Source organism: Notothenia rossii, assembly GCF_949606895.1.
Source record: "Notothenia rossii genome assembly, chromosome: 8".
Taxonomy (NCBI): domain Eukaryota; kingdom Metazoa; phylum Chordata; class Actinopteri; order Perciformes; family Nototheniidae; genus Notothenia; species Notothenia rossii.
The window spans coordinates 44,903,872-44,975,960 of NC_136906.1; the positions used below are offsets into that span (position 1 = coordinate 44,903,872).

The 72,089-nt window shown below is 42.2% G+C and overlaps 1 protein-coding gene and 1 long non-coding RNA gene across 3 annotated transcripts; one reads left to right on the top strand and one right to left on the bottom strand.

Moving 5' to 3' along the window:
- The first annotated feature begins 6,437 nt into the window (after positions 1 to 6,437).
- Positions 6,438 to 12,368, top strand: LOC307015428. Its single transcript, XR_013801523.1, has 4 exons — positions 6,438 to 7,022; positions 8,499 to 8,693; positions 11,518 to 11,680; positions 12,086 to 12,368. It is a non-coding gene; the product is annotated as an uncharacterized lncRNA (long non-coding RNA).
- An 8,523-nt stretch (positions 12,369 to 20,891) lies between these two features.
- On the bottom strand, positions 20,892 to 24,682 carry LOC307015567 (uncharacterized protein). Of its 2 annotated transcripts, none has more exons than XM_079644256.1 (10): positions 24,521 to 24,682; positions 24,204 to 24,439; positions 23,870 to 23,986; positions 23,351 to 23,471; positions 23,179 to 23,270; positions 22,620 to 22,737; positions 22,421 to 22,522; positions 22,149 to 22,322; positions 21,507 to 21,683; positions 20,892 to 21,279 (listed from the first exon to the last, which is right to left on the bottom strand). In XM_079644256.1, the coding sequence occupies exons 3-10, from the start codon at positions 23,921 to 23,923 to the stop codon at positions 20,993 to 20,995; spliced, it is 1,125 nt and encodes a 374-aa protein (XP_079500382.1). In that variant the 5' UTR covers positions 23,924 to 23,986; positions 24,204 to 24,439; positions 24,521 to 24,682; the 3' UTR covers positions 20,892 to 20,992. The 2 variants fall into 2 exon arrangements, with proteins under 2 accessions (XP_079500382.1, XP_079500383.1); XM_079644257.1 differs by having other exon boundaries at positions 23,351 to 23,468; positions 24,521 to 24,614.
- Between the last annotated feature and the right edge of the window lie 47,407 nt (positions 24,683 to 72,089).

Consider the following 72,089-nt stretch of genomic DNA (forward strand, 5'->3'; position numbering starts at 1 on the left):
TGTTATTAGTTAGAGTTGGTCAGCTGTAGCTTTCTATAGCATGCATGCAAAAATACCAGATAACGAATTATGAATGTTTGAGACCATTTTATTTGTATTATATAAATGATGTAGATACCAGTGTATATAGTATAGTGTGTCATTGTTGTTAACACTTTATAATAATTGTCTCAATATTCCCTGTTTTTTTCTCACTAGCTACGTGACTGCCTCAATGGTAGTATTGCTGGCAAAGGGACTGCAGAAAGTCACAGTCAGCTATCAGAGAAGTGCAACAACACAACAAGCATCAGATTTGGGGAACTCACTATGAGCAAACATGGCAAGTAGATTCCTCAGAATGGAATATAACCACACCCTTGGAGATGCTACGGCACTTGACCCAAGATTCAAAAAGGTAGCATTCGGGGATGCCAGAGCTGCAGATGAGGCTTTCCAGAGAATAGCAACTGCAGCAGGAAGAGTCACTCTCAGCAGCAGCGAACCCAGCCAGCAACCAGATCAACAGGAAGGAGCGGGCAGTGCTGCAGAAGGATCAGTTGTTTGGAGGTATTTCCATGACCGTGTCGCTGGTGCAGTGTCAACAAGGAATCCCACAGCAGATGCGACCATGGAGGTGCGGTCTTACCTAGAGGAGCCCCTTCTTCCAAAATCCTCAGATCCTCTCAAGTGGTGGGAAAGTCGGGCCACCTTATACCCCAGGCTCACCAAGCTCATGGCTGAAAGGCTTTGCATTGTGGCAACGTCAGTTCCGTCAGAGAGAATTTTCTCCAAGACTGGACAAATAGTATCAGAGAGGAGAAATCGCCTTAAGCCCTCAAAAGTGAGGGAACTTGCTTTCCTTAATGCAAATTTGCCATAGATTATGGCATAACGCATGCTCAAGCTGCTAGAAGGCCATAGGCCAGGAGCAGCTCATCTCCTGTTTTTGACAAAGCAGCTCACAGATTTTTCTCTATTTTATTTTACTCTGTTTTTATAATACTTTAAATATTGTTCAGAAGTAGTTTTCCTATTTATTCCTAAATGTTTTTGGTGTTGTTGTTCCATTTGCACTAAAATCTGTTTTGCACAAAAGTTTATTGTACTTGTTTTGTTATATTGCCAATAAAAAGTGTTCTAATATTAAGAGTTGCGTGAATTTCATTCAAGGCAAGGCAACTTTTTTTACTTAACACATAGAGAGGGTAAATTCAAAGTAGTACATTCACTGACATGGATATGGCGCCACCTTGTGTCATGTTTACAATGCAGATTATTGACATTAGGTCTGGCAATACAGTCAATCATTATACTGGTGATTATTTCGCAGATACATTTAGTAACCCCGCCCCCTTTAACAAAACGGCTCTTTAGAACGGCTCTTTTGAAGGGCTCTTTGAAAGGAACGGAGCCATAAGATCCGGCTCCCTTCAAAGAGCCATAAATCCCATCACTAACTGAATGCCTATTATCTTAACACGTCACCGGGTGGCGCACCATCTACGGTGGCCTGCAAAGGACAAACTTAAATCATATGAGAATGATCTACATCCCTTCTCTTTAGCTGATGTTTCTATCTGAAAGTAAATAACATTTAAGGCAGAGGATATTGAACATTCCTTTAGCATTTGGTGACACAAACAATAAACCATTACTAAATGCCTTACCAGGTAACAGGAAAAGGAAATGACTAAACATATCACTTTAACAAGATTGTCCAACATTGTTACTGCACATATTTAGGGTTTGGTTTGCATGTGCGACCTGATCGTGTTATGTATGGTGTGTCACTGTTGTTGCAAGGGAAATTTGATGTGTGTCTTGGTAGTGAAGGGGAACTGTTCTGTGTCAGCCTGCTGTTTCTCTCAGGTGTTTGTGGTGTGTGGGGTACACAGTCCATCATAGAGGGGTCAGTGTTTTGAGGGTCGAAATCTTGAGGCTGCTGTTGCTGGAGCAACGGCTCGAGAACAGGAATGATGTGACGACGATTCCGTCTGTATGAAGTCCCGTTGGCTTGGATTATGTAAGAGCGTGGTTTCTCGCTCACGTCCTTGACAACGCCAAGCCGATCATATCCTTTTGGGGTCTGCATCCTGATCACTTGTCCCTCTGCCAGGGGTTTTAGAGGAGAACTTGAGATGTCATAGTGGCGCTTTAAGATGAGCCGCTTGTTGAGGAGTTGTGTTCTGATTAGTTGTGCATCTTTTGGGTTTGGCTGTAACAGTTTGGTGCTCACAGGGATGGCTGCACGTGTTTGTCGCGACATCAGGCGTTCAGCAGGAGAGCCTAACGTCAGATCACGGGGAATGTTTCTGAGATTTACCAGGTTGAGGAAGATATCTGTGCCATCTCTGTGTGAACGTTCCATCAGCTGCTTTGCACTGCGAACTGCTCTCTCTGCTAGTCCGTTTGACTGTGGGTATTCAGGACTGCTGGTGATGTGAACAAAGTCCCACTGTTTTGCAAAGTCCTTGAAATGCTGACTGGCGTACTGTCCAGCATTATCAGAGATGAGTGTGTGTGGTGTGCCGAAAACAGAGAAATGTCTCTTCAATTTAGTTATCACAGTTGATGAGGTCACATCCCGGAGAAGGTCGATTTCAAACCAGCCAGAGTATGAGTCAACGAGCACCTGATACCGTTTTCCATGCCACTCAAAGATGTCTGTTGCCACTGTGGACCATGGGAGATCTGGCACAGGATGAAGCTGGAGGGGCTCCTTTTGCTGATGGGATCTGGTGCTGTTGCACACCGCACATGAAAGCAACTCCTCAGTGATGTCTCTAGACATTTCTGGCCAAAAGATGATGCTTCTTGCTCTGCGTTTGGTTGCTTCAATGCCGGGGTGCCCTCTGTGCACTATTTTGATGTACTCTCTGTGCAGGGATTGAGGAATGACAGTTTTGTGGCCTTTCATGACAATTCCCTCTTCTACTGTCATTTCATCTCTGTAGGGAAAGAAGAGACGGACAGCAGGTTGGAGCTGATTCTGTCGGATGGGCCATCCTCTATTAATGACTGCACTGAGGGCTTGCAGATCTTAGTCCTCTGCTGTGTGCTTTCTGAGTTCTTCCAAGCGGGCTGTGGAGATGTAGCTCACAGACATAACTTCATAAGCATCATTTTCAGCAGGGCTTTGAGATGTTTGTGTGGTTGGGGCACGTGAAAGTGTGTCTGCTACATACATATACTTGCCCTTTTTGTACACCAAACTGATGTCGTAGCTCTGCAGCCGGACTAACATTCTCTGCAGACGGGCAGGGGCTGTGTGGATGGGCTTCTTTAAGATAGTCACTAAAGGTTGGTGGTCAGTCTCCACCACTACAGGCTTTCCATACACATAGTCTTTGAATTTTGTACAGGCAAACACGACAGCTAGCAGTTCTTTTTCAATTTGTGCATACCTTGTCTCTGTGTCAGTGAGGGTGCGTGATGCAAACGCTACTGGCCTGCCATCTTGCATGCACGCTGCTCCAAGTCCGTAGCACGACGCATCACAGGTGAGCGTGACTGGTCTTCTGACATCATAGTATGACAGGACAGGTGGACTTGATAAGCATGATCTAAGAAGGTCAAATGCATCCTGATGCTGCTGGAACCAACACCATGCAGTGTCCTTGTGGATGAGTTTTCTCAGTGGTGCTGCGATGTCGCTGAAGTTCGGGATGAACTTGCCGAGGTAGTTAACCATACCGAGGAAACGCTGTAGTGAGACAACGTCTGTGGGGACTGGCATGTTAGTGATTGCATCTGTCTTAGAAGGGTCTGCCTTTAGGCCTTCACTTGTGAAAATGTGACCTACATATCCTACATGATCCAGGCGAAACTTGCACTTGGCTGGATTCAGCTTTAGGTTGACTTCTCTCACTCGTTCCAGCACCTGCTTGAGGTTGGCATCATGCTCAGCAACTCCGCGGCCACCAATGATGATGTCGTCAACGATGACAGAACATGGGTAACCTGCAAATAGCTGTTCCATCGAGCGTTGAAATACCTCACTAGCAGAGCTAATGCCGAAGGGCATCCTTAGGAATCTGTACCGCCCAAATGGAGTACTGAAGGTCGTCAACATGGAGGATTTCTTGTCGAGACGTATCTGCCAGAAGGAGCTTTTAGCATCTAGCACAGAAAACACTTTTGCTCCTGACATCTGTGCTGCAACTTCTTCTACTGTTCTCATAGGGTGATGTGGTCTTTTCAGCGCTGTGTTGAGGTCTTGTGGATTGATACACAATCTTATTTCCTGCTTGTCTTTTTTGTGTGCTGCCACCATAGATGAGACCCAGTCTGTGGGCTCAGTAACTGGTATAATGACACCTATGTTTTGCATGCGGTTAAGTTCAGCTTTAACTCTGTCTTGCATTGCAATAGGAATGCGGTGGGCAGGTCTAACCACAGGTTGTACACTAGGATCAACTGTCATGGAGTAAGTGATTGGTAGTTCTCCAAGTTCATCATCAAACAGGTCTTTGTACTGCATGAGTGTCTGTGTGGTGAAATCCGTGTTGCTTTCCGTAGTGATCTGGTGGACATCTTTGCTCAATGTGACAATTCCCATGTCCACGCATGCCCGAAATCCCAGTAGTGGCTGCACATCTTTGTTCACTATGAAGAAAGGCAACGAATGGTGCTGCTCCTTTAACCAGCAAGGCAGTGTGGCCAGGCCTTTGGTCTCAATCCTGCTTCCTCCATAAGCAACAAGGTTTATAGCAGTCTCTTGCTTCACAAGTTGCTCGCCATTGGTCACTTGTGTTAACGTTTCTTGAGACAACACATTGCATTTAGCTCCTGTGTCAACTTTCATTTCAGTTGGTATGCCATTAATGTGAATTGTAACAAATCCTTCTTCTTTGTCTTTAGCTTGAGGATTAACACTATCAACATGTCTTTCGATATCTACGCCATCCACGTAGAACGTGTCTTCTCTGTGTGTTGTGGGCTCTTCCACTGTTACTTCATGTACAGACTGGTTAAAATGATTTCTATTTGAATGACTGTAGCTGCGTGGTTTAGACTTGCAGCATTTTTTGTAGTGATTCACTTTTTCACAGTTGTGGCACTTTTGCCCGAAAGCTGGACACTTTTTTCGCATAGCTGCATGGCTGCCTCCGCAATTATTACAGTTAGAGATGCTCTGGGAGTGAGCGAGTGACTGTGGCTTTGGCTGATATCTTCTGCTAGAAACAGGTCTCACTGCATCAACACTGGTAGCTTGAACGGCTAACGTCCTGCTGCTTTCCTCTGTCATTTCGTGTATACGGCAGACTGAAACAGCTTTAGCAAGTGTCAGTTCACTGTCTCTCAACAGAGTTTTTCTTAAAGAGTCATTGATTATGCCACATACTATTCTGTCACAGATTAGTTCCTCAGCTAAGTCTCCAAAATGGCAACTTTTAGCTTTTATCTTCAGATCACTGATGAATGACTCAATGCTCTCACCTTGCTTCTGATTTCTTGAATGAAACCTGTGCCTTTCCATTATTTTGTTATGTTGAGGGTTGCATATTTCTCTGAATTTCCGTATCAAACAGTCCGGGTCCTCCCTTGATTCAGCTGGGGAGATCACTGCACCGTCGGGGCCTGGCGCGCGCACTTCAGCTGCATACATAAAGGATCGTTCACGTTCAATGGCTTCTGGTCCAGCAAGATTGAGGAGGATGTAAGCCTTAGTCCTGGCAGCCTTGTCTGGGTGCGCTGCGGCGATGAAGATTTCATATTCCCTCTCAAAGATCCGCCAGCTCTCCGCGACGTTTCCTTCAAACATAACAGGGTCCGGACGGCGAAATCCATCCGCCATTGTAGCTGGGGCTAGCTTCAGCCAGCTAGTTAGCGTTAGCACGGTCCGTGGAAAAGAAATTCTCCAGACGAGGAGAGGCTCGTGCCGTCTTCTGACACCATGTAGAAGTTGTCGATACTTCTTAAATACATGCATGTGTGTATGTACAAGGAATACACAATGCATAGGCAAGTGGTGGCTTTATTTATGACCACAGCATGAACAGTGAACATGTACGTTGCATGCCGACTAACAACTGAATGCCTATTATCTTAACACGTCACCGGGTGGCGCACCATCTACGGTGGCCTGCAAAGGACAAACTTAAATCATATGAGAATGATCTACACACCCCCCCACCCCAAAAGAAAGAACGTATTATTGGCTTCCCCTCATTTTTTCCCCACGCCACGCTACTACAATGTATAGGCCTAAATTGCATAAGCTACAGTATTGCAACTAAGCAGACAGCGCTGGTTCTCTCTCTCTCTATCTCCACTTTCAAAATGTATTTAAAACTCATAACAAACAAACAAAATTCCCAAAGTTGTCCTGAAATTAACTTATTAAATAAACAAAACGAAAAATATAGCCTACTTATGCAAACAACATTGAGTCTGGACTTGAAATTATTCTGATTAAGCCTAGCCTACATGCAAATAAGCAGACAGCGCTGCTTTTCACACACACACACACACACACACACACACACACACACACACACACACACACACACACACACACACACACACACACACACACACACACACACACACACACACACACACACACACACACACACACACACACACACACACACACACACACCAACAAGTCCTCCAACTAATACGACCAAATAGGTCGATTGTTTTCCGACCCATTAATACGGCCCAGAGCAGCGTTTTCAATCAACGGGTGCGTCAGCCTGCATACCTTTACGACCCACGGGCGCGTTTTAAATCAACGGGAGGCAGCGTAATGACGTACAACGTCCTCGACAACTTCTGTTAACAACCATCGTTTTTCAGACACGTACACTCTTCAAAAATCACGGCTGTCTGTCGTAGAACAAAACGTGATCCGTCTCTTAAATTTGTGTCGACCACAGACCTTATTTCGAGCTATTTTCCCAAATCCTATGGAGAAATCTCATTGGTTCTGAGGCGAGGGAACCGGAAGTTGTAAAATGCTAACTCACCGGGGTTTTGGACTCGTCACTGCATCACTGACAACATCCATTTATTTCCCAGACAAGCTAATAAACGTGAGTAGTCAGATATCAAAAGTATATTCATTTTGGGATATGTATTATGTTGTTTTATTTTGTCGTCTAGTACAGTGACTAAGATTACTATGTTTACCTAGGAATAATGATAGCAAAGCTAAATTAGCCAAAAGTAGAATCAGCTAACGTTAACGTGAGCATGGAAGTTATGTGATCCATCGGTTCATGCGGTTGATCCAAATGTTATCACACGTCACATTCTTTATAACTATATTAAATACTATTTATCTATTAAGTGAAGAGTGACCAGGGGTGTAATACTGCCGGAACACCGCTCCGGCACCTAAAACGGGGATGGTTGTTAGCATCTGGTGCTAGCTAGCTATGATAACGGATAGGCTAAGAGGCTAATGTACCTAATGTAATTTTAGTCTAAGTTATCTCAGTGGGTCTGAAACAGTTTGGTCACCATATATGGAAATACATATTTCAAAGGAACACTTTTATATTATTGTAATGTTCCACAATAGGAGTCGGAAATTCAAGTTCTTAGGTTCAATAGCTCCTTTGGTAGTATACAAATACAGGTTCATAGGTCACAGGTTCCAGGTCGCAGGTTCAACGTCACACAGCACCCTAAAAAAAATCGAATGAATCTAAAACATCGATGAAATCATTACAATTCATACTATTGGACATACAACAAATGCATTAAAAAAAAAAAACAGTAAATAATTAAATATGCACAAAGATACAAATAAAAAAAGTATTATTCTTATCATTTTTTATTATTATTGAAATGTATGCAGTTAAGTTTCATATGGGTGTTGACAGATGTATCCATAGATTTAGTTAATTTTGCCCTCAAAGTGCAGAAGATTGATGCATTTAACTTCCCGGGGGCCTCCGGACCCCCCTAGAGGACATGAGGTCCACCCCCACTTAAAACATATTCACATGGATAGGATACTAAATAAATGTGCACACTTTTTATATAGTAACCTTTGTACCTCAGCAGGAGGGAGTTAGTTTATAAAGGTCCTTCACTAATCACTTAACTATCACGCAGCTGTGTGCAGCATTTACTGTAAGAATCACACATTTATTCAATAATGCAGACTTAATAAATGACCATTCTTTGTTGATTCTGGCTGGAGTGTTAATTGACAGTAGTTACATAAGCTTCAAAACGAGCCACAACTGCGCGTGCACACATGCAGAACTTATAGAATTAGCAATACACCCCTGGTAATGATGATTTTAGTATTATTTTCTGTGATGATGGAGCATCAACTTTTGGATCAACCAGATATTGACAGATTAGGGTTGTCCATAACAGTCACTTTAAACATGTGACTGACATGTGTTCATCCTATCTAAAAGATAAAAAAACATGAGTTCATTGTTTTAACAAGATTTTTCACGATATAATAAAATACATGAATCCTGTAAACATTTGTAGTATAGTATTCTTATTTTTGGTATTCCCTGACATTATCTGTGTTTCTGTTACAGATGCCTACTCAAAAAGTGTGCCAGACATGCAGGCAAAGCATAGGAGTAGCAAGTAAAAAATGCAAACAATGTGGTGCCATCCAACCCTACAAAGAGAAACTCTCCAAGCAAAAAGAAAAGGTTGCACAGGAGTGGAAGGCCACGCAAAAGAAAAACCACAGTGTCAACAAAGTGTATGACTCGACACATTTACTGGTAAGCTTTTTTCTCTTGCAGATGTCAGTTATCATAAAAAAGTGTGTAAATAATCCCTGATCTTAATCTTTTTATACAAATTGTTAAATTACTTAATTGATTTATACTTTCCAACAGTCGCCCTCATTTACTTTTTTTAAATAATCCTAATTTCTTAATTAAGTTTATGTGAGAAGTACAGACTAGTGCACGATTACTGCACTTCATGTAATGTGTTAAGCAAAATTGTTGTCACCGTTGTATTTAAATCTGTAAAGGCATAACACATTTTTTCGAACCGATGTTAGATAGTGTTTGTACTTGCAAGCACCCAGTTTTAGTAAAACATTATTTGTTAACCAGAAGTAACATAGTTCAGGCCAGTGGTAATTCCTAGAATCAGAGCTTCAATGTACATGTTTTTCTAATTATATCCTACAAAAAAACCTGCATTTTGGTGTTTTATATTCAGGGTGTCCGCGGGGTCTTAAAAAGTATTAAAAGTTGATAAATGGCCCCCAAGGCGGCCCCCATAGCGCGCCGTAAAATGCTGCTTCTTATTTTAAGTTTCGTTGCTTTGCTCCGCTCTGTGGGGGGGGGGGGTCCCAAGGTGGGTAGACCGGCATACGCAACGCTCTGGGGGTCCAACGGCTCCGTGTGTAAGCCCTATATGATCATTTTCTGATTACGATTAAATAGCCCGCCTCCCTCTCCCAACGTCTCCTGCTGCTGCTGGGCTGTCAGAAGAGGGGGAGGAAAAGAGGCAGGCACCGTTTATTAAATATTATTATACAGAGAACAGAGTCGTCATCAATTTGTTTTAAAGCTCAATAAATAACAGAAGACCTCTGATCGGCACTTTTCTAATTTTGTACGGAAGATTTAAACTTTAACGGACATGTTGACCGGCGGAACATTTTTTTTAACGGAAACTGCCGCACGGTTCCCTCGTTCCTTGGAAGAGGCGGAGAGGTGGGTGTTTTTGATCTGCTGGTGGACTACCTGAGAGATATACAGCAGGGGAACACGTCGTCCACCGCGGAGAATAAACAGAAGGGCAACCATGGCAACCATGCTCCGGGGTCTTCTTCGCTGCTTTTGGTGTATTTTGTGGCGGCAGCAGCGCCACTTACAGGCCTGGCATATGTACTACAGCGTTTCCAGCATTTCCAGCGGTCTAGTGTGAACGGACACATTAATGAATCAAATGCGTGTGAACGGAAGACTTTTTTGCGTTTGCGTATGCGTTTTACCGTATGCGTCCTCGTGGGGCCGGGGTCTAAGCCAAACTATATCTGGTCACAGAGATCTGCTATTTTAAAGTAAAGTCAACACATATAGACCCTAAATATAGTCTATATTAAGAACGAGAAAAGTCTTAACATATATATCCATTTTTGTAAACATATGACAAATGTGTGAGGGTGATGACGTCAGAGCATCGTCCTATGTGCCAGGGCTTAGCCCCGGACAGCCCCAGCCCAATTTAACCCTTTGGTATTTGTGAGGGAGCTACTATATGGCATTAGCCCGCTGAAGCTCACCAAAGTTTAATATATTTCATAGTTCAAAGTTTTGTCAATTGTTTTGTTTATTGGTCAAATACTGGTTTCTAATGGTTTCTGAGGAGTTTTACTGGAATGAAAGAGCACAGAGTACAGAAGCAACAAAGCAGCATACTGCATTAAACCTGAACTTCACAGAGAGGTTGAAGTTCATGTGGAGAGGAGGCTTCAGTAGTCTGTCTGCACTCTGTTTAGTTGTGCTATCTTACAATCAATATAGTATATGTGAGGTAAAGTGTGTCGCCAATGTAACCGGTTAGAACTCAAAGTTGCGATGAGGTCTTAAAATGTATGGAAAGGGTCTTAAAAAAGGTCTTAAAAGGGATTAAATTTGACCTCAGGATTCCTGCATATACCCTGATATTTTATTTTGGAACTTCATGGTATGGAAAACACATAATTATGTGACTATGGTTTCCAAAAGTAAAATAAATGAAATATCATATACATTTTTGAATAAATGGTAAAACCAAGAATGTCACAGAATCAAAACCAGCCCATATTAATATAGTGCTTGAAAGACAATCAAGACCTGGAAAGAGTTAGTATTAATAAAGAGGCCCTTAAAAGCACTTTCATTAAGCTTACCAGAGTCTCTGACTTTGAGCCGTGTTCGAACAGTCATTTCAAAATTCCCCTGTAACACCAGCTTTACATCTGAAGTGCTGTTAATGCAGAACTTTGAACCTGAAATGATATAGGTTATAGCTTGCTGACATGTTTCAAAGCTAAATGAAGCTTATTCAGATATCTGAATGTGAGAGTTAAATGGTCCCATATTAGTGATGCCAGAAACTGACCATGATCAAAATCGGACAGCCCTGGCGAATATTAATCGATTATTCGCCGCCGAATTGAAACTAAGCCAGGAAAAAAAAGAAAAACATAAATAATAATAAAAATATATATAAATAAAATCGAATTTTAAAAATAATTTTCGATTATGGAGACTGTAACGAATATTCGAAAAATAGAATAATCGCTGGCATCCCTAACCCATATAAAAATAACTATGCCCATGTAAAAAAAACTCAAAGTGAACCCGAGCTCGATAAACTTCTTTTTTTTTTACAGTTCTTTTTTAGGGGCTCCCCTAAAAGGGGTCTAAAATCACACCTGGTTAATTGTGGGGTGCCTTCCTCAATGTGTACACGTATCACATCAGTGCATTTTTCACTTATGCAAAATAAATGGAGTTATAATGGCTTTAGGTGTGTGAAAATGTTTAGAGATGTTGTGTACATAATATTTCTTGTTTTTTTGTGTCCATTGTGTTCCAGCTTCACAAATGGAAAATGTTAGATCGGCGTCCCATCCTCCTTCTTGCCAAGAGAGGCACAAATGGTTTTGCGGCCGATTGCATCTGTCCATGGCAAATCGAGACAGAAGATGGTAACAATGCACTTGTTACCATAAAGAGGATTTACGAAAGCCTTATTAATGGTAAAGTATACAAATCTGCATGCTATATTTCAGCAATTTATCTGTTAACATTTTTTGTAAATTAGTTGCTCAGTTATCTGGTTTTAAATGTAAAAAAAGTGTGAATCACTGTTTACCAAGTAGTAAAAAATATGTCGTTATGTCTTGTTTTGTCAGTTAAAGGGCCCATGTCATGCTTTTCTGGTTATTACCCTTCCCCTTGTGTGTTATGAAGCTTTTCCTGCATGTAAACGTTCTGCAGAGTCACAAACCCTCATAGTACACCCTGTAGCGAGTAAAACTCTAACACAGAAAATACCTGTCTATGCTGCTCTTTTTCAATTTTTTTCTTCCTGAGTATAGTGACGTAACGGGCATAGTGACGTACCGGCTCACACACACACACTCAGCCTTATCTTTTCTCAGCCGAGGCTCCGTGGATCTCCTCACGCACACACGCACTCACACTCACAGCCTGGCTGTGAGTGTGTGTGTGTGTGTGTGTGCGCTCAGGCTGAGTTCCTCGCTGTCTCGCAGACCCCACGCAGCAACCAGGAAACAACACCAGTAATCCAGCTCACAATGTCTGCTCCTCGAGCCTCAAAGGGCGGAGCAGCGAGCCCCCCAACGTCCCGCCAACACGGCACCCAGACCCCACGCAGCATTCTCATCTGTTTGTCCTTACTGGTGTCATTTCCTGGTTGCTAACAAACGCCATTGTAACACATAATCACTGATGTTCCGTTGTTTCTTTTTTAGCTGTAATTACTCAGATTATAAATGTATATGGCGGATTATACTTGGTCATTTATTCATCATGCGTCTACTTTTTTTCTTCTCAATAGTGACTTTGGCAGTTGAACCTGAGGGCCCTTCAACCACACAGGCAGAAATGGCCGCAGACCCAGGATCAGACTTGTCTGTACCTCTTACCACCAAGACTGACACTGAGTTCACTCTCTTCCTCACTCCTGTGTCCTCTGGCCTGACTCCTGCTCTCTCCTCCGGGCTGACTCCTGCTCTCTCTCCTCCGGGCTGACTCCTGCTCTCTCCTCCGGCCTGACTCCTGCTCTCTCTCCTCCGGGCTGACTCCTGCTTTCTCTCCTCCGGGCTGACTCCTGCTCTCTCTCCTCCGGGCTGACTTCTGCTCTCTCCTCCGGGCTGACTCCTGCTCTCTCCTCCGGGCTGACTCCTGCTCTCTCCTCCGGCCTGACTCCTGCTCTCTCTCCTCCGGGCTGACTCCTGCTCTCTCTCCTCCGGGCTGACTCCTGCTCTCTCCTCCGGCCTGACTCCTGCTCTCTCTCCTCCGGGCTGACTCCTGCTCTCTCCTCCGGGCTGACTCCTGCTCTCTCCTCCGGCCTGACTCCTGCTCTCTCCTCCGGCCTGAATCCTGCTCTCTCCTCCGGCCTGACTCCTGCTCTCTCTCCTCCGGGCTGACTCCTGCTCTCTCCTCCGGCCTGACTCCTGCTCTCTCCTCCGGCCTGACTCCTGCTCTCTCCTCCGGCCTGACTCCTGCTCTCTCTCCTCCGGCCTGACTCCTGCTCTCTCTCCTCCGGGCTGACTCCTGCTCTCTCCTCCGGCCTGACTCCTGCTCTCTCCTCCGGCCTGACTCCTGCTCTCTCCTCCGGCCTGACTCCTGCTCTCTCTCCTCCGGCCTGACTCCTGCTCTCTCTCCTCCGGCCTGACTCCTGCTCTCTCTCCTCCGGGCTGACTCCTGCTCTCTCCTCCGGGCTGACTCCTGCTCTCCTCCGGGCTGACTCCTGCTCTCTCCTCCGGCCTGACTCCTGCTCTCTCCTCCGGGCTGACTCCTGCTCTCTCCTCCGGCCTGACTCCTGCTCTCTCCTCCGGCCTGACTCCTGCTCTCTCCTCCGGGCTGACTCCTGCTCTCTCCTCCGGGCTGACTCCTGCTCTCTCCTCCGGGCTGACTCCTGCTCTCCTCCGGGCTGACTCCTGCTCTCTCCTCCGGCCTGACTCCTGCTCTCTCCTCCGGGCTGACTCCTGCTCTCTCCTCCGGCCTGACTCCTGCTCTCTCCTCCGGCCTGACTCCTGCTCTCTCCTCCGGGCTGACTCCTGCTCTCTCCTCCGGGCTGACTCCTGCTCTCTCCTCCGGCCTGACTCCTGCTCTCTCCTCCGGGCTGACTCCTGCTCTCTCCTCCGGGCTGACTCCTGCTCTCTCCTCCGGCCTGACTCCTGCTCTCTCCTCCGGGCTGACTCCTGCGCTCTCCTCCGGGCTGACTCCTGCTCTCTCCTCCGGCCTGACTCCTGCTCTCTCCTCCGGGCTGACTCCTGCTCTCTCCTCCGGGCTGACTCCTGCTCTCTCCTCCGGGCTGACTCCTGCTCTCTCCTCCGGCCTGACTCCTGCTCTCTCCTCCGGCCTGACTCCTGCTCTCTCCTCAGTGTCTTCCTCACAGAAAAGAAGACCAACGAGGAATAAAGTGGCAATTAATGGTATGTGCGGGTTAATTAGTAATTATCTTATTTACATAGACTGAAACTGTGTTTGATTTTGCACATTGAATTAGTTAAAGAGAGCGAAAACAATCATCGGTACAATTAGAATACACCACCTTTTGTTTTGTTTAAGACTTTGCAGTATCAAAAGTCTCAGTGCCATTTTGAACAGTTTAATTGAGCACAATGTGATGTTAGGCAATGTTTAGGAGGTTATTGCTGAACTTGAACTTATTACCATCTTTTAATTCCTTGCAGAATGTCCCATTCATCAAGGGTCAGACACTTTCCCCTACAAAAAACTACTGAGGGAACGAATCAGGGAGGTTTGTTTAGAAAATATTTTTAAATAAATAAACAATGACAATAATGTTTCCGTGGAACCAAGTCTTATCTTATTGGATTTTCGTATACTTTGTTTAAAAGGAGTGTTTCAGTCTTAAGCATGACTGCTAATGTAAATATTGAAATTACAGTAACAATAATTTATTATTAATTTAAGGTTGAGGTACTTGTGTAATGCTTCATGTCGCATTAATGCATCATGTCCAGCCATTTATTTGTATATTACATTTTTTCTTGTAATCCTTTGTAGGTGAATTCCTATTCTTGGCAGTAAAAATATTTTTTAAAATAATAATAGTATTCCAAAATCTTAAACTGATGGGGAAAATGCTATTGACTATGTTACAGTCCTTCATATGTTTGAGTTAATCGTACCTACTATTATTTCAAATTATCATTTGATTTCACTGGACTTTTTGTATTTACATGTATGACATTTGAAAAAAATGAAGTTTACCTAAAATCTGTGTTTCTTTACTCAGGGCCATACCGAGGTGTTGGTGCAGTGGCAGTCTTGCTCTGGATGGTATGTATCTAATCTGAAGTTTCCTTCAGTGTAGCTGATGGGTCTGGCAGAACAGGGGCCACAAAGTAGTCTTACCAACCAACTTCATCAACCCTGAGATCACTAACTTAAACATTTTGGGTTCCTCAGCAGTAAATTGAATTTAGTTGATCACATGGGGGTGGGGAGCCATGTCATCAATGGCTCTATCAGACGTTTGCGCCATAAAGTAAGACATCCAAGTTCTCTGCCCTTCGTCATTCAGACATCGCGCCCTAGAAACGCTGTCTGATTGTAACACATAAGCAGGGAAGTAGCCTACATTGAAATAGAAATTAAAATAAAATATACGATTAGAGTTTATCCTTGATCAATATCACTAAAGGTTAAATGATTGATATGTGAGGCTGGATGGTATTTGATCTCTTTTGTAATTACTGACTTGTTACATTTGTTCTTAACAATTATACTATAAGTATAGTTAGTAGTAGTAAGTAGTATTATTTCTGTGTGCAGTCTTGCAGGCAGTTGTCTAAGTTTAGTGCTGTATGTTTGGGCATTGACAGCAAATTCAAAGAATTGGTCAAATGAAACATTGACTTTGAAATAAAAAATGTACCTTGTATTATATATGATGTACGTGTTATATATAAATATATACATTATACTGCACTTTCATCATGATATTTTTGAGTGACTTAGTATATCTTCTCATTTGAAATAGCATTGTCAACATACTGTAGAACTACATATTCCAAACAGTTGAAAAAAAGTAATACTTTTTGCTGTGTTTCTGTTTTACAGTGGGGCGAAGTGGAAAAATTCCTGGGAGCCAAAGGAAAACTTTCCCAGTTAAATATGGCTGACTTTTTTTTTGTTCTACTTTGGAGTAATAAAATACATATAAAAAAAACATCTATGTAAGTGTTGTGCCTATTTGTGTTCTTATGTTATCAGTGAGCTGAAGCCAAGACAAATACAAATATATGTTTTAAGTGTATCCATACAAACTCATTCTCTAAAACTGTCATTATTGGTCTGTTGTGAATGACACCAATGAGGAAAAAAGGTCCTATACATTATATCACATCGGCAGGGCTGTGATGTGATGAGGTCCTCGCGAGCGTCGACGGGGGGGTGGTGTGTAAGCCCTGGACACACCAAGCCGATTACAGCTAGTGGAGCCTCGCAGCAGAAACTGTGGCGTGCTCAATTGCGCCGCATTTGCGCATCAGATGAGGCTCCCTCCACAAGATGAGGGCGAGAGGCAGACGCAGTCTGTGTGATCGGCGTGTATGGAGGGGCGGGCCTGCACATCGGCATATCACAGACTGGTGCATACATTGTACAGGCGGCAATTTGAAATGGAACGCAGCCCACACACGGCAGACAAACCCAAACACTTTTGGAACACGCCACCTCCAGACACATTAACATGCACTCCCCTAACTTTCCCCTAATCTGACATTGTATTTCATTCCAGAACATATAAATATACTGTTCACCCATGTGAAACACACACACGGAAACCAAAATAATTTACAAACATGTACAAATCTTTCATATGCGATGGAAACTTCTGAAGCAATGGAAACAGGAGTCAGGAGAGCAGGAACTTTGATGGCAAACTGATGGTTTATTCACAAGACATGTTGTGTGCCACGAATTGACACAAAAGATGCCAAACCAATTCTGAAGATCTCTACCCCAGACCCATATTTAGCTAGTTCTGAGAGAAGAATCAACATTGTGCATAACAAGATAAAACCAACACCTCTATCAGCTGACGCCAATAGGCAGGAACAGGGAGACAAAACACTGAGAGCACAGTAGCCAAGGCTACAGGTGCCTGTGCTCAGTCAGGACAAGACCTGGGGGGTATACCACGAAACTGGTTCAACCTAACCTGGATATGTTTGAGTTAGCCGGTTGGCCTAATCCAAAACATACGCCCTCTCGCTAAACGGCACTACGACACGGGTTATCAAGTGGATCGCTCAAGCCAGCCGTGCCTATCTAGTTAGGTGCGCGTTCACATAAAAGGGGTAGTATTTGGAGCATTCGACCAATCACAAACATGGAGAAGCGTACTGACAGCGCAGCGCGTATACTTCCTGAATGAAAAGTCAACTATATAATTAGACAAATATGAAGACTTTAAACATCCATGACTCAAACACTTTATCCAGGATAAAAGCCACATAGCTGCACCTGCAAGGTGAACACAGCTGGTAAAAGAAAAAGTGTTTGAATGCGTACATTAACAGGTTTATGATATGCCCCGTCTAAGACACGATCTGACTTTAATTACATTTGACTCGAGTGTTTCGTAATGTGTTGCTTAAAATAATACTTCTGCATACAGTATGTGACACTGTAAGTGTTGCACGGCCAGATACGGCTCAGCTGACTCAGATAAGGAGATATATGATACATTATGATGTGATGCCGCGGACTGTACTGTGACTTTGATCCAGTTACTTATGTTGAGGCAGATATTTAATTAAGCTTTCTTAACGCTAATGTTATAATAGTCAGATTGCTCTGAAGATGGGAGGTGATATTCTATTAATGTTCACATTCACACGTGAACACGTTTGGTTCTATGCAAACTCAGTAATATCCATTGTGATACAGTTATAAGGCCTTCACAAGAGACTGTCAGTGGAGATTAAAGGGGATCAGGAGCTCACGTCTTCTCAGAGTCCTTGGTATCTGGCTTGATGATTGTCTCACATTTCTAAACTTCATGTCAATAACCTGCTTAAAAAGCTGAGGGTTAGGCTAGGTTTCTTCTACAGGAACAAGTCCTGTTTCTCTGCTTGAGGCCAGGAAAAGGCTAGTCACTGTGACCTTTTGACCTGTGCTGGACTATGGTGATTTGATCTATATGAATGCACCTGCCAATTGCCTGGTCAAGTTAGATGCTGCGTATCACAGTGCACTGAGATTTGTGACAAACTGTAAAGCATTAACCCATCACTGTACCCTGTATGCAAGGGCTGGTTTGCTTTCACTAACTGTACGGAGGCTCAGTCACTGGTACATTTTTATATACAAAGCCATGTTAGGGAAACTTCCATCTTATATCTGCTCCCTGATCTCACGGAAAATTGTAAGTGGCTACTGCCTGAGATCGAATGCTGTGGTTTTATTAAATGTGCCAACTGCTAGGACTGTCTTAGGGAAGACAGCTTTTAGATGCGCAGCTCCTCTGTCTTGGAATAGTCTGCAAATTAAATGGAAACTGAGCAATCTGGTGCCACTAAATGTTTTTAAAGCTCGGTTGGATGCTACTCAATCGGAAGCTATTGGTACCTGTTTATGTGGATAGTTATGTAAATGGTGCTGTATGATGTCCTTTTGTTGTTCTGTTTATGTTTTTATGTTTCGTGTGGAACCTACTTGAGCAGGTCTCCCTTGAAAAAGAAATCAATGATCTCAATGGGATACACCTGTATAAATAAAGGTTTGAAATTAAATGAAATGAGAGTCATCATCATCATGTTCTCTCTGCTGCTGCTGCTACTGCTGCTGGCAGCTGGAAGTGAGTCAACACTTATTATACTGCTGTTTAACAGGATAATCTGTCATATAACTTTTTTTTGTATTTGTACAGGTGTGAAGTGTGAACAGTTGAAACAGCCAGCTTCTGTGACTGTGCAGCCAGGTCAACGTCTGACCATCACCTGTCAGGTCTCTTATTCTGTTAGTTAATAATAATAATAAAATTCAATAACATGCTTTAACCACTAGGTGCCCGTTTATCAGCTGTGCGCCGTTATGGTGTAAATACTGCCTATCTACCAATTGGATCCAATATAAAAGTCAGCCGAATTACTGTTGATATTGCAAGGAGACATATTGTGTGAAAATAAATCTAAGATGTTGTTAAATGGCTGATATATTTGTGATCCACGTCACGTTTTCAGTTTTGGCGGCAGTTCTTCCTGTTTGTATAGAAGTCTTCTCATCAGGGCTCTATAGATAGATAACTACGGCAGATATGTAATATGTAATGCAGCCGAACCATGTATTACAATGCCGTTATGTGATTAGCTCCAAAGAGAAAAGCAAGCAAACTCGGAATAAAGTATTATTTATTTTTTTTTAAATGTTTTCGGATTTCACATCGCATAAACACCATTTCCCAACGTGCATTGCGGCTAAACCATGAATCACCGAGCTGAGGATCTTGGTTATGGCTAGAAAGGATCCGTCTTGTGTAAAACTCTCGCGAGAGTTCGGCTGAATGTCACGTGGCTGAATGTTTACGTTTGGCAGGCAGCCTTTCAGTTAGGATCGTTAACATCAGTTGGCCACAGCAAATGATGGTGAGAAGCTAAACTATCTATTAATTATGTCAATGACAGGGAGTGTGATCGTTGAAAAGCGGTCTTGCTGGTGTTCAAAGAAGAATGACAACACTGTAGATCACCAACACTATGGTTTATTTTTTATTCACAGGCAAGTCAACGTTGTCGCAGTAAAAGTCCCAAGATAGCTCCTGGTGCAATAAAATGTTCCCTTGCATTGTTTTACTATTATGTCTGATGTTTCTCTATTAATATTGCTGCTGCATTAATGTGTATGTTGCATCATGTTACTGCTGTAGATGTGTTTCCGAGCCGCTCCGATTACAACGAGAGTTACAACGAGAACGTGACGTCATATTTACAATAGAAGGATCCTTTCTAGCCATAACCGAGGATCTTGCCTACGTCTGTTTCCGGTATTGTTTTTGACGGATGTATTTTGTTATACACACATTCCTTCACATTTAATTTAAAATGTACATTAAAATATTTCATGAGGCTTTCTAAAATGTTTTAAAATATAACTACGGTTCGAGTTGAAGAGTTTATAAATTAACATGAACCGAAGCTGTTGCCTGGTAACGCAATCGTGCAACGTCACGTCCGTTAATTCCACATCCACACACATCGATTTAATAAATGAATATAGCCTTTGTATCTGCTAAAAGAGGTGCCGACCAGCTGGGGCAACAGAAAATTAGCGAAATTGAGTGTGACTATTACAAATGAAATCATTATTATATTAATATTGATAATAATAACAACCGACCGTCGGGGTAGCATTTGCTTGGCATTTCCGGGTATATCTCCACTGGTTGGGCCACGTTAACAATACTGTGTAAATGTCACGTTTGAAGGGACGAAATCGTGACAGCTTCACGTCTCCCATCATGGTAAATCGTCACATGTTCACGTCTTGCCGTGATACCGGGTTGTGCTGACCATGTCCATGCCTTTATGACAACAGTGTACCAATCTTCTGATGGCTACTTCCAGCAGGATAACTCACCGTGTCACAAAGCTCAAATATTCTCCAACTGGTTTCTTGAACATGACAATGAATTTTACTCAAATGTCACAGTCCACAGTCATCAGATCCAAATCCTACAGTGCACCATTGGGATATGGTGAACGAGAGATTTGCGTCATGGATGTGCAGCCGACAAATCTGCAGAAACTGTGTGATGCGATCAGGTCAATATTGAGTGAAATCTCTGAGGAATGCTTCCAGTACCTTGTTTAATCTATGCCATGAAGACTTAACGCAGTTCTGAAAGCAGATGGGGGTCCAACCCATCCTAGCAAGGTGTACCTAATTAAGTGGCTCGTGAGTGTATTACTTAGCTCAATTTGTATTGTTAGTGTGTGTCTGTAGGAGTAAAGTCTAGACACATTCTTTGGATGTAAGCATTGGCTAATTAAACAGATCATGATTAAATGACATGATGATAATAAGGGTGATCACCAAAACCTTATACCAGGGGTGGGGAACCTCTGGCCCTCGAGGTAACTCGGATCTGAAGGTGACTGATAACTGCTAATGGCATTTACTTGGATACCAGACATAGTAAATGCAAAGCAGGATCATATAAAAAAAAAGGTAATAAACAAGCCATTCAATCGTAATACTCGTTTTAATACGTTGACATGCATACAACACAATAGACTTGTTAAGTCCTGTTCGTTGTCCTGTTTGTTGTCCTTATCACCGTCCTGTTAGTTTTCCTCATCACCGTCCTCATCACCGTCTTGTTCGTTGTCCTCATCACCGTCCTCATCACCGTCTTGTTCGTTGTCCTCATCACCGTCCTCATCACCGTCCTGTTCGTCGTCCTCATTACCGTCTTCAATGTCTTCCTCCATCATGAGAAAAGACGAGTCCGAGCCAATACAGCTGTAGGTGCTGGTGACTCTGCTCAGTTTCTGCTCCAGAAGATATTGATGGTGTAAAATACAGCAGTGCAGTCCCCTGTATCCCTCTTCTGTTATATCGCTTGGAGAAACTAAAATAAAAAGACAAAATGACAGTCTATGTAAGGCAACTTTTAATTAGCATTGATGTTGGTTCCATATAAGCAATTTGAATGTTTAACTCCGAGGCTGTATATTAGCTAAAAAGATTTGTGATTCAGAAAAAATGCAATCATTACAGATGCTATTCAGTGATAGACATTTGACACTGGGAGGGGGGCAGTGGCAAATATTATAAATCGGTATTTGTGGAACATACTTTGGTTCCTGATGTCGTCTTTTGTCTGATGAAGGAGGCGGTCCAGTTTGTCCAGTGCCTGCCTCAGATTTTGACAATGCTGGGTCATCTCCTTCACAATGATGACTTTCTCCTCTTCCATACGCCTGACCAGCATAACCTGGTCAAAAAGTCGCCTCTTTGTGCGCAGGTTCACCACTATAATGGAAAAAACACAAAATATAACAACCACAATGGTAAGGCTAATAAAACAAATAATATCAGTTTGTATTCAATCTTTTTTAATTAAATTGACCAAAACCTTAAAATCTGGTAAAAAAAAATTCAACCTCGCCGCTTGCTGAATTTTTTCAATTCTGTCTATGTTGGCAGAATTACATTCAGTATGTCTTGAGATTCAACATTAGTATGCAGTTCAGGGTGGTCAGGAAGGGTTTTACTGTTTCCATAGATATGCCTGTCCCAGTGAGACTAGACTATTAAGACTTGATAGGGCAACATCATACAGACCTTTCAATATAATGATTTTAAAATGATTTGTTGTGATCATGATGATTTGTGACACCTATGTTCATAGCTCTGTGTTACATTGGTGATTGTATTCTAGTACTTCAACTGAATTTATGGAATATCTAGGGCAAACAAAAACAAGTTGTTTCTTACCATCTCCTTGCGCCTCCCAGGGCAGAATGACATCCTCAGACAGACCGCATGCTGCTTCTGTGTCAATTTTCTCTGAACAGGCATCAATGGTGTTGTACTGCAGTATCCTCTCTCTGAGTTTCTTCTTGAGCTCTGTCAGTCTTCTCCGTTTGCGTTGCCTTGTTTGGTTGCTGTCTGTAAAGTAAAACAAAATACAAATAAACTAATATTAATAATACAAACAACAACAACAAGAAACAAATATTGTTTCTAGATAACGTAATAATAAATACCATTTTGTCGATAGAGGTCGTGTTTCTTTCTTCGGAGGGAATAAATAATTTCATCTATTTCTCTCTGGAGCTCCTCTTGGCTACTCTGGGCTCCATGTTTCTCTTGAAAACAGAAACAACAAGGTGTAATCATAAAACATGAAGCCAAATGTTTGGAAATATGGAACCAAATCTATACCACAGTGATCATATAACATACCAGTGGCTGCCCATTGCTTGACCTCCAACACCCACTGCTCCGTGTCCTCCAGGGAGATGTTCAGCTCTTGCTTGAGACTCTCAAGATTGTCCACTTCAGTTTGTGCTCTCTGTGTAGTCTGGTTAGAATGTTTAAAAGGAAAAAGTGAATATGCGTTCCAGTTGGTTGAGAAGGTTGTTTTTTACTGAATTCCTTTATGCACATTAACTGACCAGACAACAACATGAAATGCTAAACACCTTCTCTTCAAGGTTGGCAAGTATCACCTTAGTGTCCCTTTTTTTTCAAGATCAAGCAGGATTAACATTATTATTATTATTATTATTATTATTATTATTATCCAGAAATTCAGATGAATCAACCTATAGTGCTTTATTAAAAACAAACAGAACAGAGACTCTCTTGGCAGAACAGTGTGCCATGGCAGCGCCATCATAATGAAATGATTGCAGAATACATTCAATTCAACAACATGTAGCTAAGGATGGTGTTAAATTACTACAACAACAAACTCGGATAGTCTTAATATACATTTTGAAATGCAGCATGGACGTCTTACTTTGACAAATCTCTTTGAGAGTGTCTTGTGGAGATTCTCCACCTTCCTGTGGTTCCATTGCATAGCCAGCACGGTTATCATATCTGCTCTAGCTGTAAACACAAAAACATGAAAATTCATATGAGCTTTACAATGTGGCACTACTTAAAACTATTTGTTTTCCTCTACCAACCTGATTTGGTCATGTATTTTGTTGTCAGAGCTGCCCTTGAGAGGAAGCTGTTAACCTGTTCCACTTCCTCGCCGACAGTATTTCCAGCACCTTCCTGGCTTCTGCCACCCCACTTCACCTGCTCAGAATCATAAACAATGAGATCTAGCTATTTAGTTCAATATTATAATTTCTTGTACTGTACATCTTTAGTTATCATCAGTGTCAGGAGCAATTTCAGAAAGTTAAAATGTTCTGATATTGAATTATGCTTTGAACTACAATGTCACAACTGCAGTTATTTGAAGCTCTATTCATTCATTATTTCTACAGTGCGGATATATTTACTAAAATAAACATAATGGGTTTTGGAAGCCTATCCTTGTGACAGTCTGTTTTGTAACAATTTTGTCAACATTTGTAACTATTACAATTATTCCACAGGCTTGAATAGAATATACTACATGATATTCTTATGTGCACTACAATTTCTAAAACATTTGAATCTAGTGACACAAATGTTTAATTTGCATACTGTACCTCGCATTTGCCTGTGTGGGCCTTGGCGTGCATTACAGAGAGAAAAGGTTTCATCTCTCTGTAAGTGGTTGGAGCTCAGGCAACTTTGCTGCCATCTTCTCCAAATAAGGCCAGTACCTGTAATGACAAAATCAATTAGCTCTTCCAGTTGCATGATGGCATAATAGTAAAAAGATAAACCAGGTCCTTAAAATTACCAGTACAATCCTTGTAACCAACATCAGCATTTATCCAAATGAATGTTTTTTTTGCTTTACATCTACTGGATGTGCAAGAATTAAATAGATAACACGTTTCCCACAAACACTTCCAATTTTGCAATAGTTATAACTACCTGCAGGCAACATCCATACAAAAGAATGTTGCATTCGCAACTTCAGCCAGCTCCTTCTGCAGGAACATTGGGTAGGCATATATTTCACCACGGTAGTGATTTAGGCCTTGTAGCAAGATGCCATGTCTGCACACAGCTATTTGCAGTCCTTCCTCATCCACCTTGGCCCTGGACTTGTGTGAGGTTTCTCTGCAAGCTGTGAATGTTGCCGGTCCACAAACATCACGACCACTTTTCTGAAATAGACACAATCTGTTACATTTAACCCTGTGCTAAGAAAAATAAATAAAGGGTTAGGGGATTGAATAGATTCTTACAATCGTCATCTGGCTCCTGATTTTGTCGACAAAGGCAGACACTTTACTGTCCTGGGCAATGAACAGTCCATCAAATAGAGACGGTTCATCTGTCCTGCGAAATTCGAGAAAGACATTGTAAGCAACATTATCATACATACATAAGTTTGATTGTGTCCTCTATTTAATGTGGCCAATTTGCTTTTGCCATAACATTTTCATAAATGTGGAAAAGGTCTTTGTGAATTTGATCTGTAATTCTGTGTAAAGTCTTTTGCCACCATTATTTAACATTAGTGAAAAGTTTACTGACTTCTTGTAAAAAGGTAAAAATAAAAGTACATCCTTTATATTGATGGGCATGGAATAGGGCACCTCACCTGAAACCGGTTGGCCTCCGCCAGGGCTGCGCTTTGTCACCAATCCTGTTTGTAATATACATGGATCGGATTTCGAGGCGTAGTCGTGGGGGAGGGGGTCTGCAGTTCGGTGGACTAAGGATTGCACCACTGCTTTTTGCAGATGATGTGGTTCTGATGGCTTCATCGGTCTGCGACCTTCAGCACTCACTGGATCGGTTCGCAACCGAGTGTGAAGCGGCTGGGATGAGGATCAGCACCTCCAAATCTGAGGCCATGGTTCTCAGCAGGAAACCGATGGACTGTCCACTCCAAGTAGGGAATGAGTCCTTACCCCAAGTGAAGGAGTTCAAGTATCTCGGGGTCTTGTTCTCGAGTGAGGGAACAATGGAGCGTGAGATGGGTCGGAGAATCGGAGCAGCGGGAGCGGTACTGCAGTCTCTTTACCGCACCGTTGTGACGAAAAGGGAGCTGAGCCAAAAGGCAAAGCTCTCTGTCTACCGGGCCATTTTCGTTCCTACCCTCACCTATGGTCATGAAGGATGGGTCATGACCGAAAGAACGAGATCGCGGGTACAAGCGGCCGAGATGGGTTTTCTCCGCAGGGTGGCTGGTGTCTCCCTTAGGGATAAGGTGAGAAGTTCGGTCATCCGGGAGGGACTCGGAGTTGAACCGCTCCTCCTTCGCGTCGAAAGGAGCCAGTTGAGGTGGTTCGGGCACCTAGTTAGGATGCCACCTGGGCGCCTCCCTAGGGAGGTGTTCCAGGCACGTCCAGCTGGGAAGAGACCAAGGGGTAGACCTAGAACCAGATGGAGGGATTATATCTCTTCTCTGGCCTGGGAGCGCCTTGGGATCCCCCAGTCAGAGCTGGTTGATGTGGCCAGGGAAAAGAAAGTTTGGGGCTCTCTGCTGGAACTGCTACCTCCGCGACCCGACCACGGATAAGCGGGAGAAGATGGATGGATGGATGGATGGATGGATGGATGGAATAGGGCAGAGGAAGGCATAGAAAAAGGTTCCTGGGCAATTTAATACATTTTTCATGAAGCGATTATATCCAAAACTGGTTCTTAGCTCCAACATATCCAACTAACGTCAACCATTTAACATTTTAAAGTTGAGTTAACTTTACAGGCGTCATATATAATAATGTTTATGAATTGGATTTATATAATTATGTGTAATTTCACACCAACCATTGTTTTCTGATGGTCTACAAACTTTGGAAAAAGAAATTGCAGAGTTGGGGAAAGTTAGACATTTCAGCAAAGACATTCAGCTTAGTCAATAAAACAACAACTAAAATGAGAATATGATTTCACTGACCCTCTGGACTTCTTGAAGCGATAATGCTTTCTATTGCCATCTACAGCAATAGCCAGCATGTCAGGTGTGCATGCTGGGCATTTAAAGGGCTCCACCAGGCATAGATCTTCTTGTCTGTAATTACAGAAGGCAAACTCCCGAAAGACTCTGTGGAAGATATCGCTACAGATTCTGCCTGTCTGGAAAAAAGAATGGTATTCATTTGGTTAATTAAAAGTTTGGTATTCAAAAATCTTGAAAACCACATTTTATTCTTACCCTTCCTGTGGAAAACGATCGATGTTCAAGCATTTTTATAAATACTTGCTGGGATAATGCTGGGCTGGCCAATTTCATTTGCTCGAATGATGTGAACACATCAAACTTAAAAATAATTTTGCAGCTGTCGGTTGCTGGCCAGTATTTGTATCCCAGCAAGTCACCTATGCTCGGGGACCATTTGGCGGAACAAATTGGGCAGCACACAGAAGGCAAACGAACGTTGTATGGACCTGAGAAAAAATATAAATGTGCAATTTGACAGCTATCTATGCAATGTAGGACAAAAGTATAATAGTAATCCTGTATTTCTGCTTGATCGTCTTCTGGTGGCAACAAACCATTGATAGTCACCAACACGGTCTGCTTTCCTGGGATGATGGTGAAATCTTGGCTTGGACCACAGAAGCAGATTTGGGATGGCGGAGGAATTGGAAGCAGACACACTGCAGCAAAGACAATTTCAGAGATTCATATGCATGTTAGGACATGTTAGGAAATGTAGTCAATACAAATTGAGACATTTTAACTGTTAAAGCAAACTTCCGACATGGTGAAAATGATGCCGCTGTATATGTAGTGCACATTAGGAAACCATGGTAAGGGAATATGTAATACCTTATTTGAACCCACCTTGTTCACAGAGTCCATATTGGCCACTTTCATCCACAACCACTAAGGATGTGGGAGGAATAGGTCTGTAAAACCCATCAAACATGGCTTCCCTGTCATGGAAGACATGTTTACCATGGATAATAGGGTCACATGCCGGACAAAGAAAGGGAGTTCCTGGTGGAACACAGTCCAAGCACCGGACCACAGCATCAGCAGTTTTGCATTGGAGACAGGAACGTGTAGTGACAATCTCTGCAGCCAATTTCAAATTAAGGAGCATTGCAGCTCTGAATTTTTGTTCACGTTTCAACTGTCTTTGGGTCCATGTTGATGCAGTGGGTGTTTCTTCTGATGATGCAGGGACAGTGAGAGAACCCAACAGGTTTCTCAGTGTCTGAAGATGTTGATCTAAAATAACAAAATATAAAACAAATCATGGAATTTAGTTTAATTTAAAAAAGATATTCCATACATGGCTTTTCACTTTACAATGTATCATGAACAAAGCTATTACATACTACAAACAATTACCTACATTTCAAGTTGAAGGATAATTTAAGAATTCATTGCGCATACCAAGACTTGGGACCTGTAGAGGAATCTCATGTGTCTCCTCGACCTCTGGGGACTTCTGAGAGCTGGAAGGTTTAACTGCATAAAACAAAGTACGATGATATGGGAAACATTATTGAGGACCGACCAACGACATTAAAACTTAATGAAACACTAGAACTAGATTATATTTTACAGACCAGATCGATTCTTATTCCAATGTTGGGCTATAATGTTCCCATCCAGGTCCCTCTTCCTCCAGGAAACATTTGATCCTTGCGTTATTTTCTTTGGTATCTTCTGTATCTTCGGTTTCTTTGGTTTCTTTGGTATCTTAATATATAAATATATAAAAGAGATTATATATTTCCCTTAATTGTTGCACACACATCTTTGTAATGTGTGTGTCTGTTATCATTTGAGTAAATGTTATAATACATTTTTGGATAATGTTGTACTTTCCTTATTTGCCAACTCATCTGCGAGGGCATTCCCTATCTCTAGCCATTCATTCAGTTGCTTGGATGACATTTTTAAGTGAGGATAAAAAGGGCAACAACAAACAAAGGATGAACTGACATACAGGGAGGGAGAAAAACAAAACAAAAGACAAGAAAACGAGAGGGGTGAAAGAGAGTAGGAAGAGGAATATGGCTCTGAAAAGAACCGTTGATTTTTTTATGATAATAGGCTACTTCATATAATTGAATTGATAGATGACCTGAAAAAAACCAAACAGATGAACTCAGATTAGCTGTGCTACCATGTAATTTAATTGTTGCTTCATAAATAAGCATTCGCCAAAATAAAACTACAGGCACCAAAATCAATCAAGTCCCAGGTAAATCAGTAATTACAGGGAAATATATTTCTCTTTTTAACTAGATGTGATGCTTTCACAAAACTTAAGTTGAATTAGCGAATGTTTAAAGTAGTAAAACAACTATGACCTGATGATATTCAAGTGTTGAACTTACCCTAACTATCATTAATGCAACATGTTAGGTGACATTTCGAAGAAAGAAAAAGTGTGTGCATTATAAAAAGCGCCATGTAAATGTCAACTATTATTATTATTATTATTAAAGTGCCATTTCCTTTCGCATTGTTTACGTTCATATCATGTCCTGGTCTGGTTAGCTGAATATACATACTTTTGCCATTGTTATGTGTTATGTCACGTGCTACCAAGGGTTTTGTTTTTAGGCAAGATTTTAGCTCCTTTTGTGCGAAGGAGAAAACTCTCCCTACAACTTGTTGTAGACGAACCTTCTTATATTGCAATACATATCCGTTAGCGCATATAAGCTAAGCGCTAAGCGCTAACCTTTACAGCCATGCTATTGCTAACAACATGCATTCGCCTATACTGCCTATGCCACGGGCCAGCCCTAAAACGTAAAACTGAAATATCGTGGTTAAACATGATTAGTAGAAAAACGACAGGATTAATTAAAAGCGTAAACAAATCAAATGAAATACAGAAATCAGATTTACCACTTGTAAAGCTCTGACGCTCTTTAACAATCCTTCTTCTTCTTCATCTTCTTCTTCATCTTCATCTTCTTGGCTCGTCGCACTTTTATTGATGCGCAAGGTTAAAGTTCACGGGATTACGATCGTGACAAAACGTGACAAAAGGTTGTAATAAACTGCTGCTAGAAATGAATAATGGGAAAGCTACGTGGCTATGGGTCGTAATATCGTGATCAACACTGCTTAAACAATCGACCTATTTGGTCGTTTTTTGTAGGAGGACAGGCTGACACACACACACACACACACACACAGTTACGTTCCCTATTGGGCTAGGGCAGGGGTGCCCACACTTTTTTGGCTGGTGAGCTACTTTTGAAATGACCAGCTAACCGAGGTCTACCAACCAAAAATAAAAACCCAAATTGCAAGGGTTGCTGAATAACACGTTTTATTTTTACATGGGATAACTACAATAGGGCTGCAACAAACGACTAATTTGATTATCGATTAATCTATGGATTAATGAAACGATTAATCGACTTTTCGGACTACTACTGTGTGCCTTGCACAATTTCTCAAACGCTCTTATTTAGCCATCAACTTTTAGATTTAGTTTGAGGTTGTTTTAGGCATGTGGAAACTAACAATGAAGACAATAAAGATGAATACTTGATTCAAAAATACATATATTATTAAATTAACTTAACAAATTGTGAACAAAATTAACATTGCTTTTTATTTGAATTAAATAAATAATATTTCACATCAAAAGAAACAACAATGTTTTAACAAATCTTGTTAAATAATCTGATGACAGAACTGGAAACAGAATAGCTGAAACTTTAACAAAATAAATAACTAGTTACCTCTAATCATTAACCCATGTTTGTATAATGTAGTTAACTCCGTGTGTTGCTGCTAGCATACATAACACCTGACGTGGAACATTACTCGTGGATGGGGCTACAGAGCTACTCGAAAGACAGTCGAACCCGGTGCATTCCTCCGTCTGAATGTGGTGCACTTTTGCTAAATGTTTAGACAAATTGCTGATGTTACCGCCCTTACATGCTAAACACTTTTGGTGACGAGCATTGTCCACCTCAAGACGGGTAACATGTAACCACACCTTGGGGTGCTTCTCTCCACCATCTCCTCCGTGTGTTGCTGCATGTAGCAGATGCGTGTGTGTAAACTGCCCCGCCCCCTTGCAAACAGACGGGGGAGAGAGAGATCTCTTCTGGATTGGAAAGATAGAAAATACACCGACCATAGACGCATTTGTTTGTCTTTTTGCATGTTAGAAACGAGTTGGCGACACTAAGACTAAGAGATAATGTTTGTGTAGCAATAATACATGACCTTTCTCTTTCTCAACTCGCTACTCGGAGGGAAGTCGCTGTCATATGCCTTGTGAACACTCCGATAATGCCTCTCCACGTTACCGTTCTTTGGCAGAGCGACGCTTGCTTTACAAATAAGGCAAATAACCTTTGAATGTGACATCACAAAAAAAGATTCTCCCTCCCATTCTGTGTGGAAGTGGTATGTCTTTAGCTTTTTGCTCGTTCCCGCACTCATTTTGTTGTTTGTCTCTCCCGGCACTTGACTGATTTTGTATCGCTTTGCATTCTGTGTTAACAGACTGGAAAGCAATAGGTCGCTTTTTCTGTCAATCAAGTCAACTGCTGAATTAAGTGGCAGGGAGGCCAAAGGAGGAGGGATCAAAACCTGAGCTGGATTTTTTTTAATTTATGAATGACTCGCGATCTACCAGCATTGCGGTCGACCGCGGTCGACGTACTGGGCACCTCTGGGCTAGGGGAACCAAAGGGAAATAACACGACCAGAGTGGTATTGGTAATAATTATAAGTGGCTTTATTATAACAGGAGAGAACTTCAAAAGGAAGTTTATAAAGAAACAAAACCCTCCCGTTACACGGGGTACAACATATGAATGAAGAAAGCTGCACACACACAGCTGTAGCTGGTCTACAGGTGCTAATCACCTGTGTCTAAGCTAATACATTTTGCACAGATAAAAGCTGATCAACAGGTGCTAATCACCTGGTTCTAAGCTAACGCGTTTTAAACAGATAACAACAGCTGGTCAACAGGTGCTAATCACCTGGGTCAAAGCTAATACTCCTACACAACGTTACACAATAAGAGAGGCACAACACACTACTTGCACTCGGCTAAGTATCTGCGGATTACGGGGGAGCTAACAGTATAAACACACACAGTAAGTATCACGAGGCTAGAGGCGTCTGTCTCCCTACACAGAGCCTCCAGAATGATCTCCGTTCCCAGCCTTTGTACTCCTCCACCCGGGAGATGTGCCGGAAAGGGCGGGATTGGATGACGTCTCATCCAATCACCTCTTCGGATGCAGCGAGGGCGAGACGTCGGAGGAACTGCGCCGCTCAGGTGTACACACAAACACACAAACAGGTTTACCAGCCTTGACAGCCCCAGGAAGGCAGCGGCTGTAACACCCCCTCCCTTAAGACAAAACCCCACAGGGTTTTTGATGAACCATACCCCACAACATAACGAACACAGAAACACATCACTACAGTCTGGACAGAGCATCTGCAAACACGTTCTCTGAACCCTTTTTGTGTCGGATCTGCAGGTTGTAGTCTTGGACGATCAGAGCCCACCGCATGAGACGCTGGTTGTGATTGTACATGCGGGACAAAAAGACAATGGGATTATGATCGGTAAATACTGCAACTGGCAAAGAACTGGATCCGACATAAACTTCAAAGTGCTGGAGAGCTAACAACAAAGCAAGGGTCTCCTTTTCAATGGTAGAGTACCGGACCTGATGTTTGTTGAACTTACGGGAGAAGTAGCAGACAGGATGATCCACTCCATCCGCATCCTACTGCAGTAAGACAGCACTGGCCCCCACTGCACTGGCATCCACCTCTAGTGTAAAGGGCTTAGCAAGATCGGGAGCAGCGAGCACAGGAGCGTGACTTGAGAGTGTTTTTACGCACTCAAAGGCATATTGGCACTCAGGGGTCCAAACGTAGTCCGCCTTGGGACTTATCAAATTAGTTAGCGGTTGGGTTACACTGGAAAAGTTGCGGCAGAAACTGCGGTAGTAGCCTGCCATGCCGAGAAAACGGCGGAGGTCACTCCTGGTGCCGGGCACCGCACATTCAGTCACCGCAGCAACCTTAGCTTCCACTGGTCGGACTTGGCCTTGCCCAACCTGCTTCCCTAAGTAGGTGACAGTAGCTTTCCCAAACTCACATTTGGCCAGATTCAATGTAAGAGATGCTTTTTAGGGTCTGATGCCACCGTTCCAACGCACCCTGCGACTCTGGGTGATACGCGCTGGAAATAACATGTTTCACTTGTAGTGTTTGGAAGACCTGTTTGAACAACTTGGATTTAAAATGTGTCCCTTGGTCACTCTGAATTACCCGCGGTATTCCAAATGTGGAAAATAATTTAGTCAACGCCTTAACTATAGCGGCGGAAGTAATACTACGCAGTGGAATAGCTTCAGGGAAACGAGTAGACGTACACATAATGGTGAGCAAATACTGTTGGCCCGTTTTTGTACGCGGTAAAGGGCCAACACAATCTATCAACACCCTGTCAAAGGGCTCACCTATAGCCGGTATGGGATGTAACGGAGCTTGCGGAATTTTTTGGTTAGGCTTACCGATAACCTGGCACACATGACAGCAGCGGCAAAAGCTAGAGACATCCTTCTTTAAACCTGGCCAAAAGAAATGTTTGAGAACGATCTGATAAGTTTTAGTCACGCCCAAGTGTCCCAACCATTGACTCTCATGCGCTACAGATAGTACATGTTGACGGTATGGCGCCGGCACAACTACCTGATGCGCTACACTCCAGTCAGCCTCAGCCGTAGCAGTGAGGGACCATTGGCGCACTAATATCTCCTTATCCAGCACATAAGCTACCTTCTCACCCCTTGCTTTGCTATTACTCACCACCTGCTCGAAACACTTCGCAAGCGTCGGATCAGCCCTCTGCGCAGCGAGTAAACGCTACCGGGTTACCGGGAGTGTCGAACCGTCAACAACTGGGCTGGCAGGTTGCGCTGGCGCAGTAGCCACGGCAGGGGAAAGGGAAACCACAACTTCTGATCTTTTCTCCGGCATCTTGTCATCTGTAAACAGTGTCCCAAACATAGTATCATTTAGAGACACATCTGAGTCACTCTTACGCGCCTGCGCACGGGTGACAGCACAAATGGGGAAAATGTGGGCATTTGTTACCTCAGGCAGTACAGCCTGCGGAGAATCCAATATTTCAAGCGCAGGAGTTACCTTACCTCCTGCAATGTCATTTTCCATTAGGAAAACTATACCACGTATGGGTAATGCTGGGCACACAGCAACAGGGAAAAATCCAGTAATTAATTTAGATTGTACATGTACATAGTGTACGGGCCGGGGCACATAACCCATTTCAATGCCACACAATATTGATCCATACCCACACGCTGATTGCTCGGAGAATGGCAGGGCAGATGCAACAATCACCGACTGGGAACCTCCAGTGTCTCGTAGGATGCGGATGGGTCTCTGATCATCCGACTCACCTGTTCACGATATCAATCCCTCAAAACACAAAAGGCTTAAAGCAGGGATCTATTTCTTCATCATGGTCGGAGGGAGGAATATTGGGTGACTCCGCATTAATTAAACCAATGCCTTTCGGCCGGGTCAGACTTGGTGGTTGCTCCTTACGTTTACGAATCATGCAGTTAGCAATAACATGTCCAAACTGATGACAATAGTGGCACTCTCTCTCCTCTCTTGTTACCCTATACACATTCCCCGGCTCAGATGGTGCAGCAGACACACTGTGTGACCTCTCAGTAGCGGCAGGGGAAAACACAGTTTTATGCATCAACACATATTCGTCAGCCAGTACAGCAGCTGCGGAGAGAGACTGTACTTTCTGTTAGTTTATGTATCCCACAATGCGGTCAGGCAACCCCCTTTTAAATTCTTCCATGAGAATTAATTCTTTCAAAGCAGAGTACTCGGCAGCGTTACACGAGTCAATCCACTTTGTAAATAACATCCCTTTCTCCCTGGCAAACTCAACATGGGTTGGATTAGAACCCTTTCTATGGTTCCTGAACTTCTGCCGGTAGGCTTCGGGAACTAGCTCGTACACCCTAAGTATGGCACGCTTCACCAGGTCGTAACTTAAGCTGTCCTCTAACGAAAGAGCAGAAACTGCCTCTTGAGCTCTCCCGTGAAGCTTACACTGTACTAACAGCGCCCAGGCTTCAGCCGGCCACTGTAGTGCCGCTGCAATGTGTTCAAACGCACAAAAATATGCATCCACTTCAGTCTCGAGGAAAACCGGCACTAATGCTACATTTTTCCCTACATTGAAGGCAGGTGGACGAGAAGGAAGTGAAAAGCTTTCTCTAGGATTGCAAATAACACCAGATGCGCGCAGTTCGGAGTCTAGCTCCATCTGCCGTATCCGGACTTCCTTATCTGCTTCGATTCTTTTTGCCTCCAACTGAAACTGCCTGTCTTGCTCCCTGTCTTTTGCCTCTAACTGAAGTTGCCTGTCTTTTGCCTCTCACTGAAGTTGCCTGTCTTTAGCTTCCAACTGAAGTCGGGCGAGGCGGACTTTAAGTTTATTCCCTTCCCGGGAATCTGTACTACCAACCGGAGAGGGTGGACATTTACGAGGCGGCCTGAGCAGTGCTTCACACGGCTCGCCCCCCTCGCTGCCATCACTCTTTTCTTGGCTAAATGTAAACTCCGCCGCCTGCCTCTGACTTAACGGGTCTTCAGTTAAGGCGTTAGACCCTGGGAGCTCAGCGGGCACAGCCAGTACTAGTAATTCCCTTCTCACCATCTCATCCCCCACCAATGCCTTCAACTCTTCCTTTAACATCTGCCGACTTACCACAAGACTGAAGTGCCGCGCTACTTCTATCAAATCGTCTTTTTTACACCGGTCCAGCTCCTCATAGGACGGCCAAACTAAGAACGACTCTAAGGCGAAGGCCGCCATTCTCAGGTGTACTGCCCACACGTATTACAAAATGTGTTTGTTGCTATAACAAAACCTCCTATAACCCCAGGAATTCTATTAAAAGGATCCCGGACACGAGCCCCCATGTGTTACGTTCCCTATTGGGCTAGGGGAACCCAAGGGAAATAACACGACCAGAGTGGTATTGGTAATAATTATAAGTGGCTTTATTATAACAGGAGAGAACTTCAAAAGGAAGTTTATAAAGAAACAAAACCCTCCCGTTACACGGGCTACAAAATATGAATGAAGAAAGCTGCACACACACAGCTGTAGCTGGTCTACAGGTGCTAATCACCTGGGTCTAAGCTAATACGTTTTGCACAGATAACAGCTGATCAACAGGTGCTAATCACATGGGTCTAAGCTAACGCGTTTTAAACAGATAACAACAGCTGGTCAACACGTGCTAATCACCTGGGTCTAAGCTAATACTCCTACACAACGTTACACAATAAGAGAGGCACAACACACTACTTGCACTCGGCTAAGTATCTGCGGATTACGGGGGAGCTAACAGTATAAACACACACAGTAAGTATCACGAGGCTAGAGGCGTCTGTCTCCCTACACAGAGCCTCCAGAATGATCTCCGTTCCCAGCCTTTGTACTCCTCCCCCCGGGAGATGTGCCGGAAAGGGCGGGGATTGGATGACGTCTCATTCAATCACCTCTTCGGATGCAGCGAGGGCGGGACGTCGGAGGAACTGCGCCGCTCAGGTGTACACACACACACACACAAACAGGTTTATCAGCCTTTACAGCCCCAGGAAGGCAGCGGCTGTAACACACACACACACACACACACACACACACACACACACACACACACACACACACACACACACACACACACACACACACACACACACACACACACACACACACACACACACACACACACTGTTAGAAATTAAAATCAATGTTTTAATGGAGAAATGTAGTTTAAACATGCCGTCAGTTTTAATGCTCTTTTATACTGAAAAACCAGAAATTCTTGTGCACAAGCAGTTAAGCTTTTATTCTGAAAATCCTTCATCAACGGTTAGCATTTAGCATGTGGCTAATATACGATTTCCTGAAGAGGTGAATTTAGTAGCGAAATGATATGGAGTGGTGCAAACCGAAGCCTACTGATTTAACACTACAACTATAGATGTCGAGATACTACCATGCTGAATATTAAATGAAGGTACAGTTTATTTGAATACATTATTGTTTACAGATGAGAGTAGCATGTGACAACATCCGGAATGACCGGAAACTAAACGAGCCGAGAAGTATTTTTTAGAGTATTGATTACAGCGTTTAGAATGTGTTAAATGAAAAGTGATGAAAGAGAATATGAGGAGAAAAGGCGTGTTAAGCATATATTGAATGTGAAAAGAACCAATCCTCTGTTTAAATGCAACAACGGACATTGGAGACGAGGCGAGCCGGCTGGCGGGGAGGAGCCAGCAGAGGATATATAACGGCACCGGAGGAGAGATCCTTGCTCTTCTCTTCCCTAACGAGGAGCGGATCACAGCTGTTTGTCTGACTGAACAATATCATGCTTGTGACCAACCCGCGCCTTTTTTAATTAAAGTACCCAATTGAACTTTCACAGAGACTCCATTTAGTCTCCTTTTAAAGCTTCTCTCCTGGACGGGAGAATAACGAACACAGTTAACAATCTGGTGACTTCCCTGACGTGATCCCGCTGACCGAGGAGAGAAAACCAACCGGCTGTTTCCTGGAGACGCTTGCAGCCATTCGACACACAAGAGCTCAAATCAATCGGTAAGAAGATGCCTGTTATGACAAAGATTCTTCACTTGTTAAACTAGGCAAAGTTAGATTTGTGTGTTTGACGGCAGCCGGCGGATCCTGAAAATAGCTGTGCATTTTAATGTTAAAACAACCCAAATTTATAAAATAATCACTCTAAAACCACGAGGCGTTGTTTTGTCACAAGCAGGGTGAGTTCACACTTTCTTTTGTTCCATTAACCCTGCATGCTATTAACCACGTGTGGGTGTTGAATTTTAAATATAAATGTGTGTGGACATTGTACTTCGGATAGGTGCCTTGCTGTTTTCACATAGGTGTCTCTTGTTACGTTAGTACAGGGGTCACCAAACTTTTTTCTCTGGGGGCCACATTATTGTTCCTGACTGTGATGGGGGGCCGGGGCCGAGTCAGCTCATTGTGTAGAAGAGATTACTAGCCCGGCACAGCCATCCCCACTACTACTTCCACACTACTATATCAACACTTGATTCCTGTCACATATTTGTTTACCATCTTTACTAGTGGTTTACAAAAGTAGCAATTGAGTCTTCACACTTTGCTTTAATTTGAAATACCACAGATATTCCATTTATTTGTTTTCTAATAAAAATAACATCAAAGCTGTCAAGGTAAGAAACATCTGCCTAGTTGAGGTGATTGACACTGGCAAAGGTGAGTTCAAAATTATAAATTATAGGTAGGCCTGATGATGATGATAATAATAATAATAATTGTGTGCAGCACTTAACGGTCAAATAAATAGGCCTATAAAATAAATAAATAAATAAAAAACATCAAAATTATAATAACATGAGTAGGCTAATAGAACTAGCCAACTCTTATGCCTATCCAGGTGAGCATGTTCAGTTAACATTTTGTTTAGGTCAAGGTGAAAAGGACATGAGCAGTGTAGGCTCAAAACTAAAGCACAACAATAATACAGAATAATGGCAATCAAAATCAGTAGCCTATATGTAGGTGAGCTGGATTTGTACTTGTTGATGAATTGTGCTGTCTTTGGGATGGGATCAGCAACAGCAATCTCCTCTCCTCACTTCAGAGTGCCTTCTGGAGCCCTGGCATGGAGGGATGACGGATTGAACACAAGAAGCACCATATTCAGTCAATGGCAAGACATGCTGCTGTCTGCTTTTCTCTGTGACATAATTTTACAACATATGTAGCAAATTAAAAAGAGCCTTCACATTTCATATTTATAGCAATTAAAATCAGTAATTGTTAAAATCAGTGTGCTTACCGTATCAGTGTGAACTGTGTGTTTGCTTCTGGCTGATGAGAAGTTCAATGTCTGGTTGCAGTCTAGTGGTAGCCAGTCTCAAGGTCTGATGCAAGTGTTTATCTGTGAGTCTGTTCCTTGTTGTATTCTTGGTTTGCTTCATGCGGGAAAAGGTTTGCTCACAGATGTAGGTGCTGCCAAAAACTGTGGACATCTTCATTGCATGCTGTTTGATGTTTGGGTAGGTTTCCCCTGGGAGCGAAGCATAGAACTCAATGAGACTGTCAGGCTTGAACGCATCTTTAAGGATATCACAATTCTGCAACTCGGCTAGTTCAAACTGAAGAGAGGGATGGGCATCATTTATGTCGGCAGCAAAGGGGTTCTGGAACAAACGTATTGCTTTACCGTTGACATGGTGGTTTCTCAGCGCAGTAGCTCCGGGTGGCAGGGAGATGCGTAAAGTCCAGCTTTTCGACCTGTCTCACAAGCAGCACTAGTTTGACCTCGAACGCTTTGATGTGGGAATACAGGTCACTGATTAGCTTCCCTTTGCCTTGGAGCTGCACGTTAAGGTGGTTCAACATTTCAGTCACATCTGTTAAAAATGCGAGGTCCCATTTCCATTCTGGCTCGGTCAGCTCTCGTACCGTTTCACCTTTAGACTGCAGGAAGGTGTTGATTTCGGGTAGCAGGTCGTAGAAACGGCCTAACACTTTGCCTCGGCTTAACCACCGGATTTCTGTGTAGTACAGCACATCCTCGTAGGCAGACTCAAGCTCGGAGAGGAAGGCCTGGAACTGTCTGTGTTTCAGACCATTTTTTCGGATGTAGTTGACACAGTGCACAACCACCTTCATAACAGACGCCCACTTCAAAACTTTGCAGCATAGGGCTTGCTGGTGAATCAGACAGTGGACTTGTAGTGGGGGGGTGAGACCTCGTTCCTCGAATTCGCTGTTCAAGCGCCCTACTAGCCCCCTTGTCGTGCCAACCATACTAGGGGCGCCATCCGTAGTGATGCTGGCAAATTTACACCAGTCTAGACCCAACTCTTCCATTGTTTTGCACACTTGGACAAAAATATCCTCTCCTGTTGTAGTTCCTTTGAGGCTTTTTAGTGCTGCCAGCTCCTCAGACACTTCAAAGCTTTCGCTAATCCCACGAATAAAAATGAGCAGTTGTGCTGTGTCCTGCACATCATTGCTCTCATCCATGGCCAAAGCAAAAAACTTGAATTGTGACGCTTTCTCGTTCAGCTGCTCATAAACGTTGTCCCCCAATTCTTCTACTCGCCTGGTCATAGTAGTCGCGGAGAGACTCACACCGTTGACTGCCTCTCTCTTGTCGGGACACACCTCCTCGGCCACAGCAAGGATGCATTTTTTAACAAAGTCCCCATCAGTGAAGGGCTTCCCATGGGTAGCTAGTATGTGAGCTACCTTGAAGCTAGCTCGAACAGCAGCGTGGTTTACCTGGGTTTGGCGAATGAATGTTTGTTGTTGTGCTGCCAGTCCGCCTTTCATTCTGCGAATTCTGTCTGCTCTTGCTTGCCCTCGCAAGCTAGCAAAGTCACTGTGGCGGGTTTCGTGGTGACGACGAAGATTATATTCCTTGAAAACCGCCACACTCTCTTTACAGATAATGCAAACGGCACGGTCCTTATACTGAACAAAAAAATAGTCGTTGGTCCACTGTTCTTTGAAAATTCTGCACTCTCTATCAACTTTTCGTTTAACGTTAGCCATTTTTGCTGTCCTGAACACTGACAGTTCTCTACGCGTGCGTTGTCTGTCACTCACTTGATCTCCAAGATGTCGGGTGACGACAATTCGGCAAATATAGTGCATTTTATTTTATAACTAAATATAATTTTTTTAACTGAAACAAAATCAACAAAATACCAAACGCAGACATGTTATTATTTTCCAAAAATCAATTTGAAAAAAATAAGCCATGACGACTTTTGGGGATTTGCCTCATAGGGCCGGTTCAAGTAGTGGGGGGCAGAGGGGGTGGGGGCCGGTCAAAGGGGGGTGGCGGGCCGGATCCGGCCGCCGGGCCGTAGTTTGGTGACCCCTGCGTTAGTAGTTATTTAGCCTATGACGTAAGGGTATATAGCCCATTTGACGATTTTTGTTAAGATCTGGAGACATAGCGAATCGGTTAAGGGCCGAGTAAGTGAAAACCAGCGGGGCATAGTGAATCAACTCAGGGTTAAGACCGAAGTCAGTGCTTTAAAGAAAGTCCTTTTCAAGAAAAGGCTTGGTTAAGGTCTAAGCCTTTATCAGTGGTTAAAACTGTTCTGTTTTAAACAAGATATTGCAGGTGGGTTACGGTAATCGGAATTACAACAGCAGTGCAGTAATAAGACGACGGTCTATTATTAGTTGCTGATATTGGTCCCGGTTTGGCGTGTCCAAATAGCAACAGTTAACCATAGTCGACTATAAAGTCAAATATTACGTGAACAGGTTTATAGCTAGTGCGTAAGGGTTCCTAACTTTAAGTGATGATATCAATAAGATAAAGCCCATAGTCGACTATAAAGTCAAATATTACGTGAACAGGTTTATAGCTAGTGCGTAAGGGTTCCTAACTTTAAGTGATGATATCAATAAGATAAAGCCCATTTTTTCATAGTAGCCCATTTTTTTTATAGTAAACTAGATAGAAATGTTGTTATTTTAAACTAAGTGTTGTTTTGGCTTGTATTTCAGGGTTTATAATACCACACCAGTGGTTTACTTTGTTACGGTTCGTTTAAAGATCACCTCGCCATTGTTTAAACTCCCACCTGAGAGCCGCATGGACAAATCTCTTTGTCTACAGGTCAGAGTGCGAAATAATCGGGTGCCATCTTGTTTACACCCCACATGTGGAAAAACAAAGACAGGGCAATCGCCATTTCGTGAAATGCAAATTCAAAGCACTCCTTTCTTTGTTCTTATGCAGCTGGTTTCACTCCAATGAGGCATTTTCCTGACCTCCATCTTGTGAAGAACGAATAATACTGGATATTAAAGGGAAGGATTGTTGTATTTTTAAAGATTTGAAGTATTGCTGCTGGCAAATGTGTTTTGGCGGTTTTTGAAATATTCCTGCTTGCAAATGTGTTTTGGCGGTTTTTGAAATATTCCTGCTTGCAAATGTGTTTTGGCGGTTTTTGAAATATTCCTGCTTGCAAATGTGTTTTGGCGGTTACGTGCTGTGTTGTTTAACCATAGTGTAATGTTCTTCCTATTTTAAAGATACTTTTAAGGAAAATAAGTTTCTCCTTGTTAAAAAACAACACACCACAACAGCTATTCCCTAGTGGATTAAGCTAGGAAATTAAAATAGCGCACTCTGGTGGTAGTACAGAATTATTACACAAATAGAAGAAACACCATAACATGTGAAGTATAATTTTAAGTGTTATAAATAAACATAAGCTTGATCGCCAGAATAGAATTGCAAAGTGGTTTCTAATTATAAGATGAGAAACTTTACATAATAACATAACCTAGACTGTAGAATATTCAAACACCACTTTATTGAAGCTAACACAAGTTGAGACATTTGCATAATTTCATAAACGTCGGTATGCACTGTACACAGTGGATTTAGATTTTTACCGCAGATTTCTATTTTCATATTTCAAAGTCAAAACCATACTGTACACTGTACAATTTTTATTTTTAACAATTTAAAATTTGCACAAATTTTATATTTTAATTTACTTTAATAATATTAACCACAAAAAAAAAAAAAAAAACCTGATTTAAAGTTAAGATCGGATGACATAGGATATTATTTATCAGGAACAAAGGTGCTAGTCGGAGGATTAGTGCTTCAATCTTTGATAACTTCATAATTTCATTCGAATAGGAAGAGAACATGCCACTTAAAGACACTAAGTTGAGACCAGACGCAGAACCATGCACAACTGCAGATATTAAGGAAAGGGTAAAAATCAGATCAGATGCTACAACAGTTCCAAATCTTAGACGGAAGACATGGACCCAATATGAGAAACTGTTGGAACAGTGGCAAACGAGAGGACTGCTTCCAGCAGATAATCAGCCTGAACCAACGAAAGCCCATAGACAATCTGTAATTGACCATGAGAATGGAGAATACCTGCGAGAGCAACAAGCATGGATCAAAGCCGGACAACCCTCCTGGTATGGACCTGCAAAGATTGCTATGAACAAAGCGGAGATAAGAAAAGTACATGTTACAAGTCTGATGCTCCATTTAAAGTGTTCTGTAACTGGGACGGCAAACATGTACGTCGTTAAAAAACCAAATCCGCTAGAACAGGAACACACAGCAGAAAAAATAGAAGAAGTTCCAATAATCCAAACTCCAAAGCTCTATCCAGACCTGCCTGAGAAACCTCCTCCTTACATAACGGAATCAGAACTGTTCTCTCAAGCCTCAGTACAAGCCCCAACTTTTAATGTTTCAGGAGGAATATTGAAGTTCGACGATGTCCCCACAGAAAGAAGTGTTAAAGAATTGGACTATGAAGTAAGAATGCTACACAGTAAATCTGACCAGCTGCGGGAGATTTTCAAACACGAAATGCAAGAATTGAAGGACATGACTAGACAGCATCAACTTCAGCAAAACACATTACGAACACCTATGTCATTCCAGCCCAACAAGAAACCTCCCAGTGCTGAGGTATCATCAATGGCAGGTTCGGACATGCCGATTTTCTCTCTGCTACTACCAAAAAACACAGGAATGGATGATCAGGAAAAGTCCGGAGTGCAACAGGACAAACAAAGACAACAAGAAGAGGAAAGACTCCAGGAGATGAGGACAGACAAACAAAGACAACAAGAAGAGGAGAGATTCCGGGAGATGATGGTAGAAAAACATGGACAGGACAAAGAAAAGGAAGAAAGAAAACTACAAATAACAAAAACATGGGGAGAATCACAAACAACACGACGAACAAACTACTCTCCTGACTATTCCAAAGGACAGGAAGATGACGACGGTGCACAGTCGGAAACCGGTGTACACTCCCCCTATCATGAACAATCACATCAACAACGCAGTCTTGCAACTCCTACTGAGAATACTAGTAGTGACGAAAATGAGCAACATTACTCTGGGACATGCCCCAAAACTAAAAAAAACAAGACCTCTCAAAGAACCAGGACAGGAGTACATACCTCCATGCCATTGATAGCGGCTGGAAGAGGATTTGACTACCAACCATGGACTCACAGGGACATGGAATCTTTAGTGGCCAAACTACCTCCACTCACACAAGGAGGTCAGAAGTGGGTGAATGATCTGGAGAAATACACAGTCCAAGACCACCTGTGCTTGGGAGACATGAGGGCATTGCTTGGAAGGATAGAGGGAAGACTAGAGGCAAGAGCAGTGGATTCCAAGGCTAAATGCACCAACTCTCCAGATGATATTTCATTCAACAAAATCCGGTCGAGGTATTGGGCTGCCATTCGTCACATTTACCCAACAACACGCCCTCAACAGCCTGAGAAAAGAGCCTGGGGAAGACATGCATGCCTTCCTGAAGAGATGTGAAGGAGTGTGGGAGGACTGCACTGGAGAACGACATGACACTTCGCAAGCTGTCATAATGTTGTGGAAGAACGCAGTCATAAAAGCCCTTCCCAAATCAGTGCAGGCACGCCTGGGAGATGTCGTGGTCCATACGTATGAGGAGGCCCAGAGGATCCAATCACAGGTGACGTAATTCCAGCCCAAGATGAACCAATGGTCACCTGTGAGATTGAGGGGGAGAAGGTGGAAATGATGGTGGACACAGGAGCCACAGCTTCCTGTTTGACAAGATTGAAGGGAAAACCACCACCACTCTCAAATCATACCCTCAAAACAGTTGGATACTCGGGAAAAATTGATGTACAGAGATATACATTACCATTGGTCACAAAAATTGGGAAGCAGCTCCTGCAACATCCTTTCCTCTATGCCCCAAACTGTCCCATAAATCTGATGGGGAGAGACCTGCTCGTAAAATCAGGAGCGAGAATTCTATGCACACCAGATGGGCTGATAATCCAGTTTCCAGGCCAGATACCACTCCACCAGACATACGACGGACAACAGAGAATCATGATGATGGCAGCAAATCCAGAAAACGGCGAAGAAAATTACACAACCACTGTGTACTGGAGCCGCCTGATCACCACTGAAATCGATACTCCACATGTCCAAAGAACATACATGGCCTGGAAACCATGGATAAATACACTAGGACCCTATGGGCCCCCGCAAGATCCTCTACATTGTACGTACAATTATCTTAGGCGACCAGATGAAGAATATCAAGATGCATGGATGGAAGATAAAGAGGGAAGAATGGAAGATTTGACTGTGGCAGACATCTACGTAGGACCGCAGGGTGTAGCAGCAGCGGTAAAACTCACACCAGAACAAAAACAATAGTACAATCTATCTGAAGAAGCTGTTCCTCATGTCACACTCGCCATGACCATAGGAGCTGAGTCCAGATCATTGGGTCCAATGATAAAGACTGCATTGAACACTGAATGGATGGCGACAGAATCACCTTTTCTGTGGCGATCAATAGACCAGACAATGTGGAGGATTGGGAACAACAGCCAGGAACGAGGACTATTGGAGAAGCAAGAATTGGACAGAGATCATGGCCGAGAACACACAAACCATCCGGACACAGAAGAAATGCTAATGCAGGTGCCTACACATCTTTGGACCACCGGAGACTACGATGTTGGATTAGTGAATCATGAAGTCTCAGTGGAGCTGGTGGAATATTACAAACCATGTTGGCAGCCGCAATACAAATTGAAGCAAGAACAAATAGATGGAATAGGAAACACCATTCAAGGATTGTTGCAGGCTGGAGTAATCAGGCACACCGGCTCAAATTGGAATACTCCCATCTTGCCGGTACCAAAAGCTGGAAACAAGGGATGGAGAATGGTCCATGATCTGAGAGAAGTCAACAATGTCACTAAAACTGCTAATATTCCTGTTCCCAATCCACATGTAGCATTACAAAATCTTAATGCAGTTCACAAATATTTCACAGTGATAGATCTAGCTAATGCATTCTTTTGCTTACCATTGGATCCAAAAGTCCAGGATATATTTGCTTTTACGTACCAAAGACAGCGATATACTTATAATCGGATGCCACAGGGTTACAAGGATAGCCCAGGACTATTTAACAGTGCTTTGAAACAAGACCTCAGTGCATTGCACCTACCGGAGGGAGTAATTTTGATACAGTATGTTGATGATTTGCTGCTAGCCGGGCCAGATGCAGCAACATGTCTGACTGTGACACAACAATTGCTAATCCTACTGGCCAATGTGGGCTATAAGGTGAAGAGAGAAAAAACACAGATCGCAAGGAGAACAGTTACATTCCTGGGAAGGATGATTTCCTCAAACAGTCTAACTCTGACACCAGCACAACGGACTTCCATCCTCTCCCAACCAAAGCCCAAAACAGTGCAACAAATGCTTGCGTTCCTGGGCCTGACAGGTTACAGTAGGACGTATACCTGACTATGTGGATTTGACACAACCACTGAGACACATAATTGCAGGAGCAGGAAACAGAAATCTAAAAGCCACTCTCGAGTGGACATTGTTGGCCGAAGAAGCTTTCACGAAGACGAAGCAAGCCCTGAGTCAAGCGGCACACCTTTCCACTCCGGATTATTACGATGATTTTTGCCTTGATGTTTCTGAATCAGGTGGAGTAGTCAATGGAGTCCTGTTTCAGAAAAAAGGGGGAGTGAGACAGGTACTGATGTACCATAGCTCAAAGCTAGACAATATAGAACTGGGCCAGACAGGATGTGCAAGACACCTAGCTGCACTAGCAAAAGTCATTGAGAAAACTGCACATGTGGTAATGTGCCACCCATTGAAAGTAAACACAGCCCATGGAGTAGTAGCATTCATAAATTCACAGGCATTCACATTTTCCCCAATCAGGAAAATCAAGATTCAGACCAGTCTGTTGAAACCACACATAACATACCAAAGTGGTTTAACAAACATGTCTACAGGACTGAGCACGGAAGACCCCATGACTGTCAGTTCGTCTCCCAAAAAGATCTCAAGATAAGATCAGATTTAGAAACAGATTCTCTGGACCAACCAGACTTCACTCTCTACAGTGACGGCTGCTGTTACAAGGGAGATGACGGGAATGTGGCCTCCTATGCAGTAGTCCGGCAGGAGGGAGAAAATGTACAAACCATAGAAGCAGAAATCATCCCCCAACCTGCTTCGGCCCAACTGGCAGAAGTAGTGGCACTCACCAAAGCCTTGGAGAATGCAGAGGGACAATGAGTCAACATCTATACAGATTCAGCATATGCCTATGGAGCAGTGCATATAGACGGACCACAGTGGATCAGAAGAGGGTTCCTAACATCTGCTAAGACACCAGTAAAACATGCCGAAGCTCTAAAACTCCTGCTGACATCTTTACTGTTGCCCGCAAAAGTGGCAGTAATGAAATGCAAAGGACATCAAATATTGAACAATGCAATATCCAGAGGAAATGATGCAGCAGACAAGGCAGCAAAGAAGGCAGGAGGGTACAGCAAGCAGATGATATGTACAAAGGCTAATAGTCAAGAGGAGTTAACCACTGAACACATCAAAGACATGCAGAAATATGCTGGAGTGTATGAACAGAATCAATGGAGTCAGAAGGGAGCAAAGGAAGTAGATGGCCTGTGGAGAGCCCACGACGGCCGTTTAGTCGCACCTGCAAAGTTATGCCACCTGCTAATAGAACAATCACATGGTCCCATTCATGTAGGCAAAGCAAGAACAACAAAAGACATTGAACAACAGTGGTGGCATCCCTACATGAAGGAAATGGTTGAAAACGTTGTTAATGACTGTGACACGTGCAATGCATTCAATGTAAAAAAGCCATATACAGATGGAGCACTGCATTTCGGACTCCAGCTTACAGCTTCCTGCCTACCACCAGCCAAAGACCAGTATAGAGGAATGTTAAGCCCTCCCACTATTTTCCAAGAGGGCGTTGCCAGATTTTCAATTTCAGGTTTTAACCAGGAGATGGCGCTTCATTCACAAATACAGAAAGACAAGTTTCATGGACTTTCAGTTGTGTTTTGAAGAGCATTTTAACACATCAATATTTTAAATCAACTAAAGTATATCTAATCTTGTAATTCAATAATATATAGTCTTTATATATTAAATAATCATAATTATAATGTAAATGTTTACATTACACTTCTTTATTTGTTATGCTCATACTTTAACCTTTACAATCGTTTGCTTTAATATGCAGTATATTTTTGTGTTTGCTTCCTCCTGCTCCCTTTCGGACACATACTGTATGATTTATTATTATTATTAATATGAAGATATTATTAAGATAAGATAAGATGTTACTTTATTGATTGAACATTTTAGTTTAGAATGTGCTGTCCCACGGTAATTCAGAAGGCTCACAGGTCACATTCCGACCATTATTTAAAACAATAGGTGCTTTCACACCTTCTACAGTTTGATTTGTATAGAGGGAGCTCTGTCAGTTTTCGAATTACCCATTTGCTTTCGGGGAGCCCTATTTTTCAGAGCACATCCTGCTACTAAATATGTCACACGCACGCTCTGTTGACTGGCGCAGCAGCGCGGATGCGATCAATTGCTATAAAAACACTCTTCTACTAATACAGACGGTGTCACTATGCCGGCGGATGTGGCCGTTGTTGAAGCCTCTTCAGGCTCCGCATCGGCAGGCCTCTCCCTCGGTGTGGAGCTGTCAAACTCGACCCTAACGCCGCTTACAGCCGGCCAACTAAAAGTTGTTTTCCGTTCACGTTGTAATTTTTAGACTCCTTCGCTTCTTTGCTTCTGAATCCAAAAGCTGTGACGCTTGGCTGTTTTCGTTTTGCCATATTTTTTTATTACACAGCCAGAGTTAAAAAAATATCAATATGAACATTTCAAATACCGCACCGGCATCACCGCCATAATCATAGCAACGTAAGTAAGAATGCAGCGCCGCCACATACAGATGGCAACACCCAGACATATTCACAAATATAAAACAAATATTCAGAAACTGTAATGAACAATAACTATTATTTATTTCAAGAACTGTTATTTACAGAAACTCAACATTTCTAATCTGTGTGACATAAATATGCACGACTGTTTTGGGGTCCCCCTATTTATCTCAAAGTCAGCCTTCAGGGGAGCTCCCTCCCTCTTCGGGGGAGCCAAGCTCCTCCTAGCTCCCCCCCATTTCGAACAGTGTCTGTGGCTGAATGGCCAGCAATTAGGTGCGGCGCATTTGTCATAGGTGATCAGAGCTAACTGCCTGCCGTCAGATTTTGATTAAAAAACAGATCTGATTTTAAGACTATTTCTGCGCTCATAAAGAATGATAAGAATAAGAATAATGCGTATTGAACTGGTTTCATTAATTAGTGAGTTTATTTAATACTAGAACCGCCAATCGGGTCAATTTGTGTGATGTGTTGTTGTGTGTGCAATGTAACTTTTTTTCAATAAAATATTAAAGTCTCCCAGTCCCTGACTTTTCCTGAAAGTGTGTTATGTAGCACCCTATGTTGTTAAAAATTGCATTCTAATAGCGGGATTTGACGGGTTTAGGTAGGCCTATACAAAAACCTCTGGCGGTTCTAGTGTTAAGGTAATTAGGTACAGTAGAAGCCCTTTTTTTTTTATCAGTAACGAATTTAGCAGTTGAACATAAAAGTCAACTAACTGAGGGTCACTTGCAATGACAGTGTTGTGTCTAACTGTAAGCTTGTCACTCAGAGTAACCTACCGTTAATTTAGCTGCTGGAGAAGAAAGATCAAGGGGGGAGGGGGGGAGAGAGCTGTGGTTGATGGGCCATTAGTTGTGTAAATACACAGCTGAGAGCTGCCGTTTCATTCAGACTGTTTAAAAAACTGTAACAACGGACTATTTTTCTTAGCGGATGCATGTCAATTTAAATCAATACATACAACTATTTTTTAAATCAATACATACAACTATTTTTTAAATCAATAAAAAAAAAATCTAAATCCATAAAAGCATTTCAATTAATATTGGGGGTCATGTCGTTACTTTGTTGAGAATTTGGCCGTGTAATAAGCGGGATAATTTGCAGCGACTTGTTCCTTATGGGGAAAATAACACCCGTTATGTGTGTGTAGTAGAGGTGTGTGTGGTTAAAACACTTTCATGAAGTGAAGGAATTTCCTTCTATAAAACAGCTGTGGGCAGCAGTGAGTGTCACGGACATGAATTCATAGATCAGGGCAGACTGGTGCACACACTCTCCTGTCCTGCCAGGCGACACGCCCGTTCTAAGCCGTGTCCCTCACTCCTCACATCCCAAGCATCCCCACAAGTGTATTATGTTGTTACATCGTTTCAGATGTTATGTTTCAGTTGTGCTCTGTCTATGTTCAGTGATGCAAACTTGTCACCTTTCGGCGAAATTTGCCGTTTTGAATCTAAAATAAGTCGTTTGTGTGATTCATGTAGATCTGCAATACAAATATTTTTGGGGTATGGGGGGGGCTGGGACCCGGAGTAATCTGCGGCCGTGAGCTGTTATGTGCCATCATGACACGCATGGTGTTCTTTTTTATATATATTATAATGAAGTACGAGCTGTGTGCTCGAGTCTTCCTGCCTGTCGGCTCTGCTCATGGATGTATAATAAGGCTCTGCTGCTCCGAGATGATGGTCTAGCTTCAGCAGCTACATTACCTACGGGTGCGTTCGTTAATATTAACTGTGCATCCGGAGTCACTGTGGCACAGACTGGACCGCTGGTGAACAGCTGTTAGAACGGGCCGTTCAGGTGTTCAGAGCAGAGCTCCCTGTCGGAGCGGCAGAGCGTGATGTGAACTGAAAAGTTTTTCTGTGGCAATACTATTAAGGAATCGTTTTCATAGGCTATAAACAGAGGTGGTATAAGTATATATATTGTACTTGAGTAAAAGTAGAAGTACTCAGATCTTGTACTTGAGTAAAAGTGATAGTCCCAGAGTGTAGGAATACTCTGTTACAGTAAAAGTCCTGCATTCAAAATGTTCAAGTAAAAGTTGAAAAGTATTATCATCAAAATATAGTGAAAGTAGCGACAGTAAAAGTAGTCATTGTGCAGATTGGTCCATTTCAGAATAATAGATATGATATGTTTTATAATGATTGATCATGAAAGTGTTCTCAAAGCTGCTAAAGGTGCAGCTAGTTTGAATGACTTTGTATACTGCAGGGTAGCTTGTGGATTTACTCCAGGTGGAACTAAAGTCTGATTTAACACTTGATTATATTTCACTTAATTAATCCAGATCTGTGAAGTAACTAAAGGTATTAAATACATGTAGTGGAGTCAAAGTACACCATGTACCTCTGAACTGTAGTGGAGTAGAAGAACAAAGTAGCAAAACATTGAAATACTTAAATAAAGTACAAGTATCTCAAAATTGTGCCCAGTATAGTACTTGTTGAGTTTATGAACTTAGTTACTTTACACCATGTGGCTATAAAGATAGAAAGACTTAAGCCTTGCACAGAGGCCTGAAAATTCCTTTTTTTCAAAATGCTCAACAGTGCTGCCAAAATGCCAAAATTATAAACTGACTGCTCCACAATTTGAAATAAATGCTTTTATATATTTCTATTATGTGACTCTTTGGCATTTCTGTTATTATTAACACTGCTGCTTTAGTTGTTCTGACTGCTAAAATCCTCTGTCATTCCGTGGGGTGGGGGAGCCGGGGGCTTGGATCCTTGTCACCTTTTTCATACCTGATGAGTTTGCATCCCTGTATGTTAAAAAGCCTCAGTCACCTTAATTCATGTAATAAAAACATCTCAGGTCAGTAACACTCAAAGCTAAATGTGCATTACCATGTTCAGCTATGTTACTATTTATAATGTTATTGTTGTTACATCAGAAGATGTACATATTGGAATGATTTCTTAACTTACAGAAGGCTATTTTTTACAATGTGTGTTGGAAGGATTTATTAAATTACAATGAATATTGTCATTGTTGAAGGCTTTTAGAGAAGGGTGAACTATAAGCCTGAATAAAATAAAATGTTATACCTAAAAACATAAAAGCCACAATAAATAAGTCACAATTATTGTAGTTATTTTTACCTCCCGTATTGCTTTCAACCCACCAGCTTTTATGGTGTTGTTACGTCACTAACTGTAAGCTTGTCACATACAGTCTATGGTCACTCAGACTAACCTACTGTTAATTTAGCTGCTGGAGAAGAAAGATCAGGGGGGGAGGGGGGGAGAGAGCTGTGGTTGATGGGCCATTAGTTGTGTAAATACACAGCTGAGAGCTGCCGTTTCATTCAGACTGTTTAAAAAAACTGTAACAACGGACTATTTTTCTTAGCGGATGCATGTGAATTTAAATCAATACATACAACTATTTTTTAAATCAATAAAAACTTTTTGTAAATCCATAAAAGCATTTCAATTAATATTGGGAGTCATGTCGTTACTTTGTTGAGAATGTGGCCATGTAATAAGCAGGATAATTTGCAGCGACTTGTTCTTTATGGGGAAAATAACACCCTTCATCCAGATGAGGATCCCTCCGCTACACTTTGGGATCCTGATCGACCGACGAAACTCCATTAAAATACACATATTTTTGGTGAATTACTGAGTTTAGGCACGTTAATAACGTTTTAATGAAGTTGAATACAGTATATTCATATGTGTCAGTGATTTCATGTCAATTCGGCGAACATAAACATAAATGATCGTGGTGAAGATGATGATTAAATTAGGATTAAAAATTGAGAGCCGGGCTGCGTTAACTCCCGTTTGTTTTTTTCGAATAACAAAATTATTTTGTTAAATAACAACATGTTGATGTTTTGTAAATGATTACATGTCTCTTATTTAGCACAGAGTATGATATCCGTGACATATGGATCTTAACAAAGTTCCGCTGTACATCCAGCGTACTGTATCTCACTTTATTTCACATGAGCTCCAGTGTGGAACCCCACTGCACCTCCTGGTGGATCAATGATCCATTGCAGCTGGCTTCATTATAATTACATTTATCCATCACGGGGGTGGTCTCAAGTCAAGCTGGAGGTTTTCCCTTGAGCGAGGGCAGATCACGTACCAATCACGGCCCTCGCGTTTCAAACTGTCCGAAATGAATCGCTCCATCTGTAAGTGCCCAATGGGAAGATATCCAGTCCCAGAAGCCCCATTCAAAGACATTTGTATTGATTATACAGACATGGGAGCAGACAATGTGGTCAGAGGGTTTAGATATATGTTAGTAATGATAGATCGTTATACGAGATGGATTGAAGCCATTCCCTGCAAAAAAGAAGACGCAAAGACAGTCATAAAATGGCTCAAAACAGAACTCGTACCCCGTTATGGAGTGCCAAGGATAATAAGATCAGACAATGGTTCACATTTTACAAGCAAACACTTGGAGGAAGTTGAGTTATATTTCGGTATAATTCATAAGTTTGGGTCAGCATACCACCCACAATCTCAGGGTATAGTAGAAAGAGCAAATAGAACATTAAAGGGGAAAATAGCAAAAGTCATTTTTGGCACAAACATGAAATGGGTAGATGCTTTGCCTCTGGCACTCATGTCAATGAGATCTTCTGAGGGTGCTAAAACACATCTTTCACCCCATGAGTTGTTAACTGGTCGGCCAATGCCTGGGCCTCCTAGAGAAGGAGGGACTGGCCCAGTTTTAGACATCAGACAAATAGAAGTGGATGAATATGTCAGGGCTCTGAGTAATATTATCCAAGTCTTGTCTACACAGGTTCAGAGAACTGCAGAAACACCAGACGAGACACCAGAAGAGACTCCTGTACGGCCGGGGGACTGGGTGAGGTTGAAAGTTCACAAAAGAAAGTGGGCTGAACCCAGGTGGACGGGTCCGTGGGAAGTAGTTGAAAGAACTTCACACGCTCTCCGGATAAAAGGTAAAAAAGGAGCAAATTGGCACCACCTGACACATTGTCGCCCTGCATCGGCACCTTCCAGAAAGCTCTCGGAAGTTAGTACTGATTTGGCAGAGCTGGAACAAAACAAATAACAAATCAAGAGATATTAAGATAGAAACAGCTCAAAAGACGAATTGTCTTTAGGTTTTGTAGATTGAATACTAAAACGGAATAACCATTCTTGTTTTAGATCCGAGACCTATTTATTTTACCATTCAAAAAAGAGTCCAATATTTTTGTTTTATTATTTTCTATATATTTATTTTTGCTTTCATTATTTAAAAAAAACCCTGGAACTGATATAACCATGGGTAAAATTGATGATGTGCCATTCAAGAAGTCAGAACAATTAAGGGGCACCAAAGGGATAAGAATCGTAATATCATTGTTAGCTCTGTTCATCACAATTGGCATTTTCCTGGTTGGGAAGGGGATACAGCATCATGAAGAACCCGAATCCATTCGTGCACTCGTAGAAAATGCCAATGTCACTAATGAACCTTCAACTGTGTTTGATAGACTTCCATTTATCCCCAGAGCCAAAAGAACAGCGGAGAGACAGGAGGAAGGGTTAGAAATACTCATCCCCAGAGGTGAAGCGGTTACGGTCAGTCTTGATGTGTGTGATGTGGTTGTATGTGGAGAGCTACGAGACAAAACAGGCCATGACGTTTATGGGTGCATTCATGCTTGGGGACGGCCAGATGATAATTCATGGTGTCCCAGTTCAGAGAAGGTATATTGGAGTGCTAGGGCAGAAGGAAATAACAATCCCCCTGGGTTGACGTTTAGGTCTCAGCTATCTTTTTCCAAAGGTCGCCATAGTGGAGGCATGAACAAACACAATCCAATAATAATTGCTTTTAAAAGCGCACTCACTCCCCATTTCAAGAAAAAGGGAGACGTCACTGCATTCCATTTATTGATGGGGATAGAAGTTCCAGGAAATGACCCAATGGGATCAATTTTTGTGAAAATAATTGACCCACCAGCTGATATAATTCCTGATCTCGCCCCAATATATACTGAATCCCCTTTTAAACGAGAACCAGAAATACTCCCTGCTAAATCTGTGAACAATCCATTGGTCACCTATCTGAGTACGACCTCTATACAGAAAGTCATAGCAGTAGAAACAGGATACGAGGACACAAATTCCTGGTTAGACTGGGTTGTTTATTCTGTTAAGCAGAGCAAGATGGCGGACTGTCTGGCTTGTGCGGCTGCCCGACCAAGTTTGGGAACAGTGTCATTTCCATTTAACGTCCACAATAACCCAAGAGAACAGCTCTGTATGTACAAACTCTATGGGAAAAAATCCCCAGCAGATTGTGTCGACGTTGCACAAAAATATCCAGTGGTAAAAATGAATGCCATTCCACCTGATTTCACATCTTACGAGGGACTTTATGATTGCATCACAAGGGACTACCTAAAAGGTATAGAAGTAGGTACTCTTAAGTGGTGCAATTCTACAACGATTTTAAGCCAGCAGGATTTTCTCCCAGGTATAGCCATGCCCATCAGGCAGTATCCCAGAACAGATGTGTGGTGGTATTGTGGTACTAAAACCCTGTTCTCAGTTTTACCACGGGATTGGACAGGGACCTGTGCTCTGGTACAGCTAGTGATGCCTTTTTATGCAGTACCAATGACGGCCGAGCAACTGATAAACATGGCGGTCCAACCCAAAGCAACTAGAGCCAAAAGGTCAGTCGGTAGAGGGAGTTTTGATTCCACTGTGTACATTGACACATGGTGCCCAGGGGAGTCCCAGATGAGTTTAAAGCTAGAAACCAGATGTTAGCAGGGTTGGAATCCATTTTTCTTTGGCCCACCATAAATAAGAACGTGGACTGGATTAACTATATCTACTACAATCAGCAGAGGTTCATAAATGACTCCAAGGATGCGATGAAGGGACTAAGTGAACAACTGGACAAGACCAGCCAGATGTCTTTGCAGAACAGAGTGGCCCTAGATATGTTGTTGGCAGAAAAAGGGGGAGTATGCAAAATGTTTGGAACATTATGTTGTACTTTCATCCCAAACAATACCTCACCTGATGGATCGGTAACCAAGGCTCTGAAAGGACTCACTACTTTGAGCATGGAGTTAGCAGACAACAGTGGGATAGAGAAGAACCCCCTCGAGGATTTCTTGGATGGTTGGCTGGGGAAGTACAAGGGTTTTTTACTAAATGGACTGATCTCTGTCTCAGGTGTGATCGTGACATTGGCACTGTGTAGTTGTTGTTTCTCAACCTGCATCCACGCTTGTGCAAACCGACTGATTAATGGGGCCCTCAACCAGGAATATGCTAGGGGTCAATATCAAATGGGGGGACAGTTTCCAATGTTAGTAGAACAGGACGATCCACCCCCGTATACAGATGTTGATGAAAATGATGAGTTAGTTTGAATGATGTTAAATGATATGGATGTTCAGAGATGAGATTGTTCGATGAATGTCCAGCCGATGTGATTCTTTAAATGATATCATAAGAAGAAGTGAGCAAAATGAAACCATGGAACCAATCCATTTCAATTTATTTTATACTATTCCAAGATAGTTTATTTTTATTTTCAATTTATTTTATACTATTTCAAGATAGTATATTTTTAAGCTCCAATTTATTTTACACTACAACCAAGATGGTCTATTTTATTTGACTTTACTATTTTATGCTATTCTAATATGGTGGATCTCATGTTGTAAAAATCATTGCTATTCTAGAATGGTTTATTTCTTTTCACTTTGTAAAAACAAGTGCCTTAACACTGAGCGTGGTATGAGAACGGTTTCTGTGAAAGGAGGGACGAAGAAATGTTCTGATACCAAGCTATTGCTGCTATTTTGAAGAATGATATTGAATGTCAACACTAGAAGTTATGCACAAGGGAAAACTTTTAAGTTTGAACACAGACAAGAATTTATTTTGTATTTTTGTAAAGCCGGCTGTAAAACCATTCCATTTGATTGTATGTTTGTTAATATGAGATATGTAATATGCAAAGTTCAGATGAAGAACTCATTGATTTCAGTATTATACACACCTTTTAAAAGTGTAAGGAGGGACTGTTAGAAATTAAAATCAATGTTTTAATGGAGAAATGTAGTTTAAACATGCCGTCAGTTTTAATGCTCTTTTATACTGAAAAACCAGAAATTCTTGTGCACAAGCAGTTAAGCTTTTAGTCTGAAAATCCTTCATCTACGGTTAGCATTTAGCATGTGGCTAATATACGATTTCCTGAAGAGGTGAATTTAGTAGCGAAATGATATGGAGCCTACTGATTTAACACTACAACTATAGATGTCAAGATACTACCATGCTGAATATTAAATGAAGGTACAGTTTATTTGAATACATTATTGTTTACAGACGAGAGTAGCATGTGACAACATCCGGAATGACCGGAAACCAAACGAGCCGAGAAGTATTTTTTAGAGTATTGATTACAGCGTTTAGAATGTGTTAAATGAAAAGTGATGAAAGAGAATATGAGGAGAAAAGGCGTGTTAAGCATATATTGAATGTGAAAAGAACCAATCCTCTGTTTAAATGCAACAACGGACATTGGAGACGAGGCGAGCCGGCTGGCGGGGAGGAGCCAGCAGAGGATATATAACGGCACCGGAGGAGAGATCCTTGCTCTTCTCTTCCCTAACGAGGAGCGGATCACAGCTGTTTGTCTGACTGAGAAATATCATGCTTGTGACCAACCCGCGCCTTTTTTAATTAAAGTACCCAATTGAACTTTCACAGAGACTCCATTTAGTCTCCTTTTAAAGCTTCTCTCCTGGACGGGAGAATAACGAACACAGTTAACAACACACACACACACACACACACACACACACACACACACACACACACACACACACACACACACACACACACACACACACACACACACACACACACACACACACACACACACACACACACACACACACACACACACACACACACACACACACACACACACACACACACACACACACACACACACACACACACACACACACACACACACACACACACACACACACCTTGGGTTTTGAAGACTGATACATCCGAAATGGATGAACAAACTTTGCAGCCCAGTTTCCCAGCTTTGCAGTCTATCCACGGGTATGGCTCTTGTTTCATCCGCCACTTCTCCTCCGTCCATACCTCTGGGAAAGGTGCGCTTGAGCTAGCCAGGGGAACGTTGCAAGCGCAGCTAACGTTAACGTTAGTGCTAGCATTATCCACGTCTTTAGGCCGCTCTTCTGATGATGTAGTAGGTCTACTAGTAGCAGCTTCACCTGTAGCTTCGGTGCTGCTAGTCTCTTTCTTCTTGTGAATTATATTCTTTTTAGAAAAGAAATCAAGTAAAAAATGTTTGCCTGCCATTATAGAGCTTTTTCGTTGAGGGAAAGAGCTGCCGCAAAATCGGCGGGCGGCGAGCTGGCTTGCCGTGGGTGTGTCACTGACACGCTCGCCGTGGGTGTTTCAGTGAAACACCCCGAGCTCGCCGCGGGGTCACAAGCGTGATTACGAATCATAATTGTTTAAGGAAATCGTTTTTATTTTTTATTATAATTAATGTGAAATGTATTATGTTTTTTTTCATTATTACAACAAATGCACACTTGCAACTGATAACACTGGCAATGATTTTATATTTATTAGACTATTAAAAAAATGATCATGCTCCAAATAAGTGGGGGTACGGCGTACCCCTGCGTCCAACGCCCACTGCACCACTGGTTAGAACTAATATAACTACAATGCAATGGGCCACTAAAGGCCAAGTTTGACTCTGTTGGGGCAGGTGCAGTGGCGTAACAAGGTTGTGATTGGCCCCGGTCCAAATATTTTTTTGGGCCCCCCCTAACTCAGCGCTGCTTGCTTTTTTTTCTCTCTCTCTCTCTATCTCTCTCACTGTCTCTCTCTCTCTCTCTCTCTCTTAAAACTCATAAGAAACAAACAAAATTCCCAAAGTTGTCTTGAAATTAGCTTATTAAATAAACGAAAGGAAAAATATAGCCTACTTATGCAAACAACATTGAATCTGGACTTGAAATGATTCTGATTAGGCCTATTCGGCATTATTCCTGGAGCGCGCGCTCTATCTCTCTTTCTCCTTCTTGTCATTATTACAACAAATACACACTTGCAACTGATAACACTGGCAATTATTTTATATTTATTAGACTATTCAAAAAAAACATCACACAATCACCGTGCTGTTCTCTATTGAGAGTGTTGCCAATTCACTGAGTCGTTCTTGTCCCATGCTGCTTCTTAAATACGTCTTAATCCATTTGAGCTTTGAGAATGAGCGTTCTTCGGTCGCAATAGTGACAGGTATGGTGAAATATAACAGCAATGCTGTGCACACATCGCTAAATGTGGCTGCCATTGAGCTGTGGTCCACAATAAGCATCATTTCCGTGAACTCGCTATGCGCTCCCCATCTCTCAGCAAGATTTTGAGCGATGCGTTTGACCTGGTCAAAGTCATCTCGGTATACAGATAGGGCCTGGATTGTGTTTTGGAGGAGACCATTGGCTTTGTGGATGTCTACAGATGTAGCGATTCATTTCATACAGTTTGAAACGCGAGGGCCGTGATTGGTACGTGATCTGCCCTCGCTCAAGGGAAAACCTCCAGCTTGACTTGAGACCGCCCCCGTGATAGATAAATGTATTTATAATGAAGCCAGCTGCAATGGATCATTGATCCACCAGGGGTACAGTGGGGTTCCACACTGGAGCTCATGTGAAATAAAGTGAGATACAGTATGCTGGATGTACAGCGGAACTTTGTTAAGATCCATATGTTACGGATATCATACTACTGTGCTAAATAAGAGACATGTAATCATTTACAAAACATCACCATGTTGTTATTTAACAAAATAATTTTGTTATTCGAAAAAAACGAACGGGAGGAAATGCAGCCTGGCTCTCGATTTTGAATCCTAATTTAATCATCATCTTCACCACGATCATTTATGTTTATGTTTGCCGAATTGACATGAAATCACTGACACATATGAATATACTGTATTCAACTTCATTAAAACGTTATTAACGTGCCTAAACTCAGTAATTCACCAAAAATATGTATATTTTAATGGAGTTTCGTCGGTCGATCAGGATCCCAAAGTGTAGCGGAGGGATCCTCATCTGGATGAAGGGTGTTATTTTCCCCATAAAGAACAAGTCGCTGCAAATTATCCCGCTTATTACATGGCCACATTCTCAACAAAGTAACGACATGACTCCCAATATTAATTGAAATGCTTTTATGGATTTAGAAAATGTTTTTATTGATTTAAAAAATAGTTGTATGTATTGATTTAAATTCACATGCATCCGCTAAGAAAAATAGTCCGTTGTTACAGTTTTTTTAACAGTCTGAATGAAACGGCAGCTCTCAGCTGTGTATTTACACAACTAATGGCCCATCAACCACAGCTCTCTCCCCCCCTCCCCCCCCTGATCTTTCTTCTCCAGCAGCTAAATTAACAGTAGGTTACTCTGAGTGACCATAGACTGTATGTGACAAGCTTACAGTTAGTGACGTAACAACACCATAAAAGCTGGTGGGTTGAAAGCAATATGGGAGGTAAAAATAACTACAATAATTGTGACTTATTTATTGTGGCTTTTATGTTTTTAGGTATAACATTTTATTTTATTCAGGCTTATAGTTCACCCTTCTCTAAAAGCCTTCAACAATGACAATATTCATTGTAATTTAATAAATCCTTCCAACACACATTGTAAAAAATAGCCTACTGTAAGTTAAGAAATCATTTCAATATGTACATCTTCTGATGTGACAACAATAACATTATAAATAGTAACATAGCTGAACATGGTATTGCACATTTAGCTTTGAGTGTTACTGACCTGAGATGTTTTTATTACATGAATTAAGGTGACTGAGGCTTTTTAACATACAGGGATGCAAACTCATCAGATATGAAAAAGGTGACAAGGATCCGAGCCCCCGGCTCCCACACCCCACGGAATGACAGAGGATTTTAGCAATCAGAACAACTAAAGCAGCAGTGTTAATAATAACAGAAACGCCAAAGAGTCACATAATAGAAATATATAAAAGCATTTATTTCAAATTGTGGAGCAGTCAGTTTATAATTTTGGCAGCGCTGTTGAGCATTTTGAAAATGTATTTTCATGCCTCTGTGCAAGGCTTAAGTCTTTTTATCTTGATAGCCACATGGTGTAAAGTAACTAAGTTCATAAACTCAACAAGTACTATACTTGGGCACAATTTTGAGATACTTGTACTTTATTTAAGTATTTCAATGTTTTGCTACTTTGTTCTTCTACTCCACTACAGTTCAGAGGTACATTGTGTACTTTGACTCCACTACATGTATTTAATACCTTTAGTTACTTCACAGATCTGGATTAATTAAGTGAAATATAATCAAGTGTTAAATCAGACTTTAGTTCCACCTGGAGCAAATCCACAAGCTACCCTGCTGTATACAAAGTCATTCAAACTAGCTGCACCTTTAGCAGCTTTGAGAACACTTTCATGATCAATCATTATAAAACATATCATATCTATTATTCTGAAATGGACCAATCTGCACAATGACTACTTTTACTGTCGCTACTTTCACTATATTTTGATGATAATACTTTTCTACTTTTACTTGAGGAACATTTTGAATGCAGGACTTTTACTGTAACAGAGTATTCCTACACTCTGGGCATATTACTTTTAGTCAAGTACAAGATCTGAGTACTTCTACTTTTACTCAAGTACAAGATCTGAGTACTTCTACTTTTACTCAAGTACAAGACCTGAGTACTTCTACTTTTACTCTAGTACAAGATCTGTGTGCTTCTACTTTTACTCAAGTACAAGACCTGAGTGCTTCTACTTTTACTCAAGTACAAGATTTGAGTACTTCTACTTTTACTCTAGTACAAGATCTGTGTGCTTCTACTTTTACTCAAGTACAAGATCTGAGTACTTCTACTTTTACTCAAGTGCAAGACCTGAGTACTTCTACTTTTACTCAAGTACAAGATCTGAGTACTTCTACTTTTACTCAAGTACAATATTAGACCACCTCCGTTTATAGCCTATGAAAAAAACTATTAGAAATAGAAGGCTAAAGCTAACGTTAGCAGATAGTGACAATGTATGCTAGCTAGCTAGCTCAACGATTCCTTAAATAATAATGCCACAGAAAAACTTTTCAGTTCACATCACGCTCTGCCGCTCAGACAGGGAGCTCTGCTCTGAACACCTGAACAGCCCGTTCTAACAGCTGTTCACCAGCGGTCCAGTCTGTGCCACAGTGACTCCGGACGCACAGTTAATATTAACGAACGCACCCGTAGGTAATGTAGCTGCTGAAGCTAGACCATCATCTCGGAGCAGCAGAGCCTTATTATACATCCATGAGCAGAGCCGACAGGCAGGAAGACTCGAGCACACAGCTCGTACTTCATTATAATATATAAAAAAAGAACACCATGCGTGTCATGATGGCACATAACAGCTCACGGCCGCAGATTACTCCGGGTCCCAGCCCCCCCCATTCCCCAAAAATATTTGTATTGCAGATCTACATGAATCACACAAACGACTTATTTTAGATTCAAAACGGCGAATTTCGCCGAAAGGTGACAAGTTTGCATCACTGAACATAGACAGAGCACAACTGAAACATAACATCTGAAACGATGTAACAACATAATACACTTGTGGGGATGCTTGGGATGTGAGGAGTGAGGGACACGGCATAGAACGGGCGTGTCGCCTGGCAGGATAGGAGAGTAGTGATGGGATTTATGGCTCTTTGAAGGGAGCCGGATCTTATGGCTCCGTTCCTTTCAAAGAGCCGTTCAAAAGAGCCTTTCTAAAGAGCCGTTTTGTTAAAGGGGGCGGGGTTACTAAATGTATCTGCGAAATAATCACCAGTATAATGATTGACTGTATTGCCAGACCTAATGTCAATAATCTGCATTGTAAACATGACACAAGGTGGCGCCATATCCATGTCAGTGAATGTACTACTTTGAATTTACCCTCTCTATGTGTTAAGTAAAAAAAGTTGCCTTGCCTTGAATGAAATTCACGCAACTCTTAATATTAGAACACTTTTTATTGGCAATATAACAAAAACAAGTACAATAAACTTTTGTGCAAAACAGATTTTAGTGCAAATGGAACAACAACACCAAAAACATTTAGGAATAAATAGGAAAACTACTTCTGAACAATATTTAAAGTATTATAAAAACAGAGTAAAATAAAATAGAGAAAAATCTGTGAGCTGCTTTGTCAAAAACAGGAGATGAGCTGCTCCTGGCCTATGGCCTTCTAGCAGCTTGAGCATGCGTTATGCCATAATCTATGGCAAATTTGCATTAAGGAAAGCAAGTTCCCTCACTTTTGAGGGCTTAAGGCGATTTCTCCTCTCTGATACTATTTGTCCAGTCTTGGAGAAAATTCTCTCTGACGGAACTGACGTTGCCACAATGCAAAGCCTTTCAGCCATGAGCTTGGTGAGCCTGGGGTATAAGGTGGCCCGACTTTCCCACCACTTGAGAGGATCTGAGGATTTTGGAAGAAGGGGCTCCTCTATGTAAGACCGCACCTCCATGGTCGCATCTGCTGTGGGATTCCTTGTTGACACTGCACCAGCGACACGGTCATGGAAATACCTCCAAACAACTGATCCTTCTGCAGCACTGCCCGCTCCTTCCTGTTGATCTGATTGCTGGCTGGGTTCGCTGCTGCTGAGAGTGACTCTTCCTGCTGCAGTTGCTATTCTCTGGAAAGCCTCATCTGCAGCTCTGGCATCCCCGAATGCTACCTTTTTGAATCTTGGGTCAAGTGCCGTAGCATCTCCAAGGGTGTGGTTATATTCCATTCTGAGGAATCTACTTGCCATGTTTGCTCATAGTGAGTTCCCCAAATCTGATGCTTGTTGTGTTGTTGCACTTCTCTGATAGCTGACTGTGACTTTCTGCAGTCCCTTTGCCAGCAATACTACCATTGAGGCAGTCACGTAGCTAGTGAGAAAAAAACAGGGAATATTGAGACAATTATTATAAAGTGTTAACAACAATGACACACTATACTATATACACTGGTATCTACATCATTTATATAATACAAATAAAATGGTCTCAAACATTCATAATTCGTTATCTGGTATTTTTGCATGCATGCTATAGAAAGCTACAGCTGACCAACTCTAACTAATAACACACCTTTCTGCACTGATCTCAACAGTGACTTCTTGAAAGGGCTCCAGGATAGTGCACACCTCCTACAGTATGCTCCATTCTTCTTGGGACAGAGGGCTGACTGATGCATTTGTGATGGCCAGGGTGGAGATAATGGCATCCTTGGATTTCAGAAAACTCTTCAACATGTCATATGTAGAGTTCCATCTTGTGATGCAGTCCTGTTTGAGTCGTAGCTCTGCCATCCCCATTTGGTTTTGAGTGGCCTTCAGTTTTTCTGCACCCACTGTGCTCCTGTGAAAGTATTCCACTGCCTCTTTCACTTTATCCAGAATGGGTTTTAGGCCTTTGAGGGAATCTCTGGCAATCAAATTGATAGTATGTGCCAGGCATGGAAGGTGGGTCCATTTTGCTATTTGTATAGCCGTTGTAATGTTAGCAGCATTGTCAGTTACGCAGCAAACCACTTTACCTTCCACTTTCCAATCTTTTGCAACATTGAGAAGCTTTTTGGCCAGATTGTCTGCTGTGTGCCGTTCACTAAATTCAAAACAGTCCAATAGGCAGGAGGACATCTTGAAATCTGCAATGAAGTGGCATGTTACTGCCATAAATGAGGTTGTAGCCCTTGATGTCCAACAGTCTACGGTTAAGCAAACTGCTGACAGTTTAGACACCTTTTCCTTCAGTGATGCTGCTTCTCTCTGATACATGTTTGCAATTGTCTGGGATACTGTCTTCCTTGATGGAAGACTGTAGGAAGGGTTGAGAGCATTGCTGTATCGCTTGAATCCTTTGTCTTCCACAATACTGAATGGCTGGAAGTCAGTTGCAATCATTTTAACAAGCTCTTCATCTATCTTCCCCTGTCTCATTGGGGTTATGACTGGTGCTACATAACTGTGGAGATGAGTCTGTTTTGTTTTAGGTATTGTGCCAGTGGTTCTATGGGAGCTTGGTGCCTGGCCAGGCACTAATGTAGGCCTAGTGGTAGTTTCAGATGATGACTGACTTGATGTGGTCGGGGTTTCAGCAGAAGCACTGGCGCCGTCTCCGTCATTATTATTGGAACCTTGTTGTCTCAACTCGGCCACTTGCACCGTCGGATGCTGTGTTTTTAAGTGGCGATGAAGATTATTGGTTGACCCTGCTTTAAATGATATTTTTCCTTTACAAATGGTGCACTCCGCTTTATCACTGCCTGGATTTTGTTTGAAGTGCATCCAAATGCTGCTGCGTTTTCGCGTTTGGCTCGTCATTATCCATCCGCAAAACACGTGGGACGTCTATCTGTCCTACCACTTGTTATTTCTCTCTCGCGTAATCCTTTAAGACCCACCCCATCTCACTCTTCGTGCTGAAACCTACCAATCAGAGTAGGGGCGGGTCTTCACAGAATACGTTTGGGGAACAAAATCAAGCTTTTTAAAAGGCGAGTGGATTTTGGCAGGCAGTGAGTGCGGACCAACGATTGAACGATAAAAAGAACGGCTCTCACCAAGTAAGACTCGGTTCCCCTCGTTCGTACCAAAGAGCCGTTCAAAAGAATCGGCTCGTTCGCGACCGACACATCACTATAGGAGAGTGTGTGCACCAGTCTGCCTTGATCTATGAATTCATGTCCGTGACACTCACTGCTGCCCACAGCTGTTTTATAGAAGGAAATTCCTTCACTTCATGAAAGTGTTTTAACCACACAAACCTCTACACACACATGAAGGGTGTTATTTTCCCCATAAGGAACAAGTCGCTGCAAATTATACCGCTTATTACACGGCCAAATTCTCAACAAAGTAACTTTATATTGCACTTTTGATAATTGTATAACTAAAATTTGATTTGTACTGTATATACTTGACTGCACGTCCCATGTTTCGTCTTTCTGCTTTGATCCTTATTTGTTCTGGGCAAGCTCAAAGGGAAGGTTGTTATGGTGAGAAACCTAATTGCTGCGATGCACTTTTATAATTAAATAATTAATATTGCATTATTTTTTTATAACTGTAGATATTATGGAAAATCATGACATTTTTTGAGCTTGGGTCCCTTAGGACCACAACATTTCTGTTTTGGGTCTCATGCTGAAAAAGTTTGGGAACCCCTGGCCTACTTTATACAGCAGGGGTCGGCAACCTTTTTGATATGAAGTGCCATTTAAAAAAAAAATTGTTATCAGCGTGCCAACGATCGACAATTATCAACTGGGGGGGGGGGGGGGGGTTGAGGGCGGGGGAGCCTCGCTGCGGGGAAGCAGTGTGTGTGGACCTGTCAGCGCAACTTACATGATGCCGAATTTAACGAATACTTTTAAATAATTGGTTTAAACGGCATAATAATAAGGACGATCGTCCGTTCTGTGATTCTCCAGAGCACACATGTTATGATATTAGGGTCATGCAGAATGAGATGAGATCGTTGGCCCTTTAAGAGAGAGAGAGAGAGAGAGAGAGAGAGAGAGAGAGAGAGAGAGAGAGAGAGAGAGAGAGAGAGAGAGAGAGAGAGGTGTGGCTTGTGCATGTGTGTTTGTGGATGGTAGAGCGACAGTGAGGGAACGTGTGTTTGTTTCTGGAAGTGAAACGAGGCAGCAGAAAAACAGAGGTCTGTGATGTATTTTGTGAAACAGAAGAACAGCTAAATAAATGCAACGGCCTCCCAAGAAGAGCTCGCCTCTCTCCAGTCATTTAAGCTAAAGTGGGTTATTGAACCTGAAGCTTGTTGCTTCTGCCCTCCTCGACTACGGTTAGGGAGCCGACAGCAACGTTCAACACACAGATGGTCAGTCCGCCCCTTTGTAGCATATTATTTCGATGAGAGATGAGCAGATCGCCACTGTGCATTCAACCAAAGACACACACAGCCACGCAACAACTGCGGGATTTGTACAGCTCCTTATGGGTACTGCAATTTGTGAAGTGCTTTCCTCCGTGGTGAAACGATCAGCACTGCACCACGGAGGAAAGCGGCAGAAAGTCACCTGGAGATAAAGAGGGCGGGGCTGCGTTGCGTGCATGGCTTCCTTCTGCAGGTAACGGGGAGACGCGCTCTGGCGGCGGTGTCGTTCAGGATCCGAAAATACAATTTAAATATTTTTGCACACTTATTCCACTTATTCCTAGTGTTAATTCCAGTATATAAAGAAAATTGTATTTTGAACTAACTTTGCCAGACTGTCAGGGTGCGTTTCACTTCGGTTAAATGGATTACTTGCGTCCCTCACTTGCGTCGCTTCCCTGGCTGCGTTTCACTTCTCTTATTTTTTATTTCCTCGCTCCTCGGTCTCTGTATCACCGGAAGTTGATTTGTCTGCGCCATCTTGAGTATGCTACCGTCCCAGTGGCCTTATTTTTGCCGGAGGATCGAGGAGCGATAATGGAGGAGCGATAACCGAGGAACCACCAGACCATCCTCCGGTGAAATCCTCAGACACTCGCCCCGCCCCCTTACTGTGTTTCGCTAATTGGACGATGCAGCGCATGCACTGATCTGATGCTTCTTGACATGAGAGCAGTTTCCCAGCGGAGTGAAGAAAACACATGAACCTCACGGGACTCAATCCTCAGTTTATACAAGCCGGATTCATTTCAGAAGTGGGGGGGCCAAAAAGTGCGTGTGTATGTGACATACTTGTCAACCCTCCAGATTTTTGCGGGAGACTCCCGTTTTCCTCCCGGGGTCATATTTATTCCGCATTTCTCCCGATTTCTGACTAAATCTGATTTGTTTCGTTCTAACATAGCTCACCAAATGTTACTGTTTCCACTCGGACTTCAATACAGCTACACCATTGTTTGGTTTCCATGGTAACGTGTCTCTTAGTAGCGCGAGCAAATGAAAGTCTGAGAGGGTGTTCAGGAGGAAGATAGTCAGAGAAAACAGAACAAGAATGGACAGCTCGACCCTCTGCTCACTCCTTTCCTGTAAATTAAACTATACAGGTCCAGCCCACACATATGACAGCGCAGTTGCTTATTCCATCTCTTCTTTTTTCCTGCTACGCTCTTGTTTGACAAGCTGAATGTTGACTGGTGTTTGACTGAAGTAAGCTCTGTGAAAGGTTCCAGTTATTAACTCGGTATTTACAACGCTGTCATCTCCACATTTGGAGAAAGTTACAAGCCATTTGACAGCATCAAATCTGCATATTTCACAGAAGGCTCCTTTAGTGGTTTTGCAAATAATGAACGACTCTGTTTTTGTACCATTCTGCATTGAAGTAGGCTACCTTTCTCTTTGCCCAAATAAGCTTTCATTTGCCCGTCTCAATGTCCGAACAAACAAACCTCCATGCAGTCGCAACCAGCCTGTTTCGGTTCAACAATGCTGGCGGCGGTGGTTTTGACACTCACTGCGGCCGCAGAGCTGCTGCTTCTGGGTTCATCTGGCTGCGCTGGTTCTATGGTTGAAGGACGAGGCTCCGGAGATGCGGATGTCAGGGATGTGACATTCAAGTTGTTGAATTTCAGTTTAGTTTGACAGTATTTTGTTTTCTTCTGCGCTGGTTCTTCTGACATGTTTGCAAGTGTATATATTCTTTCTATAGGTTAACGGCTGACATACACAGAACAACGTAACAAATAAACTAAACAACGTAACAATTAAGCTTTTTTATTGGTTGTAATTTACATGGATACATTTGAATGGTGTGACACTGTCCTATTTGACTGTGTTAAAATGTACATATTCTTCCTGTTCTGTCTGCCTGCTTTATTTTACCAAATGCAAAGTGACCTGCTGCTCCATCGAAATCAGTCGCATTGACCCAAAGACACATTTTGAGTTGTATACACTGCTGGAAAGAGGATATCCCTAGCTTTCTAATGATATCAGGATTGTTTTTGTATTCCAAATATTAAGCAAAATATGTCACATTATATAATGACTGTCACCGAGTCATCATTTTGAGAAAAAGGCCTTTAAAGTTTCCTCTTCTCTGGAATCCATCAATCTGATTGATTATTAGCGGAGCAAATGATCAAAATAGTATGGAGGGAAGATATTTTCGTTTGGATTACTGGTCTGGGGGAAACCCGCGAGTGCGTGTGTGTATACGTGTGTTTGTGTATTTTTGCGTTTGTTTAAGAAACACCGGCTGTTGTTATGCCTGCTGCGTTAAATTACTCCGTTCTCCGCTTGTAATTATGCCGTTACAAGCTTCAGAGTTGTATTTATCATCTGAATTTGCCGAAACAAGTTTAATATTCTGAAAGCCAAGACTTTGTTTATTTGAAATCAGATAAAAACTAACTGCAACGGACCCTGCCGTGTGATTACTATGCCTTATACATTCATCATTTCAGCAGAGGGAGGGGGGAGTGAGAGGCGAGCTGTCATCTTCCCTTTACAAGCTTAACAAATGCCTGTAGCTAATGAGATTGAATATATAAAAAAAAAAATATATACACAGCTAGATCAGATAGCGTTTTAGATGCGACGGGATTTGTAGTGTTCCTCGCCTTGTGTATATATACGCGTGTGTGTTTGTTTATTTTTGCGTTTGTGTGTATTGTGTTTGTTTCCTGGGGAAAACACTCACGAGAAACACTGGCTGTTGTTATGCCTGCTGTGAACGTTAATTTACTCCGTTCTCCGCTTGTAATTATGCCATTACAAGCTTCAAAATTGTAGGCTATTTATCATCTGAATTTGCCGAAACAAGTTTAAAGTGGGCCTATCATGCTATATTTGGATAATATAGTGTAGGACCATACCTATATACAACCCAGTCTCAAGGCATTTCGTGTTCACCAACACGATTTTTAATCTATTGATTCGTGTTCACCAACACGATTTCCCCCTTTTTTTCGTGTTGCACAGCACGATTTTAAAAGCAATGTATTTCTATTGGTAGTCTAACGACATTACGTGTTATAGGAAGACCGGAAGCTGTGTGGTTCATAAAAGCATGTTCTTACTCAATATCAAGCCACAATTATTGCTTTTATTTTAAATCGTATAATTTCGGACTTTTGTTGCCGTCTGTGAGGAAAATAAATGGGGCTGAGAGCCTCAGGATACTGAAATCTGTATATATTGTTGGAGATTTGGAGGATGTTTAAAACCAACCTCGTCTCCGCGTGTCGTTTGATAAGCTGGGTAAATTCGTAAAAAGGAAGGGATTAAGAAACACCAGAATGCAAGTGAAACAATAATCTTGTTTTAATGATACAAGGTAACAATACAAATACAAAGGAATCACGAAGCACTCTGCAGAGTACTCCGGGCTCAGGTTCTACCACGTGTGAGACAGGTCTCAGGAACGGCCGGTCAAAAACAAGAGCGCGAACCAAAGGAAAACACAGGCTTTCATACTAAAACACAGGAGGAGGTGTGTGCGTGCTTTCCCCCAGAGGTCATCTTATTGGGAGAGACCAACACATGGCCTGTCGCACCCAATCAGTGCGACACAGCAGAAGAAACCCGGAAACAAAAAGTCTCTTTCAGTTTGACGAAGACCAGACACCTTTTGGTGTCTGGTACGAACCTGCTCTAAACAACAAGTTTCCTTATCTTATTTCACATCTTGCAGCGAGCACACACACATCCCCTTTATGGCCCTTTGTCCCTGTGTCCATCTTCCCCCCTTCAGGTTACCACACACAAGTTAAAAGTATGTTTTAAGATATAGTTGTTATAGTTGGCTAAATATACGTAATACATGTAAATCACTTTCATATCAATAATAACGAGGAACACATTACCTATGCTCTTAAGCAGTATTAGAGATGCTTTTCAAATAGTCAAACTTCACACAGGCCTAATATAGAGAACACACTCATTTGTCCTACAGCCCCTCCCGCCATTTGAGCTATTGTTCACATCTTTACTTCAAATAAAAGGTTTCACATTGCATATTTCCAGCTTCCTTTACACATACTGTTATTATTAATACAAAGTAATTAACCACACACATCTATTGAAAACAAGTAGATTTCCCTGATAATTGACATGCTGAAAATGCTCTCTCGTCCCTATCATAAAAGCTGCTTCCATTTCATATAGAGTAATAAAACATGTTTAAGCTAATTTCTCCACAATGTTTGTAGCCATTTAGTACCCACACATGAAAGAATAAAAACAGAGGTATAGTTGAACAGTAATCACGCAGCACATATATTTACTGCAATGAAAACACACATATTTGCCCCAAGCATGTGTAACGCACCCTCTTCTTTTATGAGGGAAACATTCCAGAGTTTTGGAGCTATCCCCAAATTAGGATGTCCCCTGCTTGCATCCCTCTCTAAACACAAAGACTTCACCTCAATATATTGGGGAGGGAAAATATACTTTGTCCCTTCAAATTTAACACACATGAATATATACAGGACTGTCTCAGAAAATTAGAATATTGTGATAAAGTTCTTTATTTTCTGTAATGCAATTAAAAAAACAAAAATGTCATACATTCTGGATTCATTACAAATCAACTGAAATATTGCAAGCCTTTTATTATTTTAATATTGCTGATTATGGCATACAGCTTAAGAAAACTCAAATATCCTATCTCTAAATATTAGAATATCATGAAAAAGTATCCTAGTAGGGTGTTCAACGAATCACTTGAATCGTCTAATTAACTCGAAACACCTGCAAGGGTTTCCTGAGCCTTGAAAAACACTCAGCTTGGTTCAGTAAACTAAATCACAAGTATGGGGAAGACTGCTGATCTGACTGCTGTCCAGAGGACCGTCATTGACACCCTCCATCAGGAGGGTAAGACACAAAAAGAAATTTCTCAAAGAGCAAGCTGTTCACAGAGTGCAGTTTCAAAGCACATCCACAAAAAGTCTGTTGGAAGGGGGAAATGTGGCAGGAAACGCTGCACAACCAAGAGAGATGACCGCAGCCTTAACAGCATTGTGAAGAAGAGTCGCTTCCAGAATTTGGGGGAGCTTCAAAGACAGTGGACTGAAGCTGGAGTCCAGGTATCAAAAGTCACTGTTCACAGACGTGTCCGGGAAATGGGCTACAATAGCCGTATTCCCATGGTCAAGCCACTTCTGAACTCAAGACAACGGAAGAGGCGTCTGACTTGGGCTAAGGAAAAGAAGCACTGGACAGTTGCACAGTGGTCCAAAGTCCTCTTTTCAGACGAAAGCAAGTTTTGTATTTCATTTGGAAGTCAAGGCGCCAGAGTCTGGAGAAAGGCTGGAGAGGAGCAAAATCCAAGTTGCTTGAAATCCAGTGTGAAGTTCCCACAGTCAGCGATGGTTTGGGGAGCCATGTCAGCTGCTGGTGTTGGTCCACTGTGTTTCATCAAGCCCAGAGTAAATGCAGCTGTGTACCAAGAGATTTTAGAGCACTACATGCTTCCGTCTGCTGAAAAGCTCTATGGAGATGAGGAATTCATTTTCCAGCATGATCTGGCACCTGCTCACAGTGCCAAAACCACCAGTAACTGGTGTACTGACCATGGCATTACTGTCCTCGATTGGCCTGCAAATTCCCCTGACCTGAACCCCATAGAGAATATGTGGGGTATTGTGAAGAAGAAGCTGAAAGACACCAGACCCAACAATGCTAATGAGCTAAAGGCCGCTATTGAAGCATCCTGGGCATCCATAACACCTCAGCAATGCCACAGGCTGATTGCCTCCATGCCACGCCGCATTGATGCAGTAATCCGTGCAAAAGGATTCCCAACCAAGTACTGAGTGCATT

Bases quoted from the DNA above. Each gene is read 5' to 3' on its own strand.
- LOC307015567 (XM_079644256.1), bottom strand. From the start codon at position 23,923: ATGAAACCTTTTCTCTCTGTAATGCACGCCAAGGCCCACACAGGCAAA. The intron at 21,684-22,148 runs GTAAGAAACAAC...TTTCCATTATAG, and splicing joins CTGGGAGGCGCAAGGAGATG to TGGTGAACCTGCGCACAAAG. The intron at 21,280-21,506 runs GTATGTTCCACA...TTTTTATTTTAG, and splicing joins AGACGACATCAGGAACCAAA to TTTCTCCAAGCGATATAACA.